This window comes from Cyprinodon tularosa, unplaced genomic scaffold (assembly GCF_016077235.1).
Source record: "Cyprinodon tularosa strain WSP-4 unplaced genomic scaffold, ASM1607723v1 ctg89, whole genome shotgun sequence".
Lineage (NCBI taxonomy): Eukaryota > Metazoa > Chordata > Actinopteri > Cyprinodontiformes > Cyprinodontidae > Cyprinodon > Cyprinodon tularosa.
Window position 1 is genome coordinate 720,965 of NW_024039662.1, and position 70,129 is coordinate 791,093.

A 70,129-nucleotide genomic window follows, 5' to 3' on the forward strand; every position below is an offset into this window, starting at 1 on the left:
GATTTTTACTGGGCAATACATTTATTTTGATTAGAGACACACAATCCTAAAAGAACATTAGGGAAGAACCCTCAGCTTTGGAGCTGATGTTTACAGCCACTAACTTATTTTCTGTAAAATTACATTCAGGCAGTGCATAGAGAGAAGTATAAAAAACAACCCCTAAATATTTAATTATAGAAAAGGTTGAAATGTCCTACACTTTTCCTCATTGTTGTTGAGACCAAAAGCATAAAGGGTGACGTACCCCAGTTCACTCTATATCCACAGATATTTCCAAATGGTTCAAAAATCTTAAGAAGATATGTTCTTGATTCCATTGGATTAATGGTATAAATGAGAATATCGTCTGCGTACAGTGAGATATGATTATTTGAGCGAATTTTAAGGATTATCTTTTTAGCTGTGGTTATAAAGTTATACAAAATAAAAGCGGGGACAGAGGACAACTAACATAACTCCATTTCAGTCAGTCAAAGGCATTTTCTGGCCTTTTCTAAAATAGCATTAACTAATAGCCCAACTATTTACAAAACTTCCCACACAAGTTCTGGTTATTTTCTTCTGAACCAGTTTAGGTGTCAGGGGATCGGATTGAATCCACCTCTAACTGCCGCATGGTGCTGCTCGCTGACGAGCCCTAACCCCAGGCATAGCTTCATGGTGAAGCCCCAGATCCACCATACTGGGCCAACTTCACTAGACTTGAATTCGTTGTCTGCATGAACCACTCTATGTTGGACCTGTATCCCTGTTAGCCATAGCTGACCCTCCCAGGGGGAAAAAAAAGCCCCAGACAACATCTCTGTGATCAATTGAGAAGTGTTAGGATAGTTATCATTGATGATGTGTGAGTTTATTACCCCTTAATATTAGCTGCCTTTTGCCTGTTAGAAGTGATGTTTTCCACAATAGTTTATCTGGTTAAGACAGTTCCTCTGTCCAGATATACAGTTATAATCTTCATTCTGTACGTGGCAAAGATTTGGAAATGGAATGAGAGCTGTGTCGTTCCGCCAAGAATGAAGTGTAATATTTTGATAAAGCTGGAGCCATGGTGTCTACTGATCTGCAAACGATTATGATGCAATGATGTGATAATGTGGCAGTCTGGACATAAATAAAATGCCCCTTTAATTTTTAATCTGGGCCACTTCCTAAGAAGTGAATTTTACTCTGATCTGAGTAAAATTACAACTTCTATCAGAATCTGTTGTCATGTCTCCTGGTTATTTAATTCATATAAATTACGAAGTGTTATTTAAAGAGTTTGTCCGAGTGATCTCTTTTCAGGAAAAAGAACCGGAGAGAGAAAGCTTCATGGTGTGGAAATAGAGAGCCCATCTTTAACAGAACCAAAACCTCTCCAACATATTAAGGTGAAAGTTCCAGGAGGTGACATATATTGATTAATCATTAGTAACACTTTCTTTCTCAGTTAAAATACAGAAATTAACAAAGCTCTAAACAGAAAGTCTTGAAATGTATTGTATCATTTATTAACAAAGTTGTAGCAGCAGTTTTACAACATAAAAAAAAACATCAACTAAAAAGCAAATGATTCAAATCACAGTATAATGAATTAGACTTTTTTTCAGTACATACAAAGAAAAAACAACAGTTTGACTACAAGGATATGGTTATATAGATCTCCTCTTGAATACTTTATGAACTGCAGCTTTTTGCAGAAAGTCATTTTATTTTTTACAGATCCACGAGTCCAACATTTTTGTAATTGTTTAGCTCTTTTCTTGTCTTTGCAGGCCTTGTAATCCCCCCCTGTTCAATATTGGTGACCGCTGATGGTGTCCATCCTCTCCCTCCCTAATGAGGAAAATTGAACTCACACATATTTCTGCTCACAGGGATTCAGATGCTCTCCATGTTATCTCACCTGACATGCTCTTTAGTGCTACATTTTCTCCAAAGAGGGGACATATAAAGTGTGCACAAGGTCTCTGTCACACAGTTTCAGTTTAAACCTAGAGTATAGTTCTTTAATGACGAATGGTCTGTAATTACTCATCATCACTGGATCTTCCGTCTTCATCATCCCTCCAACCAGAACTGTCCGACTTTGCTCGATAAGTCTCATTTTCCTTACATATTTTGCTACAGATCTTGCAGACACGCAGCAGTTTCTTGGGGTCAATGTGGTTGATTCGGGCTCTGTCCTTGGAGCACTTGTTGCACACCACAAAGCCACACTTCCTGCAGTGGTGTCGGCGAATGATTGGGGTGAATGTGACAAAGCAGCGCATGCATTTCTGAGCCGCCTGGTCAGGAATCCAGCATTTGGCAAAGGTAAGGTTTTGTTCGGGGACTTGCTCCTGCAGCAGGGAACTCTGGCAAAGCTCAATGTGCGTCATCCAGGCTCTTTTCTCCTCATAGGTGGGGGCAGAGATGAAGAAGGACTTGCGAGGCGTGCAGATTAACCACAGGTTTTTAAAATCTTCACCATCCTCCATGTTCTCCAGCCTGAGGTCTCCTGAAATGACATCATATGTATACAATCTTAATACAATGAATGATGACCAGTTTGGTTGATACCTAAATTTACATTTGAATAATCAGCTGATGTTTGGATTTGAGTGACTCACTTAAAGGGATGATCTTCTGGTTCTTGTAGCGGTTGTTTATGATGACGCTGCCGTACATGAGGATATCATTGAATAGGAAGAATGCTTTCTGCTGCCACTTCTTGCGACCCTGCTTCATCAAGGTGCCCTCTCCCACCAGAAATCTGTTTGGCAAGGAAAGCCGCTGCCCTGATAGATTAAAAGAAGTTTCTACCTCCTTGATCCGCTTGCGGTTCTGAGTTTCAGAAGTCAGTATGTCCATGATGTCGATGTTGTGTCTGTTGGTGTGGAGCTGTGTGGTTTGTGCATTGACAGTGATTTTAGTGTGAATTATATAGCTTTCTTGAGGAATCATTGGTACTTTCCCTGTGCAAGGAAACAAGAAAGCAATGCAGCAAACAAAAACAACAGGAAGGTGCAGGGCGTGGTTTCTAACACTGATTATTTTTAATGACGTAAAGTTTTAGGTGTTGGCACAGTGAAAACCCCAGATATCATTTTATCTGGAAGGCATGGGACTTTTGAAAGGTCCAAACATTTTGAATGGTGTCTTTACCAATTAATTCATATTTACTTTGGTAATCCTACCTTCCCTTGGATTGTCCAAGGTGCAGGGATGTATGCAACAAGCTAAGGCTTTGAATCACATATAACTAAAACAAATTTATTGCTTTTCAGTGGGAAATGGGCAATGGGCGACTTTTTCTAACCTTTTCTATTTTCTAGTTAATAAATGTATTGATTGTAGTAGTTTAACAGTAATCAGACCAGGTTGGAACTAGTAAAAAAAACTTTAGTTTTCCAAAGGTTAATCACAGTTACAAAGGAAGGGTATTTCTATTTTATTTGAGCAATTGAAAATTTTAATCAGATTTTACGTTGGTTGTTTATGTCTGATATGTTTTTTAATAATCTGTTACGCCGAATTGGGACTTCAAAGAAAACTATAAAGGAATTTCTGAAAGAAAAATCTCTTAATGTTCATAGGACACAAGGCAGACAGTATTGTTTTAAATACCCCATTTAAATTTAGTCTTTCTTTTTCTTTAGGCCTCAAACAATAACGCTACTGATTAGGGCTGAAGCAATTAATCGAATTAATCGTGATTAATTGATTATTGAAATAATCCTTAACTAATTTATCAATCAATTAATCGTTAAATGGAGTATATAGACTCTGAAACATGCCTTTAGCTAGCGGAGCAACTCACTTAGAGCTGTAATTATATTTAATTGTTAAAAAAAAAATAAAAAAAAACATTTAGCATTTAACAAAAAAAGATTTTCATCTGTCAATTCAGAACTCCTCATCCTCAAAAAGTTTTATTTTCACCAGTTTTAATTTCATAAAAAAGCTTTTTTAAGGAACCTTTGGCTATTCGATTATCAATCAAAAGAAGGATCGACAGATTAATGCATTTGCAAAATAATCTTTATTTGCAGCCCAACTTCTGATCTAATTCAACTAAAACAATGTAGAAATGTCAATCATGTCAGTGGAGGCACCATGTTGACGATCTGGATAGTTTTATGAAAATTACATTATAGTGCAAAGGTCTTCAACTTCACCATGGATGACTATTTACACATGGGCACAGCCTGGGGTGTCGACTGAAGAATGATCTCAAATGCATTTAAAATTATCCCGTCATTGATGAAGCAGGGTCATTTCTGGAAGGCACAAACCAAAAACCACATGAACATGAGACATGAACGTTGCTGTTTTGACAACAGCTCAACCTGTCCCAATATGTGCCGCCGATTATTTTGGGCCAATTTTTTTTTTATCTGATTCTGTTTTTTTGTTTAGAGGGAAAGATGACACAATGTTAATACAGTAAATGTTATGTAAGTCTCAATTTAAACAAAAAAGAAACCTTCATCAAAAAATCAAACAAAGCAATAAATATTGTGAATGGAGGGAGTGTTCTTGCATGTGCATTAGTTGATCTTAATGTATGATGCTTGAATGCAATTGTGAATTGGCCAATGTATGCATGTTTCAGCCAATGCTGATACATGCACTTATTGTCTCCACCAGTATGGGCCAAAAATATAGCCTGACCTATTGGTCTACCTCAACTTCTTTAGTAGCTTTTTAAGCTCCTTTTAATATTTTGTCTGATGTTGCTATGGAAAATATACATTATCTGTGTGTTTCCTGGACGGGGCCGCCTTTTACAGCTGCTTTTTGTATCTCTGCTTCTGCCTCCTTGAACCCAGTCGGCCTCGGCAGATGGCCGCTCACACTGAGCACGGTTCTGCTGGAGGTTTCTTCCTGTTAAAAGGGAGTTTTTCCTCTCCACTGTCGCTACAAGAATGCTTGGTGTGAGGGATTGTATTTGAGTCAATGAGTCGATGCAATCAACTGGTTTTCCTTAGATAGAAATCTTTCAATCCATTTGACTGGATGATCTGGTGAACTGTACTGTAAAGTGCCTTGAGATGACATGTGTTGTGAAATGGAGCTATATAAATAAACTGAATTGAATCTTTCAGCAAACACTAAAGGACTAAAGCTTTCTCAAGAAAAACAGTCTGCCCTGTTTTTGTAACCAGATTCACTGTTGAACTTAGAGGTTTTTGTTTTACTCCACTTCCTTAACGTCTTCTTCCTGTTGGTAATGCTTGGCCAGTTCATTTTCTCAGTGTCATCACTTTCAAGATTAGGTGATGGTTTTTAAGCTGTGCTGCAGCTGTGCTACGCTGTGTGATAGATGAACACAAAGTAGTGCCTAATAGTGAAGTAAAGACCCAGGGTAAAATTTGGTGGAAGTTTAAGTGGTTTTAGGTTTAAATATTTAGCCCAACGTTGAACATGCTACAGGGCTCTATTCAATGCTGCAAAACTTCAAATATGTGACATCTGGCATAGACCTGGATAGCAAGAGGTTTAATCAGAGAGACAGCCAGCAGGTTCAATGTAACTCCAGAGAGATTGAGGTTTTCAAGCTGATACAGCAAGTTTGAAAAAAGGATATCATGACTTTTAACTGCCAGTAAGGTAGTGAGTTACCAATGAAAACTATTTGCAGGAAGTGGGTCACTGATTTGACCTGACAACAAAAGGTTGTTAAGAGCTTCTGTCACCTCCCTCATTCAGATCAGTATTGTAGAAAGAGGAGCTTTGTATCTACAACTAACCTCAATGTCAGATCAGTAAACATCTTAAAACTCCCTGCAGGCTAAAAATAAATCTGTTACAGGAATAAAATCACACCCTGCTGGAGACATTTCCTGTTTAGGTTCTTTCTGGCTATACTATCCACAACAAATCCATTAATAAAAAAAAAAGGGGCAACCTTTATGATTAAGTTAAGCCTCATGTGTCATTCTCATCTTTAGGATACTTGCTATTGAAATGAAACATAAAAATTCAAAATGAATTACAATAGGCCTTCACAGCGGGCCTAATTAAACAAGTTAATGAAAACCTTCACTTATTTAGTACTGTATCTTCAGATTAAATTCTCTATATGTACATGAAACTATAATATTGAATGAACTAAATGCATTTTAATGGTTCTAGCAGATTTTTTTTTTCTTCAGCTGAGAAATCAACACTATTACATGATCTTTAGAAACTGAAATGATAATGCTAAAGTAATTATAGACGTTTAAAAGAATTCAACAAATGTCAGATTTCTATTTGTACGTTAGTAAGTCAGTATTTAAGTTAAGATATATTCTGATCATAATTTTCTTGTCGGAAAGCATCATTGTATAATATTCCAGTGTTTTATTATTGAAAATCCTTAAGAGAAATCCTTAAAATGATCCTTCTAAGGTTTTTTGCTCATTTGAAAGGTGTCTTAGTGCTTGGAATCCTCAAACACAGAAGAAAGTAGCACATCAGGTAAACCTGCTTATGTAAGAGGATTAATAAGGAGACAAAAAATATTTTTTTATGCAAATTTATACTCAAACATAGGGGGAGCCTTTTTTTTTTTTTTTAGAGTTTTTGAGTGCAAACATTTGATTCACAGAAAGGCTGCGTGTGAATCATGTGCATGACATTAATTTTCTTAAAATTCCGACACCCGGTTAGTTTTTCTGTTAAGCATGGTTTTTGTTTCCTGATTCACCAAAAAATTCACCAATCTTAGAAATAGAGATTTACATCATCAATCTTTCTGGTAAATATCTTCACTTTTCTGCATTTTCTTTACTCTTCTATTATCTTCAGTTTTGCTACTTAAAAGTCGTTCTTCTCAAATTAGCACAGCTGATTGCCGTATGTAACCTGAAAGAAGGAAACAATGCTCTGCAGGGGAATGTCTTAGCTTTATCTTGTTATGTTGCCTAACTTGACTGAGTCACACACGTCATGAAGAGTTTAATTAAATAGGAGGCAGAGGACATGACAGATTGACAAGGAATCAGTTACTTAACTTCATTTGTCTCCATGTTTTTGAGTGCATAATGTTCCTCTCTTCATGTGGATTCAAATTTATGCTTTTCATTAAATCTTTACAGAATTTATAATTGCAACCTGTCACCAAAACATCAGGCAGAAATGGGGAAACTTTATGCCTATTAAACAAAAAGAAAAAAAAAAAACATGTGGCTAAAATCAGAAGATTATTTTAATCTAAAATCTACTAGTGAGAATATGTGTTGGTTTAGCTGCATTCACAGAACTGATACAACAAAAATAGAGAGTGTGATTTTTAAAGAATCTACAAAGCAGCACTAACCCTAAATGCCAACTTTTGGATATTACTGTTTAAAGAACTGATAGCATAGAATGGTTTCATTGAAATTTTGCAACTAACTTGTTAACTTGTCTTAAAGTAAAAGAAAATATATTTAAGCTTTCTTCTTGCAAAATTCTGTATTATGTAACATTTCTCTCCTTGTGCTGCCAGATCCTAGGAATGTATTAAGTAACCAGCTGAGGAAGAAGTTTTCTATGCTTTGTTTAAAATAGTATGCAGCAAAACTGGGTCACTGTTTAAAGTCACTGTTAAAATACTCATGTTAGAAACATGCAATAGCTTGACCTAAATAATGTTCAGTCTGATGCAATAAGAATGATAACTAAAAGAAAAACAAGAAAATACTCAAACAAGGAACTATATTAATGTATCATTTATTAATAAAGTTACAGCAGAAGTTTTACAAAAAGTGGATCAAATAAATTATAAAAAAACACATCTCAATATGGTTACTTTTGGCTTAATATACAAAGAAAATGCTACATTGTATTTACAATCATAGGTTTAGATAAAATGCATAATTTTCAAATACTTTGTGACTTTTAAGGCTTTAAGTCTTTTATCAGTAGGTACAGTTTTATCTATTTACAGGTCAAAAGCCCAACAGTCTTTGTACAGTAGTTATGATGCTCTTCCTCTGTCTTGGCAGGTCTTATCAGGACAAAGATAATGGCTGACAGGTGTTCATCCCCTCCCTGATAGGTACAGCTGAACTATTTCAGTTCACACATTGTTCTGCTAAGAGAGATTCCTGATGCTCTCTGTGATATCTCACATTATTTGCTCTTTTATGGCTAAATTTTCTCCAAACAGTGGAAACAGGATATAAGGTTTATGTTACGCAACTTCAGTTTAAACCTACAGTGTGTTTATTATGTGAGAATTGGTCTGAGATTACTCATCTTCGCTGGATAAGTCTTCTGCATCACCCCACAAGCCATCACTGTCAAATCTTGCCCTGGAAATCTCATTTTCCTTACATGTTTTGCTACAGATCTTGCAGACACGCAGCAGTTTCTTGGGGTCAATGTGGTTGATTTGGGCTCTGTCCTTGGAGCACTTGTTGCACACCACAAAGCCACACTTTCTGCAGTGGTGTCGGCGAATGATTGGGGTGAATGTGACGAAGCAGCGCATGCATTTCTGAGCAGCATGGTCAGGGATCCAGGATTTGGCGAAGGTGAGGTTTTGTTGGGGGACTTGCTCCTGCAGCAGGGAACTCTGGCAAAGCTCGATGTGCATCATCCAGGCTTTCTTCTCCTCGCAGGTGGGGGCAGAGATGTAGAAAGACTTGCGAGGCGTGCAGATTAACCACAGGTTTTTAAATTCTTCACCATCTTCCATGTCCTCCAGCCTGATGTCCTCTGAAAGATATTTATATAATCTTAATGCATCAAACCATGCTTAGTTTAATTGACTAAAATTTAAATTTGAATAATCAGCTCATGTCTGCATTTGAGAGACTCACTTAAAGGGATGATCTTCTGGTTTTTGTACCAGTGGTTGTTAATGATGACGCTGCCGTACACGAGGATATCGTTGAAGAGGAAGAATGCTTTCTGCTCCATCTTCTTCCGACCCTGCTTCATCAAGGTTCCCTCTCCCACCAGGATCCGATTCGGTTTGGAAAGCGGCTCTCCCGGTGGGCTGAAAGCATTCTCCACTTCCTTGATCCGCTTGCGGTTCTGGGTTTCAGTAGACAGCTTGTCCATGTTGATGCTGATGATGTGTCTGTTGCAGTAGCTAGAGAGTGATTTATTCATCGACTGTGATGTGAGTCTGTTAAATAGCCTTCTAGCGTCATCAGTGGTACTTTCCCTGTGCAAGCCACAATCAAGGAAGTTAAGCAGCATACAAAAACAACAGGAAGGTGCAGAGCGGGATCTCTATCATAGAGGGTTTTTAATTATCTGTGTCTCTTGGGTGTGGTTATAGTGAAAACTCCATTTTCTAATTTTATTTAGAAGTCCAAAGCTTTTGAAAGCCAGAAGATTGTTTGGGTAAAATTGTACTTTGGAAATTCCACTCTCCCTTTTCAAAGGTGCAGGGTTATGCATATTGAGGTAAGGCATTGCACCAGCATTAGCAGTAAAGAGGGTAGAGTGTACAGCTCTATCACCTTTATACAACAATTTGTCAGAAAAAATATTGTTTTAAGATGTTTTTAAATGTGAGAGAACTCCTTAAAGCTTCAGCCTTCTCAACAAGTATGGTGATGAAGATTCTCAGTCATCCAGGTCATAGTCATTCCGTAAAAGTTCAAAAAAACTTCCACTGGACTTGGTTTCCAAGATTTGAAGATGCTTCGCCACCTCTCCAGGAAGCTTTCTCAATTCCTCTCACTAAGCAGCTTTTTGTGCGCTTTCCTAAGAATCTCTTCTGCCCTGTGTCCTTTGATAGTAGACTTCAGTCTTAAACTGTTGGGAATGAGTCCTTGCGGTCTACATCTTAAATTGAAACGTAGATGGTTCCTATAATCTACAAGTTTCCTAAGCAATTTCTCATACTCACGCGTTATTCCGAGGGTGTCTTTCCCAAAATGGAGTGCAATAGAAAGCAAGTACACCCAAAACATGATTAGCCTTCATTTTCTACTCACCCCCATGCTGAACAACACTCTGGAGTACTTTTTTGATATCTCAAATGCATCTGGAGATCTGGGAGGCTTCTTGCTGTCTGCTGACATTCAAATAATGGAGGTCTTGGGCGCCCGAGGCAGAAAGGTCCATAAAAGTCCACAAAAAACGTGTCAATATTCCTCCATACTGCTCGTCCAATGTATTCCAAGTGTCCTGAGTGGGTAGCATCCAGAATTTACTCGAAACGAAGTCATTTAGAATGTTTTTAGAGCATAAACAGTAGTGTATAGGATTTCCTGAAAGCGCGCACATGCGCGTTCACGACGCTACGGAAGCCAGCAGACCAAACCAGATGACAGTGCGCATTCAGCGTCTGCTCTGCCGATAATGCAAGCGTAGAAGAAGAAATGTGCTGTTTACCTGTGCAAAGAAAGAAACAACGAAAGAAAAATGTCTGAGGACTTCAGTGTTGAGGAAGAGCATGAGTTCTTTGCCGCGCTGAATGCGCACTTTCGTCTGGTTTGGTCTGCCGCGGTTTCTGTAGCGTCGTGAACGCGCTTTTAGGAAATCCTATACACTACTGTTTATGCTCTAAAAACATTCTAAATGACTTCGTTTCGACTAAATTCTGGATGCTACCCACTCAGGACACTTGGAATACATTGGACGAGCAGTATGGAGGAATATTGACACGTTTTTTGTGGACTTTTATGGACCTTTCTGTTTCGGGCACCATAGACCTCCATTATTTGAATGTCAGCAGACAGCAAGAAGCCTCCCAGATCTCCAGATGCATTTGAGATATCAAAAAAGTACTCCAGAGTGTTGTTCAGCATGGGGGTGAGTAGAAAATGAAGGCTAATCATGTTTTGGGTGTACTATTCCTTTAAGGTATGACTCTTGAATGCAATTGTGAATTAGCCAATGTATGCATGTATCAGTCAATGCTGATACATGCTTACATTGTCTCCACCAGAATGGGTCAAAAATATGGCCTGACCTATTGGTCCATCTCAACTTATTTATTAGCTTTTTAAGCCCATTTTAATCATTTGTCTGATGCAACATCTTGCATCAGCTCTCTGACATGGGAGTTGGCTCTGAGCTCGTCTGCCTGGCTGTGTGTTTCCTGGACAGGGCCGCCTTTTACAGTTGCTTTTCGTATCTCTACTTATGTCTCCTTGAACCCCAGTCAGCCTTAGCAGATAGCCGCTCACACTGAGCCTGGTTCTGCTGGAGGTTTCTTCCTGTTAAAAGGGAGTTTTTCCTCTCCACTGTCGCTACAAGGATACTTGGTGTGAGGAATTGCCTTCCAGTTAATGAGTCGATGCAATCAACTGGTTTTCCGTAGATAGAAAACTATGAATCAATTTGACTGTATGACCGGGTGAACTGTAAAGTCGCTTGAGATGACATGTGTTGTGAATTGTCACTATAGAAATAAACTGAATTGAATCTTTCAGCAAACACTAAAGACTAAAGCTTTCTCAAGAAAAACAGTCTGCCCTGTTTTTGTAACCAGATTCACGGTTGAACTTAGAGGTTTTTGTTTTACTCCACTTCCTTAACATCTTCTTCCTGTTGGTAATGCTTGGCCGGTTCATTTTCTCAGTGACATCACTTTCAAGATTAGGTGATGGTTTTTAAGCTGTGCTGCAGCTGTGCTACGCTGTGTGATAGATGAACGCAAAGTAGTGCCTAATAGTGAAGTAAAGACCCAGGGTAAAGTTTGGTGGAAGTTTAAGTGGTTTTAGGTTTAAATATTTAGCTCAACGTTGAACATGCTACAGGGCTCTATTCAATGCTGCAAAACTTCAAATATGTGACATCTGGCATAGACCTGGATAGCAAGAGACTTAATCAGAGAGACAGCCAGCAGGTTCAATGTAACTCCAGAGAGATTGAGGTTTTCAAGCTGATACAGCAAGTTTGAAAAAAGGATATCATGACTTTTAACTGCCAGTAAGGTAATGAGTTACCAATGAAAACTATTTGCAGGAAGTGGGTCACTGATTTGACCTGACAACAAAAGGTTGTTAAGAGCTTCTGTCACCTCCCTCATTCAGATAAGTATCATAGAAAGAGGAGCTTTGTATCTACAACTAACCTCAATGTCAGATCAGTAAACATCTTAAAACTCAATGCAGGCTAAAAATAAATCTGTTACAGGAATAAAATCACACCCTGCTGGAGACATTTCCTGTTTAGGTTCTTTCTGGCTATACTATCCACAACAAATCCATTAATAAAAAAAGGGGGCAACCTTTATGATTAAGTTAAGCCTCATGTGTCATTCTCATCTTTAGGATACTTGCTATTGAAATGAAACATAAAAATTCAAAATGAATTACAATAGGCCTTCACAGTGGGCCTAATTAAACAAGTTAATGAAAACCTTCACTTATTATTTAGTACTGTATCTTCAGATTAAATTCTCTATATGTACATGAAACTATAATATTGAATGAACTAAATGCATTTTAATGGTTTTAGCAGATTTTTTTTCTTCAGTTAGGATATCAACAATATTACATTCTCTTTAGAAACTGAAATGATAATGCTAAAGTAATTATAGACTTTTAAAAGGATTCAACAGATGTCCGATTTCTATTTGTACGTTAGTAAGTCAGTATTTAAGTTAAGATATATTTTGATCATAATTTTCTTGTCAGAAAGCATCATTGTATAATATTCCATTGTTTTATTATTGAAAATCCTTAAGAGGAATCCTTAAAATGATCCTTCTAAGGTTTTTTGCTCATTTGAAAGGTGTCTTAGTGTTTTGAATCCTCAAACACAGAAGAAAGTAGCACTTCAGGTAAACTGGCTTATGTAAGAGGATTAAAAAGGAGACCAAAAATATTTTTTTAATTCAAATTTATACTCAAACTCAGGGGAGCTGTTTTTTTAGAGTTTTTGAGTGCAAACATTTGATTCACAGAAAGGCTGCGTGTGAATCATGTGCATGACATTCATTTTCTTAAAATTCTGACACTCGGTTAGTTTTTCTGTTAAGCATGGTTTTTGTTTCCTGATTCACCAAAAGATTCCTCAATCTTAGAAATAGAAATTTACATTATCAATCTTTCTGGTAAATATCTTCACTTTTCTGCATTTTCTTTACTCTTCTATTATCTTCAGTTTTGCTACCTAAAAGTCGCTCTTATCAAATTAGCACAGCTGATTGCTGTATGTAACCTGAAAGAAGGAAACAATGCTCTGCAGGGGAATGTCTTAGCTTTATCTTATGTTGCCCAACTTGACTGAGTCACACACGTCATGAAGAGTTTAATTAAACAGGAGACAGAGGACATGACAGATTGACAAGGAATTTTAAGTCAGTTACTTAACTTTATTTCTCAGAGTGCATAATGTTCCTCTCTTCATGTGGATGTACTCAAATTTATGCTTTTTATTAAATCTTTACAGAATTTTTCATTGCAACCTGTCACCAAAACAAACTGGCAAAAATAAGTGAAACTTTATGCCTATCAGAAAAAAAATATGTTGCTAAAATCAGTAGATTATTTTAATCCAAAATCAACTAGTGAGAATATTTGTTGGTTTAGCTGCATTCACAGAACTGATACAACAAAAATAGAGAGTGTGATTTTTAAAGAATCTACAAAGCAGCACTAACCCTAAATGCCAACTTTTGGATATTACTGTTTAAAGAACTGATAGCATAGAATGGTTTCATTGAAATTTTGCAACTAACTTGTTAAATTGTCTTAAAGTAAAAGAAAATATATTTAAGCTTTCTTCTTGCAAAATACTGTATTATGTAACATTTCTCTCCTTGTGCTGCTAGATCCTAGGAATGTATTAAGTAACCAGCTGAGGAAGAAGTTTTCTATGCTTTATTTGAAATAGTATGCAGCAAAACTGGGTCACTGTTTAAAGTCACTGTTAAAATACTCATGTTAGAAACATGCAATAGCTTAACCTAAAATAATGTTCAGTCTGATGCAATAAGAATGATAATAAAAGAAAAACAAGAAAATACTCAAACAAGGAACTATATTAATGTATCATTTATTAATAAAGTTGCAGCAGAAGTTTTATAAAAAGTGCATCAAATAAATTATAAAAAAAACATCTCAATATGGTTACTTTTGGCTTAATATACAAAGAAAATGCTACATTGTATTTACAATCATAGGTTTCGATAAAATGCATAATTTTCACTTTGTGACTTTTAAGGCTTTAAGTCTTTTATCAGCAGGTAAAGTTTTATCTATTTACAGGTCAAAAGCCCAACAGTCTTTGTACAGTAGTTATGATGCTCTTCCTCTGTCTTGGCAGGTCTTATCAGGACAAAGATAATGGCTGACAGGTGTTCATCCCCTCCCTGATAGGTACAGCTGAACTATTTCAGTTCACACATTGTTCTGCTAAGAGAGATTCCTGATGCTCTCTGTGATATCTCACATTACTTGCTCTTTTATGGCTACATTTTCTCCAAACAGTGGAAACAGGATATAAGGTTTATGTTACGCAACTTCAGTTTAAACCTACAGTGTGTTTATTATGTGAGAATTGGTCTGAGATTACTCATCTTCGCTGGATAAGTCTTCTGCATCACCCCACAAGCCATCACTGTCAAATCTTGCCCTGGAAATCTCATTTTCCTTACATGTTTTGCTACAGATCTTGCAGACACGCAGCAGTTTCTTGGGGTCAATGTGGTTGATTTGGGCTCGGTCCTTGGAGCACTTGTTGCACACCACAAAGCCACACTTTCTGCAGTGGTGTCGGCGAATGATTGGGGTGAATGTGACGAAGCAGCGCATGCATTTCTGAGCAGCATGGTCAGGGATCCAGGATTTGGCGAAGGTGAGGTTTTGCTGGGGGACTTGCTCCTGCAGCAGGGAGCTCTGGCAAAGCTCGATGTGCATCATCCAGGCTTTCTTCTCCTCGCAGGTGGGGGCAGAGATGTAGAAAGACTTGCGAGGCGTGCAGATTAACCATAGGTTTTTAAATTCTTCACCATCTTCCATGTCCTCCAGCCTGATGTCCTCTGAAATGATAGGATATTTATATAATTTTAATGCATCAAACCATGCTTAGTTTGGTTGACTAAAATTTAAATTTGAATAATCAACTCATGTCTGCATTTGAGAGACTCACTTAAAGGGATGATCTTCTGGTTCTTGTACCAGCGGTTGTTCATGATGACGCTGCCGTACACGAGGATATCGTTGAAGAGGAAGAATGCTTTCTGCTCCCACTTCTTCCGACCCTGCTTCATCAAGGTTCCCTCTCCCACCAGGATCCGATTCGGTTTGGAAAGCGGCTCTCCCGGTGGGCTGAAAGCATTCTCCACTTCCTTGATCCGCTTGCGGTTCTGGGTTTCAGTAGACAGCTTGTCCATGTTGATGCTGATGATGTGTCTGTTGCAGTAGCTAGAGAGTGATTTATTCATCGTCTGTGATGTGAGTCTGTTAAATAGCCTTCTAGCGTCATCAGTGGTACTTTCCATGGGCAAGCCACAATCAAGGAAGTTATGCAGCAAACAAAAACAACAGGAAGGTGCAGAGCGGGATCTCTATCATAGAGGGTTTTTAATTATCTGTGTCTCTTGGGTGTGGTTATAGTGAAAACCCCATTTTCTAATTTTATTTAGAAGTCCAAAGATTTTGAAAGCCAAAAGATTGTTTGGGTAAAATTGTACTTTGGAAATTCCACTCTCCCTTTTCAAAGGTGCAGGGTTATGCATATTGAGGTAAGGCATTGCACCAGCATTAGCAGTAAAGAAGGTAGAGTGTACAGTTCTATCGACTTTATACAACAATTTGTCAGAAAAAAATAGTTTTAAGATGTTTTCAAATGTGAGAGCACTCCTTAACGCTTCATCCTTCTCAACAAGTACAAGGATCTTTAAGGATCCTTCGGTAATATACTACAAAGGGACATCATAGCAGTCTCAAAACAAAGGATTATATCTCTCTGTGTTCTTGTACAAATTCATGTACACATTCCAAACTCTATCTCATTGCTTGACTGGCACTAGTGTGTTACCCGTTTGTCGGGGCTCAAAGAGAATATAAAGTGTTTATCAGGTATGGAGTAAATACATACTTTCCTCTTATAAACTGTAGTTTTTATCACCTAAATGTTTCCACATTTTTAGCAATATATGCAATATACAAAATTTTAACTTGCAACCACTCTGTGAGCAGCTTTATGGAAGATTAAGTAAATCTCAACAAAAGGTTTGAGAAATAACTCTGCAAGCGGCAGGTATATGCAGCAAACAAAAACAACAGGAAGGTGCAGAGCGGGATCTCTATCATAGAGGGTTTTTAATTATCTGTGTCTCTTGGGTGTGGTTATAGTGAAAACCCCATTTTCTAATTTTATTTAGAAGTCCAAAGATTTTGAAAGCCAAAAGATTGTTTGGGTAAAATTGTACTTTGGAAATTCCACTCTCCCTTTTCAAAGGTGCAGGGTTATGCATATTGAGGTAAGGCATTGCACCAGCATTAGCAGTAAAGAAGGTAGAGTGTACAGTTCTATCGACTTTATACAACAATTTGTCAGAAAAAAATAGTTTTAAGATGTTTTCAAATGTGAGAGCACATTTGAAAATATATATATATATATATATATATATATATATATATATATATATATATATATATATATATATATATATATATATATATATATATATATATATATATATATATATATATATATATATATATATATATATGTATTTGTATATGCTCCTTTCATTAAAAATCATTGTTAGGTTGTTAAAACACGATCTGTTTATTAAAGCTACAGTGTGTAATTTTTAGCGACATCTAACGTCCAGACTGCAGACCGCAGCAACATGAACATCTCCCCCCCACCGCTTCTCTCCCCCAACAGTACGGCGAGCGTTACGGGACAAAATGTCTTCCACGACGTCCGCATCACCTACCTTCTCAAGTGATGAGGTTTGTTTACATAGATAATTTTACAGATAGTATTCTCAGGCATAATACTGCCATCTATTGTTCAGTACCGTCTCAGTTCATCTCTCTCAACTTGCCGTAGTTACTTTCGAGCGTAATGGGCGATCTCGCAATCGCTAGTTTGTTGGCTCTGCGCTGCCGTAGCGCAAAGATGTCTGCCTCCATGGCTGCGAGACCCGCTCCTATGTAATTATAAATAATGAATTCTAAGGCAACACAAATATTAAGGTTAAGAGGCTGAGCTCGTAGATGATGATAAATAACATAGTTATGTATAATATATTAAATTTCTGACTGTATATCCCTGTAATTATTACACACTGTAGCTTTAAGGCAAACACTCTAAAATTGTATTTGCACATGCTTCCTGCTCTATTGAACACACAAAAAGATTGACAATATCTATGATGATCTATTTTGAGTGTGGAAAGAAGTTTTCAATTAAATCAATTCAATTCAGTTTATTTATATAGCGCCGATTCACAACACATGTCATCTAAAGGCACTTTACAGTTCACCAGGTCATACAGTCAAACTGATTCAAAGTTTAAGGAAAACCAGTTGATTGCATCGACTCATCGACTCAAAGGCAGTTCCTCACACTAAGCCTGCTTGTAGCGACAGTGGAGCGGAAAAACTCCCTTTTAAGAGGAAGAAACCTCCAGCAGAGATACAAAAAGCAACTGTAAAAGGCGGCCCCGTCCAGGAAACACACAGCCAAGCAGACGAGCTCTGAGCCAGCTCCCATGTCAGAGGATGAAGAGAGCACATCAGCCAGTCAAGGTCAGAGAAACAGGACTACACTGGAAAACAGGCAGATTTCCAACATCTATACACAAATGTGTTGATTGCAGCAGCACAGCACAGGTTTCTATGTATTTTAATACATGGAAACCTTTTGAAGATCAGGCTTTTATTTTGTTTCAATAAAGGCTTAAAAGTTCTATCTCCAGATTTCCAGTTCCTTTTTATATACTTTTCTGTTACTTAGAAAACCACTTCTGGCTACTCTAACCACTGCAAATTAACTAATGCAATAAAGGGCAAACTTGTTTTCAACAATAAATCACCAGACCCAAACACACATGTACAGTTTATGATAAAGTGAAGCCTCGTGACTCATTATCATCTTTAGGATACCTGTTAAAAGGAAACTTAATCTGATTCAAGATGAAGTAAACATGCTAATGAGTAAACTTTACATATTATTTAGAACTGTAATATTTGATCAAATTCTCTAAAAGTACATGAAACTGTATTGTTAAATTAACGACAATATGCCTTAATGGATTTGGCAGATTTTATTTTTCTTCAGTCGCGATATCAACACCACATCAAAGCCAATAGAAAGACTCCTGTATAGATGTCAAAACGTCATAAAAAAACTGAACGAAAGTCTGTTTGCCTTCCAAATTAAGGCTATCTGTGTTATCAACACAATATTATGACATTCCCTTTAGAACAGAGATGAAGTAATTAAATGTACTTAAAAAGTTTTAACAAGTGTCTGATTTCTATTTTTAGGTTAGCAATTAAGTCACACAATAAGTTAAGGTGTGGTGTACATTTTGGAATGTTTTGATTATAATTTCCTGTTTGGAAAGCCCTGAAACTTTATATTGTACTTTAACAATTGAACTTATAGTCCAATGCGTGAAATTATTAATCGTCCTTTCAGGAAATCCTTAGAGGAATTCTTTTATGAATATTTACTCATCTGTAAGGTTTGTAAGTGCCGGGAATCTTCAAACATAGATGAAAGTAGGTCATTGGTTAAACCGGGTTAGGCAAGTGGGTTAAAAAGGAAACAAAAATGTTTTATGCAAACATATCCACAAACATAGAATTTGGCAGTTATCCAGTAAATTTTAATTTAAAAGATTTGTTACAAATAAATTAGTTAAGGTAAAACTTTGAAGGTTCTGTAAAGAGTTTTGTTGAAAAATGGTTTTTCCCCGGGTCCGTTAATTTGAGTGCAGGTAACTTAAAATTCTGGACAACGAAGCTTCGATTCGCCTTTGCAAAGGGAGAGGAGCAGCAGCACGCATCTGTGAACAGCAACTCTGACCCCCCCTGCAACACTGGCTCTTTTTATTATCTTCATAGGGGAACATCATACAGTTTCACACAGACAGTCCCACAGAATGATCATACTCCCTACATTCCTATCTTCATGTATGGAGTTGCTTCCTGCATTTTTGCTCCCCTGTTAATCAGCTTTTTCTGTATGTGTGTGCAAGCAAGGTCATCCTGCCTTCCACCTGCACCTGTTGTTTTCTACACTCTGTTCTGTAAATCTGCCCTAATACATATAAACATTAAGTTTTGCTGCAGCTTTAACTTAGCTCTTTACTTCTTTTAGCTTAAAGCATGTATGTATATCTTCAGTTTCTAGGGTTGAACCAATGTTGAATGCATTGTTTTAGGTCTGATGAATATTTTAGTTACACCTCACATACGGAAGAGGGCAGCATGCTTTCTTTCTCTCTGTCTGCATAATAAGGATGCATCTAGTGGAGCTTCTCAGCGCCTGAATAAGGAGGGCGGTGCTGCAAGATGCTGATGAAGGTTCTCAGTCATCCAGGTCATAGTCATTCCGTAAAAATTCAAAAAATATCCACTGGACTTGGTTTTCATGATTTGAAGACGTTTCGTCACCTCTCCAGGAAGCTTTCTCAATTCAAATGATGCTGCAAGATATGATTTTATCAACCCTCTCAAGTTGATGCAGCCAATAAGGTAACAATTTCTATTTATGTGTTAATATAAAAGGAAAATGTTACGGTTGACAGATATGTTTGGTTTATGTTTTAATATTATGCAAAGGGCTCAAACTACTGATTCGTTGAAGGTTTCTTTGTTAAAAAAGTTCTCTATAAGAATTTCCTATTCTTTAAAAAAGTATAATTCTTTTTTTATTTGTGCAGTTCTCACGGCATCGTTAATGGCACCTGTACCCAATTAAATGCCAGGAAAATTCAAGAAGGCCTTGTGTCAATCATTCAACCAGGAGGTAGTTAAGTAGGAAGAGCGTTTAAGAAAGTGTTTGTCTAAAGCACTTAGAGTAAAAATTTTATTCACTGAAAGGCTGCATGTAAATCCTGTGCATGACATATATTCTCTGATAGTTTATTAATTTTTATGTGAAACATGATTTTTGTTTTCTGAATCACTCAAAATCATCAGTCTTAGAAGTAGAGATTTACTTAATCTTTCTGGAAAAAAACTTTTTAACATTTCCTTTACACTTCTAACCTCTTCGGTTTTGCTCTCTTCAGAAGCCTATTTGGAAGCCTTAGTCCTTGACGTAGGTGACCCGGTTTTGAATCCAAGTTTTGGTCCTTTCCTGCATGTCTCTCCCTCTCTCTTTTATTCCCCCTTTCCTGTCAGCCTACTGTCAAAAAAACAAACAAAAAACAAGCCGCTAGTGATGTAAAAATTAAAAAAATAAATAAAAGCAATGCTCTGCAGTCAAATGTGTTCAGTTTACCTCGTTATGCTTAAATTACTTCAATGAGTACAAACTTCAAAAAGAAAATTATTAAAGAGTTGACTGACTTCAAAAGCTCAGCACTATGGGTAATGTTATCTATGGAGCTACATAAAGAGCTTAAAGCAACACATAGCAGCACCACACAAACATCTGGTCATGTTGGTCAACCCTACCTGAGAGGTTTGTCTGTCTGCACCAGATTGTTTGGGTATATCTCTGTGAACAGATATTTTCAGAGATGAAAAATGTACTTGTCCACTTCTGCAGTAACTGCATAGTTCCTTTTAGTAGATGTTCATATCACAGGTCCCTCTTCAATGCCTTCGCAGCATTGCTACCTTTTTTATGCCTTGCAGCACATTTCCATGTTGTAAGCCTTCGAGGCACAGCTTCCCTTTCATACGCCTTTGTGGCACAAATCACCTTTTACACATAGGTCCCTTTTCTAAACCTTCATGGCAGAGCTCCACTTTTGTATGCATTCGCAGCACAAACTCCTTTTGTAGACCTTTGCAGCACAGGTCCCTTTTGTTAGCCTTTGCAGCATAGGCCTTCGTAGCATAGATCCTTTTGTAAGCCTTCACAGCACAGGTCCATTTTGTATGCCTTCAGGACACAGCTCCTCTTTTGTTTGCCTTCGCAGAGTAGCTCCCTTTTGTAGGCCTATGGGGCTTAAGTCCCTTTTGTAAGCCTTTGTGGAATATGTTCCTTTATAAGTCTTTATACTATAGGCCTTGCATATGTCCCTTTCGTACACCTTTGCTGCATAGGCCTTCATGGCATAGATCCCCTGTGTAAGCCTTCATGTCAGAGCTTTGCTTTTGTATTTCTTCGCAGCACAACTCTAATTGCTGTGTTTCTTTCTGTGAGTTTTTCAGGTTGAAATGAATCCTAGGCGGAAGTTCAACTGAAGAAATGGAATCACGTACCCACATTTAATAAGAGGCTCATCTGTCTTTAAGCAAGCCAATTATTATTGGATCACACTTCCCTTTAAGTCCAATCAGCATTCAGAGTCCAGCCTAAAAGACTTTCGAATCCACACTTCAGCTTGCTACCAAACCAGGCTCTTGCACAGTTAGCTTGGATGTCAGATTTTGATCAAGGTGACCCTGATTTAACTCTCCTCCATCCTCATCTCCTCTTTCATAATAAGCTCGATCTGGCTCTTTCTTCACACTGCTGCCCATGGGAGTGATATCCCTGACTTGTACTGCATTCACGAGGCATCCTCAGCTGGTCTGTTAGAAGACCGCTATGTAGAGCCTGGTTCTGCAAGACATTTGTTCCCAAAGGGAAGTTTTTTCTCTCCACTGTCAATTCATGCGTGCTCATTATGGAGGGTCATATGAACCTGCGCCTTATACCGGCTGGCATCTATCTTCATTCCATCACACCTTCCACATCCAGTTTCATGCCTGGCGGGATTCATTCCTGTTCTCTTTCACCAGCCCATGCTTATAATCAAAGTAAATATCAGCATTGATGTTTCCCAGCTAAATTTGAGCAGTGAAACTTGAAACTCTTTAAATTGACGTCTTTCTTTCTTTCTTTGAGTTTTTCTGGTTGAGCTGTATTATGTAACATTTCTCCCTTTGTGCTGAAGCACTGCAAGCTTCCTAGGAATGTGTTAAGTAACCAGCCAAGGAACAAAGCATGCAGCAAAACTGGGTCATCTAGTTAAAATACTCAAGGTAAAAACATGCAATAGCTTGACCTTAAACAGTGTTCAGTCTGATACAATAAGAATACTAACTAAAAAAAAAAATGTAAGCGACATTGATAAAGTAGCAGCAGTAGTTTTACAAGAGTGACATTTTTAACTGTAAACATGCAGTACAGTAGCTTGACCTAAAACAATGTTTGGTCTGATGCAATAATAATGGTGCAACAGATTCTGCAACATCAGACTGCTGAACTGTTAAAAAAACTAAATCATGTCACAGATTCTGCATCACACTGATAAGACCAAACCAAAAATACTGCATATTTGCACCATATATATTTAATGCTCTGAACTTCCATATTATTGCATTTTTTTTTTTGCACCATGCTTTCCCCCCCCACACTGTTTACATTTGATCACTGCCGCACTTTATGGAATGCAAATTTTAATTTACTGTCGGGAAAGCTGTACTAATTAAAATTTCGTTTTGTATGCACTCTGTGTATACAAAATAACAATAATATTTGTCTAAGTCTAAGTTAAGTCTTTTAAAAATTGCAAGGTACTAAAAACAGTTCTATATTTATATTCCAGCCAGCCACTAGAGTGAAGATGCCTTCCATTTTTTCCACAAAATATGTACTGAAGCTGATTGAAAAAAATGCTTAGTTTTACCTTATTAAAACTAATTCTGAGACTTTCAGTGGGAAGTGGGTTATGGTTGACTTCTTTTAGCTAAATTCATGTTTTCATACAGGTCCTATTTGCCTGATATCTCTGTTTTACATGGTTGGACTGTAATCAGGCATGGGTGCAGCTACTGAAAAAGAAGCTCGCTTTCCAGGAAAAAAGTTTAAGTCCTGTTAGAAAGGAGACTATCACAACTGTAAGACAGGACCAGAGTTAGTTGGATAGCTTTAAAAAAAAAAAAAAAAACTCTAATAAAAATGGATTTGTTCTCACCAAGACAGGTTATATTGCTAATAATTTTAATGAATATAATGTCGTTAAAGAATGTCAGCTAAGGAAGACTAAGAGCACTTTGCAAAACATTAACATTTTTGAGTGTATTAAGAAAATTATAATGAAAGACAAACACTGTGAGTTTGAATTTCAACATGTTGATGTCCATATCTTGGAGAACTTGCTCTGCCCTCTTTCTGATAGTTACCCCACTGGATTGACAGCAATCTCCCGATAATGATTACTGGTGTCATAGCAGCTCATATCTGGCATATGTTTAAGTGTTGCTTGAATGTGGGCTTCTAAGGATCTGGAAGGAGGCTAAAGTTGCCAAATAAGCATTTAATAAGTTTAACTCTAGACCTAAGTATTTTATCTGCTCTGAGTAAAATTCAGAAAAAGCTGGTACACAACAGTGAGAATTGTATTCAGAGAGTAACTGAGTAGACCTATTCTTACCCTGGAGCGGCATTGGACTTTAAAGAAAAGTTTTTACTGGCAGAGAGCTATAGCAAGTTTAAACAGAGGTGAATATGATGTTTCACTGCCACTAAAGTAGATGGTTGCCAGGAAAGCTCAGTGAAGCAAATAGGTCACTGCTTTGATCTGACAATGAAAGGTATGTCAAGAGCTTTTTAAGTCTGTCACTCAGAGCAATCTGTTTAACAACAATTATTTTAGCTCTAAAAGTTGTCTCTGTTTCTGTTGCACAGCAATGACAGCTAAGTATTGCAATCTGTTGCATAAATGTTTAAAACACAATTTCTTTTTGGCACTTATGAAAATATACAGGAAAGGCACAAGCTATCCAATTAGGTTTGATATACTTTACTAAACTTACCTTGGTCAAAACAATAATTGTCATGAAACACCTTGAAACGTGAAATGACATGGTAGAACCCGTAAGAAAATCTCCAAAGATCACTGATTGAGAATTGCCCTAAAAAGGGCATCTTAAGAACATTAAATCGTTTGCCACTGTTACACTATTTCTATTACAGGAAAAGTCTGGTCATATTCAGAATACAAACTTCTGAAAGTACTTTAACTATGAAATTATTACATACTTTTCAATAAATGATAAGTGTTTTTAATTAAGAGTAATTTCATTTGAATGTACTTTACCGGAGATATGTTTGTCAAGGAACACTACTGCCGCCTACCGGTTTGTGACGTCACAGTGAGGTATCGGCTGTTGATCAAGTCCCAGTGCTGTGTCTGGTGTTTGTCACAAAGTGCTATTATCCATGATAGTGATGACCAGTGCACTATGTGAGGCAGAGAGTAACAGATTATTGAAGTGTTTTTTCTCTGGCCAGAAGTTCGATGGCAAATCCTCTCTCTTCAAGTTCAATCCAACAACGAACCCATGGTGGATCATGAATTTGAAAGGAGAAATAACTAATTTTTTTTACTTTTCAAACATCCAGCTGCCATGCACATGGGCATTGTCGGTTTAACTATAGCTCTTGATAATTTCAGTTGCGAAGTCCTCTCGGAATCTGAAATTGTTGTTGATTGCAGGCGTGTCTATTAGTTCCCATTGACTTTGCCTGTAAAGCGGGGAGAATGGCGCTCAGCTTACCGCACCGTGACGTCACTGCTGGAAGATGTCACGAGTGAGGTGTTACTATATTTGGGCAAAAATGGCCGGTCCCAGACTCATTGATCGCAACGAAAAATATTGTTTTTATTTTTTTACTGATTAACACTAAATTCTTTTAATCACTACAAACATATTAGTTTTAGGTTCCTTGCTGACTGGACTTTTCCTTTAAGAAATGTCTGTCCTACTATCATAAAGTCAAAATTGCCGAATGATAAACACTACTCAGACTTTAACTGGAATGTTTTAGTTTTGTGGTACTATGAGCCTGAACTTCAAAAGGTTTTGTGCATAAAAACACTTAAACACTTCCACATTTTACTAGAGTAAAAATCAGAAACATTTGGGGGGTTTTAAGCTTTATTAGTATGCAGATTAAGGTTATATATAAAATATTACCAAACTGTTCAAAATACTAGGAGGAGGATATGCAAATGTGAGTACTTGCCATCTGCAAAGAGATTTATGAAAACTAAAAGTGATTTGATTGTTAGAAATGGATTGAACAAAAGATTTGGAAAAAAGGTATTCATGCCAAGGACACGATTTTGCAACAAATAAACAACTTTGTTTAAGCCCTAAGAGCCTAGAGGCAAGGCCTAGAGGGCAACATCCACTTTTTACCTTCTCCTAAAGTCTATCATAGACCGTTATCATTATTCAAAGTACTCGTACTCGTTGTCTCTCACTTTATCCGGAACCGGGTTGCGGGGGCAGCAGACTAAGCAGAGACTCCCAGACTTCCCTCTCCGCAGACACCTCCTCCAGCTCTGTTGGGGAAGCCCTAGGCGCTCCCAGGCCAGCCGAGAGACATAGTCTCTCCAGCGTGTCCTGGATCGTCCCCTGGGTCTCCTCCCAGTATTCAAAGTAGGAACCTTTAATATTTCTCAACAAAGCCTGTGCCAATTATCTGTCATCCAGGTCATGTCAACCACAAAATCCAAAGATCTTATTCAAGCATTTTTCATCACTTTTTTGTTTCATTTGCTAAAAATAATGCAGAAACTGTGCAGGTAATACTTGCTCTTGTTTTCGGTAATCTCCTATGGGAGATTTAATTACATGAAGTCAACTGCTTTTTGCTTTAGTTGCAAATTATGCTTTTGTGTGTTAAATGTCAAATCACCTTTTTTTTTAAAGGATCACCTCTGATTATTAACCCATTTACCTGCCAGGAAAATACCAGTCGTTCAGGTTTCCTGTCTGAGTTACTTAACTGCTTTGACGTCTTTGGGTGTCGGCTCTTCCAGTTGAAATGAGTGGATATAAAAACATCTTTTACAGTTTTACATATTTTAAATCACTTTTTCATACTTTGGTTTGTGTGTTTCATAGATAAATGTGTTACTGTTTGTATATTTGTGGCTCTTTCTTCAAATCTGTTTAGAAGAGATGATTTATTTTCCCCATGGATATAGTGCTTCACTTTTGTAATTCTGATTTATTATATGTTCTATTTCAGGATGTAGTTGTACCAGTAGATAACAATAAAAGTCCTCTGTAGTCCCTGAACCGGAAATAAAGATATAGAAGAAACTGAGACTGGACCAAGCTCCATCAGATCTGACTAAATTCAGCAACTGGATGTAAATGTCTGGCCATGAGTTGTGTCCTCAACAGGTGGCAAGTCTAAAAGGCAGGAACCCCAGTTTAGCCCCATGATTGCTTTCTCTGGTCTATACCCTGGTTTTAGGTTGTCTGCGTGTGTCGCAGTGAATGCAAATGTGCCCTCGCCCCTTCCGCAGATGCTCTGGTGCACCTCTCAAAAATTGTGACCGCAGATTGATTGGCATTTGACCTTCTGATTGGTCAAATCTGCACTATGCATATTTCCTGTTTGGTACCTTACTGGCTTGTTTTTTTTTTTTTTTTTTGTATGACTGCCATTGTAGAAAACAACTGCTGAAGTTTGCTGGTGAAGGTTCTCAGTCATCCAGGTCATAGTCATTAAAAATTAAAAACAATCCACTGGACTTGGTTTCCAAGTTTTAAGAGGTTTCGCTTTCCATCCAGGAGGCTTGTTCAATTCAAAATGTCAGGAATAGTGTTGAGTTCAAGGTTTTATACAGTAGTCAAACAAAGCCTTGTTTTTGTTTATATAACATGCAACTTTAAGAGGAACACCAACAAGCCATTGGTTTAGATATGTGGATGACACATTTGTCAAAATATAGCTAAAAGAAATTGAAGTTTTTACAAGTTACATCAACTCGGTTGACCACAACATCAGGTTCACCAGAGAGGATGCCAACAACAACAAGCTACCTTTTCTGGACTGTTTATTGAGCATGGAGGAAGATGGAAACCTCAACATTGAAGTATACAGGAAATCAACTTACACAGACCAATATCTACTTTTTGACTCACACCGCCCATTGGAACACGAACTTTCAGTCATCAGAAGCTTATGACATAGCGCTGAGCATGTCCGTACAAAAACAGGAGGGAGACACAAAGAACAGAAACACATCAAAGATGCTCTTAAAACCTTTGGATACCCAAACTGGGCATTCATCCAGAAGACACGCAGCAGAACATAACGGTGAGAAGATCAAACTCAAAAACATCCCATATGTTGCTGGAGTCTCTGAAAAACTCAAGAGGATTTTCTCCAAACACAAAATACCAGAACATGTCAAACCTAAGAAGACCCTTAGAGGCTAGTGCATCCTAAGGACAAAACTCCAAACCAGATCCAAGTTTTTTCCAATGCGACCCAAGCCACTTGGCTATGTGGTCCTGAATCCGATATGAATCTGATCTTTTCAAATGCGACCTGTGTCTGAACAGCCAGGTCGCATTCATCCGACACGTCACGCAATAACTAACAAAAGAAGCCAAACGACCCCTTCATCTGTTCCAATTTGCATGTTTCAAAAAAAAAAAAAAGGCTTTGATGGGCTATTGTATAAAGCCTTGAACTCAACGCTATTCCTGACATTTTGAATTGAAGAAGTTCTCTCAATGGGAAGCGAAACATCTTGACACTTTGAAACCAAGTTCAGTTGATTGTTTTAATTTTTTTTTGGAATGACTCGTGAAGTTGGACAGGCTAGAAGAGCGAGGTGCGCAATAACGCTGGGAACCTTTTTTCATCTGGATCCCCGCTCTTTTTCACCCTCATGTCCCTCCATTGTCGCAAAAAAATTGCCCCCACTTCCTCACCGCCTCGGCCGTGTCTAGCCCCACAGCTAGTTCGTGATTCACTCTCTTGCGTGATTGAGCAAAAATCTAAATATCTGCGACAAGCTCACTGCGACACACTGCTTCGGGAGAATAACCAGCCCTTTAGACAGACCGTTCACAGCACAGGAGGCAGGACTTTACGATGTCAGAATTACCCACAATGCAGCAGCACTCTTCAGATAGCATAACAACAAGCTAGTGACCTTAACCGAGCAATGATCTATGAAAACTTAAGGACGTAATATCTTATACCTTATATCCTCAGATTTTTTGGAAAAAACGTCAGAAATTGTTCACTGGAGAGTTTCTTCCACGGCTTGACATGTTTAACGGACTAAAAAATTACAAAAACAGACCAGGTCGCCTGTAGCTTTTGCGCCATATCAGTAGTTATCTGATTCTAACCTGACGAAGCTGACCCTGTTAGTCCCGCCTTTGAAATGGAACTCCACCAGCTCTCTATATGAGCCTGTCTGAAGCATCCGCAGTGCTATATCGGGGTGGACCCCATATAAGGTCTCCAAAAAAGCTATTTAGGTCTTAAACAACTCATCAAAACATCACATTCTACCTGACAAGGATCTTGTTTGATGCTGTTTAATTTTTAAGTAGATATATAATAAAAGAGAAAAAACTAAACAAAAGTCTACGTAAAAATGAGGTGGTTGCTGTAACAAGAAAAATGAGCTGGTTATAGGGTTTATAAGAGGACTGGTCCACATAAGGCTAAAGTGAATAATGGAATTAATCATTTCAGGTAAATGGGATTGTGGCTTTAAATAGCCACTCCACCCCTGCACAGATTTCTATCACACCTGAAAATAATATAATCTTCAATTGCTGCAGAATTATTGGTGATTGACTGGACTAAATGTGTCTCTGACACAGCTAAAATATTTATGTTTTTATTACTATTCAAACTAGAATTTGTTTCTCAAGGTATGAGTGATTCCTTTTTCCCCCCAGCTTTTTCTTTTTTTATGGCACTAGTGGCTCATTTTTTGAAGTAGGCTTACATGAAACAGGGTATGAGAGAGACATGAGTGATTCTAATCCCTTTATTGGATAGTTTAGGCTGCATGTTTAAAACATACAACCTATGTCTGCATATTGATTACATTAATCCTAATCCCTGCTTTTATGCTTCAAAATCAAGAATGGAACCAAAATATCCTCTGGCTATTGCTTCCTTTAGTGCAGGGAACAACTCCTTTTATTTTTTTTTTACTCTTTCAGATAAGTCTTCACTGATGTAGATGGATGAGCTCTTCCGCTGAAATCTAGACGGACTTAGTATCAGCTGCTTGTCTTTGAAACACAGCAGTTTTACAAGAATAGATCTTGTAATTTTCCTTTCTGAACTTCACATTTCTGTGGGCACTCTCAATCTTCACTGGAGCTCCTATTTTTAGCTTCCTAGTGATTAAATCTCTCTCTTTAGCTTCGGTTTCCTCCCAAGTTTCTTTGGCCTTACCTGGAAGAAGTCCACTGACTACGATGTAATTTATTCTAGACTGATTTTCCAAGTAGCCTGCTGCTCTTCATGTCTATTCATTTGTTAATGTCATTTTGATCGGCCTGTTGAGCAATAATTTCTTAGTTTTTTTGACTCATCAATATCATTAATAGCTCGTAACTGTCCTAAAAAGGAGTCCACTCTTTTCCTTGAAGAGTCTAAGATCACTTTGACAAAATTTACTAAAGGCACTCTCCTGCCTCTTAAACAGCCCTTCTTAGAACTCCTTTTGATGATCCAAACTCCAATTTATATTTGAGAAGCCTTTGAAAACACAAGTGATATAGTGATATAATGTTTTCACTTTTATGCTCCAAAGTGTTGAAATATTATGCAGGCTTAACGGCAATAAAAGTTTTCATTGAGATTATTTTGGTAATGCTTCCTTTTACAGTACGTCAGTAACCATGTAATAAGATTGTAATAACATAGCAAGTTATACTATATTACTAGGTTACAAGAAAAAGTTATTGAGAATTTTGTAAGTACTGTGTTTCAAATTTTAGGCAGATAAGGTAAACTCAGACTTTTTAGATTTCAAACTTTAATTACCGGGTAACTCCGTCATTTCTTCTACAGCAATAAATCAGTGTGTTATCATGTAGTAAAATGCAGTTTATTACTTGGCATATAACAGAAAACCAAACATAGAAGACAGCAAGCCAAACTTGATAACTAAACTGTTATTTATATGTAACTTGAGTTCAGTTTTATAATGCTTTATTTACGTAATCATAAATTTCAATTTACTTTGTAATCTGATGTAGGTGGAGGCCAATAATAGAAACCGTCATGTTGTAGCCTAATGGTATTTACCCACCAAATGTCTCTATTGTTACATAGTAACATATAATTGTAATAATTACATGCCAGTATTAGCTTAATTTTTTGGTAATTTCCAAAAAAAGTTTTTCTTGTTACAAAGTAAAAAAGTGTGACTTGCGATGCTATTACCCTATTCTTATATGGTCATTGATGTACTGTAAAAAGCCTTATCATTATTTTCTTATCTGAAAGGTGTTTTATTGCTGGGACTATTCAAATACCCTTCAGGTAGTTAATCAGGTAAACCCAATCACTAAAGAGGATTATTCCTCTGGAAAACTGTATATACAAACATAGATGGGCTGGGCGATATGGACTAAAAATAAAATCTCACTTTTTTAATTTTTTTTTTAATTAAATTTACGATTTTTTCCCAATTTCCAAGGAAAGCAATAAATACAAACTGTAACTTAAGATAATTTTTAAAAAAATGAATTACATTAAATTTTAAAAGACTAATAACTCAACTCCGACATTGAAATTGATAAAGTGTAAATTTAGCTTAAAAAAAAAAAACTGTGACATCTGTGTCCCTGAATGTGTCACCTCTTATTTGAGATGCAAAACATGAAATCGGTGCTTAAGCTGCTATCGATGACATTTTAACATTTTTGCAAGGAAAAAATAAAGGTTTTAATTGTATTAAGTAGTAATAAATCCTGTTTATTATTATTTTTGTCTATGGTTTACCATGTCTTTGTGCAAAGCCGCTGCTTCTCTGCTTGTTTTTCTCCTGGCACCTTTCCTGTCATATTTTAGCTACAGTTAGCTATTTATTGGTTAATGTGGGCTTGTTCGTCCCTGAGAGACCAGCCTTGTTCATAATCAGCCGGATGCTTCTGTTTTAGGTGTTGAAAAAATGTTGTGGTGCTGCTCCCTTTAATTGCGATAGCTTTTTCCACAAATGTTGCAGCATCGGCTCTTGCTCCATGTATGTCGCAGCAAACCCAAACCTGTACAAAACAACAGATGATTTTATTCCTTTCTTGAACACAGGCTTTCCACTCTCCCCGGTAGCCAGGAGGTCATTTGTTGTTTCGTTTGATGCTGTTGTTTACCAAAGTGCAAAGTAAGAATAACACTAGAGCTACAGAAGCACTGGGGAGCCAAAAATGCTCGATTTACTTTTTTTTTTTTTTTATCTGCAACAAAAAACGTGAATAAATTAATTGAACCTATTTATTTTTCCCAGACCTATTATATAGCTATATTGAAGTTGTATTCATTACATTTTCTTATATCTAAGAAAACTGATATCTTATCAGTTGTTGTTTTTTGTTTTGAACATATTTTTGTTTCCTGATCCACTTAAAGATCAACAGTCTTAGAGAAAATTACGTTAACAATATGTTTGTCCTTCACACTTATATGCTCTTCAGTTTTGTTATCTTTAGGCCAAGCTTATCAGATGATTACAACTGAATGCCTTTATGCAACCTGATGAAAGCAAACAATGTCCTGCAGGTGAATGAGTGTGATTTACGTTGTTATGCCACATAACCTGAATGACTCACAAATGTCAGACATACATGTCAGACAAAGAACTTTAAGTCAGTTACTTAACAGCAACATCAACTTCCTTTTCAGCCCTGACCTCTGTGTGTGACTGAATTATATCTTTCTCATTATGCACATGCATTCAGATGTATGCTTTTCATTAAATTATGACAGACTTTATAATTGCCTGTCACCAAAATACAATTTGTCCCTTTTTGTCTCCGTTAAATCTAGCAAAAACACCGAGGCAGAGACACTTTCAAGGGGTGGCCAGACGCTTCAATGCTCGCCCACTTGTCAGAAAAATCTATTTTAATGCTAAATCTGCTAGGAATGCAAATCATTGTTGGCCTTTTTGAGTTTACGAAACTGATATGAAATAAAAATGTAAAGGCAGCTCTTTAAAGCATCTGCAAAGGGGGACTGAATGTAAATGCAAATGCTCTGTCATGATCTGCCCCGATAGCTGACCTTAATTGCTCAAGTCATTCACCTGCTTAACTCTGCCTGGTTCCTAATCACTCCTCATCCTATCCACCTACTGGCTCTGCTTTATATTCGGTTAAGTCCAGCTTTCGGGGAAAGATCATTGTTTGCTTTCTGTTTGTTTGGTTAATTTCTAAGGTTCATGTCTTTGTTCCTGGCCTCCAGTGGGTTAAGAGGTTTAGTGTTTGTCTTGTCATCTGATCCTGTCCTGGCCCTTCTCCTAGGAGCCCTCGGAACGTGGGAAAAGTTGGTTTTATTCCCGTAAGCCTGGCTCCCAGGAGGAAATCAGTTTAAAGTCCTACAGAATTCCTGGTACCACGTCTTGTCTCTCTGTTCTGACACACTGACCCCGCCAGTCTGCATCTGTGCATGTCTGTCTGGACACGGTTGTGGACCATGGAACCCTGAACCTGCCTGAATGCTCTGTGGGTTCCTTTAACCTGTATCTGTCCATTCCTGTGTGAATCGCACTGGGGTTGCACATTGGGGACACTCTGGGCAACTTAGGGCCGCATCTCATTGACAGTGCATCGCACTGATCCTGAATATGATTGACAGGATGGACTGAACTGAGTGAGTCACTTACCTGAACCAGGTAAGTGACTCACTTGGATAATCATCTCCTGTCAGATGATAGTGGTTACTTTCCTGTGTTCCTCCAGAGTGTTAGTGTTTGGGTGGTTCCCCGCCCCCCTCCTGCATCCACTGTGGGCTGCAGTTCCACAGCTCCGCGCTTCAGTTCTGTTTGTCTGTTTTGTTTTAATAAACATTTTGAACTTTCCTACTGACTGTCTTACCTTAAATACTGGGTCTATCTGTCCTGTTTTATGACACATTTAAGATTTTGATTTGTAAAAATGCTAATAACAGAAATTAGTTTCTATTAACTTTAGCGGCTTGCTTGTTTTTTGTCTAAATCTAAATTAATATACGAGCTGTTCTTTTTCAGTAATATTGAATTATGCAACATTTGCATGTTTGTGTTAAATGTTTCCAGCTTCCCAGGTATGCATTTAGTAACCAGCTGGACCAGAATCTTTGATGCGGAAGTTAGAAAGCAACCAGCAATAGTGGGTTACTGCTGTCATCCGGTTAAAATGCACAAAATATGGCATAACTTGACCCAAAACAATGCATTTTGGGTCAACAAATGAATAATGATACTGCAATAAGAATATTAATTCAATGAGAAAAAAAAAACTTTAGAGTGAAAATAAAAATGCTCAGTACAGAAGCTTTTTACATGAATTTGATCATTTATTTATAAAGTTGTAGACGCAGTTTTACTACAATTTGACTTGTTTAACTGTAAACATTGAATAAAAACATGATTCAAATCCACGTTAGTGTACATTTGGCTTGACATTTAAATTTTTGATGATAAGTTCAGAAAATTGCTTTCTTTTGAAATACTTTGTGTGTAGGACCTTAAACCTTTTGCAGCAGGCCTAGCTTTATCTCTTTACCAATCAAAAGTCCAACAGCCTTTGTTTAGTGGTTGTGTTTTGCTTCTCTCCTGTCTTGGCAGGTCTTATCAACACCTTCATATTACATATAGGTGATGGATGACAAGTTTCCATCCCCTCCCTACCTGCTGAGGACAGTTGAACTATTTCAATTCACACATGCTTCTCCTAACAAGGATTCCTGATGCTCTCTGTAATATCTCACCTTACTTACTTGGCTACGGCTACTTATTCTCCAAAAGGGGACACATAATATTAAGTTTATGTTACATAACTGACGTTTAAACCGACTATGTGTTTTTATGTAAGGATTTGTCTGTGATTACTCATCATCACTAAATAACTCTTCCGCACCACCGCCAGAGCCGACACTGTAAAACCTGGTGCGAGAAGTCTCCTCTTCATTACATGTTTTGCTGCAGGGCTTGCAGACACGCAGCAGTTTCTTGGGGTCAATGTGGTTGATTCGGGCTCGATCCTTGGAGCAATTGTTGCACACAACAAAGCCACACTTTCTGCAGTGGTGTCGCCGGTTTGTTGCGGTGAAGGTGATGAAACAGCGCATGCATTTCTGAGCAGCCTGGTCAGGGATCCAGGATTTTGCAAAGTTGAGGTTTTGATTTGGGACTTGCCCCTTCAACAGGGAGCTCTGGCAAAGCTCGATGTGTGTCATCCAGGCTTTCTTCTCCTTGTAAGTTGGGGCAGAGAGGAAGAAGGACTTGCTAGGAGTACAGATCAGCCACATGTGCTTAAAGTCTTCATCATCCTCCATGTCCTCCAGCTTGATGTCCTCTGAAATGACAGTATTTATACAATCTTAATACACTGAACCATGATTAGTTTTTCGGTATCAGACAGTGTTTGCATTTGAGTGACTCACTTAAAGGGATGGTCTTCTGGTTCTTGTACCAGCGGTTGTTAACAATGATGCTGCCGTACACAAGGATATCGTTAAAAAGGAAGAAGGCTTTCTGCTCCCTCTTCTTGCGATTTTGCTTCGTCAGGATGCCTTCTCCCACTAGAATTCGATTTGGTTTGGAAAGTTTCTCCCCCGGTGGGCTGAAAGCATTCTCCACTTCCTTGATCCGCTTCAGGTTCTGAGTTTCAGTAGACAGTATGTCCATGGTGTCGATGTGTGTTTAGGAGCAGTGCAGCGTAGTTTGAGTGGTAACAGCAGATAGAGTGCAGAGCTTTATAGTGGCACTTCCCACGTCACAAACAAGGAAGTTAAGCAGTAAAACAAAACAACAGGAAGGTGAAAATATTGAACACAGTCTTATGAAGGGACGTTTGAAGTTTCCCCTGAAACTAAATGCAAATTTGTCGAGTTCTCAACTATAATTAAAAACCTTGGCAGTCCCTGAGCTTTGAAAGGTGTTTTTACATATAGTATGTGGATGAAGAAATAACGCTAGAGCTCTACACCACCAGGGTTAGAGAGAACCTAAAATGATGCTTTATGTATGAAATGATTATGATATAGGAAAGTTTCACATTCAGTGTTTTAAAAGCATGTTTCGTCATCAAACTGTTGAAGTGACAAAGATTTAAGGACTTAACAACAGAAGATTTTGTTTCAACCAGAAAAGTAAAGATCTGCGTATTGGAGTATTTTTAACCATATAGGTTTTACACACTAATATGATGTTTGTTTCCTGCTATGCTCATAGCATTTGATTGCTAAATATAACCACAGAGTTCTTTAAAACAAGTCTCCTCATGTCTGCAAGCTATTAAAGTAGCTCCATCCTAGCAAAGGAGGCTAAATTGTTCCCTTTCCCTAATTATTTCCACAGGAAGGATCATAGAAGGTAAAGAAAAAATATCTAAACAATTACTGATTTCTGATTAACAAATAATTTTATAGAATATACTTTTACCAAATACTGTTTCATGTATCTCCTTGGATTTGCTTTGTGAATTGGAGCCTAGGTGGAAGTTAAACTGAATAAACTGATTACTCGCCTTCATCCGCCTACGACACAGCCAATCAGCTTTGAACCACCGCTCCACGAAAACCAATCAGCTTTCAAAGTTCATCTTAAAAGGCCTCAGATCCACAACACGTCTGCTACCTAGTGTGCAGACGGTGGTTTGCGCTGTGTGACTTAATTCAGATCACCCCGTTTCAACCCACCTCCAGCCCCGCCTCCACCATTGTAGCTAAAACTTCATCAGAGTGTCATTCTACCCGGACCCTTACTGTATTCCTCATCATTTCAACCGGTCCGACAGAAGGCCGCCGTTTTGAGCCTTATTCTGCCAGAGGGATCTCCCCAATGGGGAGTTTTTCCTCTCCACTGTCGCTTCATGCTTGCTCATCATGGACAGGTTCTCTCAACCTGTGTTATTCAAATTGGACTTCCATCTTCCAGGTCCTTGAGTGAAGCTCTAGTATCAGCTCACGCAGTCCACTGGATCTCCCCATAAAGCTCAGCATACCGTCTCGCTAACCAGTAGTCTACAGACTGACCAACTTCATCTATCTCCACTCCACCACCAGTTTGGAGAGGGGGGGAAACAGCCCTGTTCTTTACTCCTGTTCTTGCATATTATTCAATATCTATGTTTCCTGCCGAGGTCTGAGCGCCAAAGACAAAGTAATTGTATTAATTAATTTCCTCTAATTGTCTTTTCTCTCTGTGTGACTTTTTCAGATTGATTTGGTTTAAACACATTCCAAATGCTCTAAATTGCTTAATTGACCTGATCCTAAAAAATTTGCCTCTTAAACAAAAATAATGGGCTGCCATCTTGGGGCTCCCTGGGAGCAGTGTGGGGTTAAGGGTCATGCTTAGAGACCCAGAGGGACAGTCTGTGGGAGGGGGGCTCAAACTCAGAACCGCTGGATTCCAAGCTCTATGCCCTAACCACTAGGCCGCCACTCCCTTCAACACTCCCCCCACATTGATCAACTGCATAATATTATTGTTTCAGATATTATTACTATTATGCAATAAAGCTGCTGAAAGTGTAATTATTCAACTTTTTCTGTAAATATCAACGCATTAGTTATGGGAATTCAAATACAGGAGATCTGCATTATTTGCATTATACTGAAGAGCTGTGGTCTGAGTCTGTTGACATCAGAGCAGGATATGAACATACAAGCAACCTGAGCCAAGCCCAGTTTTGGTTTCCTGCTCACACAAGTTTGTTTTGAACACATAAATTCCTTTACGACTTATCCGTGTAAAAATAGTTTCCTCTAAGCAATATTTTCCTCTAAGCAATATTTTCACATCCTTTTACAAATACTTTGTTACCTTACTTAATTAGAAATTCTGACTTTCTATACTTTACTGGAGTAATGATGTTTTTAGACAATTTTGTACTTCTACTCCTTACATTTTTTTCATTCATTTCTACTTTCTACTTCTTATGTTAAATTCTATTCAATTTCAATTCAATTTATTTGTATAGTGCCAATTTACAACATATATCATTTCAGGGTGCTTTACAGTTCAACCGGATTAGTTTTCTATCTAAGGAAAACCAGTTGATTGCATCAAGTCATTGACTGGAAGGCAATCCCTCACACCAAGCATGCTTGTAGCGACAGTGGAGAGGAAAAACTTCCTTTTAACAGAGAGAAACCTTCAGCAGATCCAGACATTTAAAAAATAGACTTTTTTTGTTTCTTTTTTTATTTAAGCTAATTTTTATTATGGCCTGTTGGTATAAAAAAACAAAACAAAAAACAAAAAAAACAACCAAATAATTTGTTTCATCCAGAGAGTTAATGTCTTAGTGGTTGGACTCGGTACTGCACCAACCTGTTGTTCGTCACATACCAAAATAAATAGTTTTTCAAGAGGATGCAAAGTTAACTTTTATGCTGTTGCCATTAGTTATAAAACTAAGAAAAGGAAGTATAAAGAAGCTATTATACAGGATTGTGGAAAACTTTTCATTTAATACGGTAGTGCAGTAACCAGTATGAGGTTCAAAACATCTGTTCTTAACATTTTTTCCTGCATTACTTTCACTTTTAAAATTTAAGTAGTTTTAAAAAAGGTACTTTTTCACTTTTGCTTGAGTTAAAACCTTAAGTTTATAATCTCTTTCAATACTTACTTTCAGCCATCAGGTGGCCTTCTGATACTTGTATCTTCTTTTGTATTCAGAAACTAATACCAAACAGACAAAAGATATTAATCTTTCATTAAGATAAAACACATTATCCTTTAACAATCATGTTTTATAGATAAATAAATAACCAAAACGCTAAAAGATCACACATCTTCTGGTGGGTGTCTTCATCTTTCTGCTGATGTTGGTCCCTTGTAAAGGCGACATTTAGAGCATTGTCTCCGGAGCAGCTGGTCTTCAACACCAGACTAAGGTAGACTGCCTGTGTGTAAATTAGCAGACAAGACGGGATTATTCTGCCCAATGTTCTAATTTGCTTTGTTGTAGCTTTTCTTGGTTCCTTCCTGATGAGGTAAGATGAACTCAGATGAGCTCTGACCAATTTCTTTTGATGACTTTGAGCAACACCTTCTCTTGCTGAGGGATGGCTGAGATGGTACTCCATGAGTGTCTCCAAGCACTTCGGTCTGTAAAAAACACAGTAAAAAAACAGTTCTTGTAGGTAACTTTAAGTATGTCACGTTTCAGTCCTAGTAGTTTGGTCAATGGTCAGTGGTCTGTTCTGTGGTCCAGGAAAGGGTCGACCCTTCTCAAAAACGATAAAACTGTGAGTTAAAAGTACCAACGGCGTATAAATAAAAGGAGCTGAGAGATGAACTATTCTTATGTTGTCTGACCCATTCACAAACAGTAATAAAATAATAAAACTTCATGTAGCTTAAAGAACTTTAGATCAAAATTATAACTTTGTCCCAAACCATTGAATTATTCCAGAATTTTACACTCACTCAATACATTCACTTGATTAATGTACTTAAGTACTTGTTTTTTCAAGTGTCTTTACTTCAGTCTGCACACACAGAGGGCATCTTCATGGGGATTTTAACCAGGCTAACTTCAAGACTGTGCCCCTTACCTTACGTACCTTACAATATCCAAATATATCCATAAACTCTAGCTCCGAAAAAAAAAAAGGATTGTATAATTATTATTATTTTTTTTTTTTGGAAGAACCCTGAAATCCGATCATTCACCATAACATTTGCACAGAGTCAAATCTTTAAAGAGGTTGCACAAGAATACTTAAAATGTTCGATTGACGTCATTCATACATCTGAAAGCCTTTGCAGTGCTGGGAATCTACACTCAGGGAAGTAGGTAATCAGGTAAACCCAGTTTACCTGGAGGTGGAACTATAAAAAAACAAAAAAACACCAGCTAGTTATGGTAAAAAAAAATTAATAAAATTTATTAATAAAATTAGTTTTTTTTATATGAATTAACTTTTCTGCATCTCCTAAGCACTTCTGTTTTATTCATTGTGGCTATTTATAAGCACTCTAATCAGATGAGAGGAGCTGAACTCCTTTATGTAAGCTGGTGAGAACAAACCACACCCTGAGGGTGAATAGTTCAGTATACCATATTATGTCGTCTTAGTTGAATATGTCACCAAGTCATGACGTTGAAAGAGGCAGAGTACCTGCATACTGACAAAGAACTTTAAGACACTAACTTGGTGGCAAGATCAAAGTAATTTCCAGCCCTGACCTGCGCTTGGTATTGATGCACTATTTCCTTGTATACTTCTGCATTAATTACTGATTTTATAACTGTAACTAAACACAAGTTGTTATTTAAAATTAGAAAAGATAACAAAGGAGATGCACATTCAAGAGGTGACCAGAAGGGGAAACTGACAACTAATACATTTTTGGGACTGCTAGAATTCTTATTTCTCACTATCCTTGATTTGTGAGGGCTGTCCTCACAAAGCAACATGGGATTTGTTGTGGATGTCTCGTTCACTCTTAGCAGACAGCTTGAAATCATTCATGTACATGAGGTGGCATATAGTGGCCCCATTTTTGAGTCGGTACCCATTGTTAGGAATCCAGTTTTGTGTGGGTTGTGTTTTTTGTGTTGTTCTCTCCCTCCACCACCAGGTGGCGCCCTGTTCTCGTTGCTCCCCCCACACACCTGCGGCTGGTTGGCTCATTACAGAGAACTATTTGAGCGGTGGACTGTCACTACCTTGACGCCAGAGTGTTTGCCAGTTTTGGGTACTTTAGCCAAGCTGAGTTTTGCTGAGTCTAACTGAGTCTTTATTTTCACTGAGCCTAACCTTGTTTTTTGTCTTTGCCTTTTCGGCAGGAAGCCTCCCTGCAAGCTGGAAGTTTTGCGTTCTTCCCCTGGAAGGATTGTTTGAGTCTCACACTGAGTAGGGGAGTAACCTCCACAAGTTCCGTTCAAGTCCTCCTGGATTTTCAAGTGACAGTCCGTTCAATAGCTCCTCAGGATCCAACCAAGTCTAAACCCCCCTCCAATGAGTCTTTATCTCTGGATAAACCCACACTTATTGGATTCTGGGAAGAAAGTCTTCTCCACTAATGTGAGTCCCATTTTCTCTGTCTCTCCAGCCATCTCTCAAAGTTCTCACAGTTCCTGAACTAACCGCTGATACTTCCCTTCCCTCTTCCAGTTCCGGTTCACCAGCACACAGAGTTTCCTGAATCCAACCCCGCTGACCTTATCAATAAACCTGTTAAAACTTTTACCCTGGTTCTCTGAGTGGTTTACTGCATGTGGGTCAGATCTCTTAAGAAAATCATGACATCCATAGCCAGTCTTGGTCACTACTTGGGTGAGGGGGTTCAGGCTAATGCTGAATTGAAAGGGGGTAAGAATATCTCATTGGTATATACCATATTTCATAGAGATTTTTGCAATTGGCTTGGAGTTCATCTCAAGGCCTCATGGAGTGTGCAATGAAGGCTCTTAGAGTGCTGCTGATCTTTTACAGCTTTTACTATATGTGCCTACTTATCATTTCTGCTATAATGCCTGCCAGGAGTTTCCAAGTTGAGGAAAGAGAGGGCCAGTTGTTGGTTAGGACCTTTCTGGGGGTCTCTAATTATTAGGACTGTTCGGCCCTCGTTCAGTCATTTAGGGTGGGTCTTCAACAGCCAGGTCATTTGTGCTGCTAGGTGTACATGGAAATAATTTGGTTTCCTCAGCCAGCAGGTGTGGATCATGTCTGGGCCTGGTATTGTGCAATTGTTCATACCTAATAGTCTCTGTTGGAGGTCTGCCAATGTGATGTTCACTGGACCTTGCTCAGGGAGGTTAGCCTGTTGAGCCCTTGGGTCTTTTAGCCGCTGTGCTTTATTATTATGTGATGCTTCTTTCTCCCATTTACTTTTCCAGTATTCTTCGGTCTCTAGCCTTTGCGGATTGGCTTGTGTGTTTATTACCCTGCCACTTGGAGTACACCTTAGCTGGTTCCGTGGAGAACAGCCTGTTTAATCCTAAACCTGCCAGGGCTGTGAATTATTGTCGGTTTATCTGTGTTTGCTGAATTCATAAAAAAAAAGGGAACTGTGGTTCTTTAAAACATCTACTATGGGGGTTTAAATCTAAATGCAAATTTTTATAATCAGTAGTTCAAACTTAAATCACATAAAATGAAATCTAATAAATATAGTTGAGGTGGCTCAGGCATCTGGTTAGGACGCCTCCTAGACGCCTCACCGGTGAGGTAAACCGTTTATGTCCAACTGGGAGGAGACAAGGAGGGTTAGCCAGGACACGCTGGAGGAACTATATTTCTTGGCTGGCCTGGTGCCAATCTTCCTGCTGAAAGGCAACAGTGCTATAAACTATGCTGCCATCCAACCATGACTGTTTGAATAAAAATAAGGTATTATTTATTTTCTACTTTGAGCTTAAACGCTGCCAGGTTCCTAGGAATGTATTAAGCAACCAGCTGAACCAGAATATTTAATGCCAAAGTCAGAACATAAAAGTGGGTCCCTGCTGTCACCTGGTTAAAATGCACAAGATATGTCATGGCTTGACCCAAAACAATGTATAATTTAAGTCTAATTTAAGATGCATTAAAATATTGATTAAAAGAAAAACTTTATATAGACAAGATAAATGCCAAAACTCTTCAGACAGAATTTATTATTTATTGATAAAGTTGCAGCAGCAGTTTTACAACAAGTCTGAGTTGTTTGACTGTAAAAATCAGATAAAAAAAGCATATGAATAAAAATCACAGTATTGTTACATTTGACTTAATTTACAAAAAAAAATGCTACTAATTATTTGCAATCATAAGTGCAGATAAATTGCTTCTTTTAAAAATACTTCATAATTTTTAAGGCTTTAAGCCTTTTGCAGCAGGAAAAGTTGAATATATTTACAGATTAAAAGTGCAACAGTCTTTGTAAAGTGGTTATTTTGCTCTTTGTCTTTGCAGGTCTTTTCAAAACCTTCATATCACATATAGGAGATGGATGACAGGTTTCTTACTTCTCTCTGTTGGACACCATTGAACTATTTTAGTTCACACATGCCCTGCTCTGTGATACTTCACCTTACATACTCAGTTAACAGTGGACACATGATACAAGGTTTATGTTACACAACTACAGTGTGTTTATTATGTGAGAATTTCATCTGAGATTACTCATCTTCGCTGGATAACTCTTCAGCATCACCCCATAAACCAACACTGTCAAATCTTGCCCTAGAAATCTCATTTTCCTTGCATGTTTTGCTACAGATCTTGCAGACACGCAGCAGTTTCTTGGGGTCAATGTGGTTTATTCGGGCTCGGTCCTTGGAGCACTTGTTGCACACCACAAAGCCACACTTTCTGCAGTGGTGTCGGCGGTTTGTTGTGGTGAACGTGACGAAGCAGCGCATGCATTTCTGAGCAGCCTGGTCAGGGATCCAGGATTTGGCAAAGTCGAAGTTTTGATTCGGGACTTGCTCTTGCAGCAGGGAGCTCTGGCAAAGCTCGATGTGCATCATCCAGGCTCTTTTCTCCTCGTAGGTGGGGGCAGAGACAAAAAAGGACTTACGAGGCGTGCACATCAGCCACATGTGCTTAATGTCATCACTGTCCTCCATGTCTTCCAGCTTGATGTCCTCTGAAATGAAAATATTTATACAATCTTAATACTCTGCACCATGATCAGTTTTTCTGTATCAGACAGTGTTTGCATTTGATTGACTCACTTAAAGGGATGATCTTCTGGTTCTTGTACCAGCGCTTGTTCATGAGGATGCTGCCATACACGAGAATATCATTGAAGAGGAAGAATGCTTTCTGCTCCATCTTCTTGCGACCCTGCTTCATCAGGTTGCCCTCTCCCACTAGAATACGATTTGGTTTGGAAAGCGTCTCCCCCGGTGGGCTAAAAGCATTCTCCACTTCCTTGATCCGTTTGCGGTTCTGAGTTTCAGTCGACAGCGTGTCCATGGTGTCGATGTTCTGCAGCAGGAGCAGTGTGGTTTGAGTGGTAGCAGGAGAGAGAATCCTCTTAAATACTTCACTTACAAGGAAGTTATGCAGCTTAAAAAAACAACACAGTTGTCTTGCATCACGCAACCCTCTTTGGTGTTGGCAGGGATGGTTGGAACACTATAAAAGAACCACATTACAGATGATTGCCAGGTTTTCAACTATAAATAAAAAAAAAACCTTTGTAGTTCCCAGAATCTGAAAGCAGTTTTTAAATGCAGTATTTGAAGAAGAATTTTTTTTTTTTGCAGAGTTGAAGTGTGACTTTAAACACCACAGGGTTGCAGAGGACCTCAAATCTAGCTCTATCAAATATTTAGTGATAAAGGAAAATTTTGCATCCACGGTTGTATAAAAAGGTTTGATTACCTTCAAACTGTTGATGTGAGAAAGCTTCTTTAAGACATTTCTTTTGAAGTGGAAGTTTAACAATAAAATATTTAATTTTTACCAAGCCTGTATTAAAAAGTACAGATCTGTGAGTTGGAGGATTCTTAGGCTGGATAAAAAAAAAATGTTTAGATATGATTGGTTTAGAGATGTGCTCCAATGTCAAGGTTTTAATGTACTATCAGTCACTGATTTGTTGGGATCCGGATGGTGTAATGTAGGTCCTGCTTTTCTCCTTCAGATGTCCTCATGGAGCACCAATGGATGGGCAGCCTGGTACCTGGGATTGGAGTGTAAGAGGAGTATAATGGCACTCCTTTATAACCTGAGTGTTAACTGTCTGTTTTAACATCAAGCCTCTTAGTGATTTGATTGATTTTTGTTTTGTTTTGTTTTTTTGCCATTCCTTGTCTGGTTTTCTAAGACTTATCTGCTGTTTTTGCTCTTGATGTTACTCTGAATTCTAGGCCCAGGCCGACTGGTTTACTAGACCAGAAACGTCACAATTTAGTCAAACCCACGTTCAATATACATGACTGGAAAACCTGGCTCCTCCGTACTCACCATATTTCGAACCAAACCTTGTCCTCTCTCCAACTTGGAAGTGTTACCTCCCTTTGAAAGCCTCGGTGGAAAGCTTACACATTCCTGGACTCTTAAGTTCCTCTACTGGAAGAAAAACATTAATCCTCAAACAAATAAGCATAAGTAAACAGCCATTACGTCAACATCCAACCTCATAACCGACTTGTTCCTCACTGGATTTTGCTGTGTTCTTTTCATTATTTCCTTGGCAAAATAAACCTGTTAAAACCTTTAGCTGATGTTGGAGCTTGGCCTGTTTTTCAGTGTAGTCTTGTTTCTCTGACTGTGACTAACTGTATGTGCTCTCTTTCATCTTCTGACATGGGAGCTGGCTCGGGGACGGCTCCTGTGGAGCTGGTTGAGAGTTGCCTTTTGTATCTGTCTCTTTCTCAGTGTCTGCTTCTGTATCCTTGAACCCCAGTGGGCCTCGGCAGATGGCCGCTTATACTGAGCCTGGTTCTACTGGAGGTTTCTTCCTTTTAAAGGGAGTTTTCCTCCCCACTGTTGCCACAAGCATGCTTGGTGTTAGGGATTGCAGAGAGTCAATGAGTCAATGCAATCAGCTGGTTTCCCTTGGAAATTAAAATTGGAACTAATCTGACTGTATTATCTGGTTGAATTTTCTCCATAAAGGGCCTTGAGATTACATGTTTTGTAAATTGGTGCTATTTAAATAAACTGAACTTAATTGAATTCTCCAGGATGTGGGTCAAATGAACCAGAATGATAAATTTGTTTTTATACAAAAACACAAAGCATTATCTGACTCTCTGTTTGAGAGTTCTGCTATGAAGGAAGAGACAAAATCTTAAAGCAATAAACCTAAAATCATAAAATCTACACCTCCAAATTTCTTTAGCATTCTGCAGCATCTCTTCCAGCTTTACATATCTAATGATTGAAAAATCCAACCATTTTTTTTTGTTAAAAAATACTGCTTCAGATCAATTACATCAGATGGGAAGTACATAGTAATTAGTAAACACAATTTTACACAAATATGATCTAAATTATTTAAGTGCAACATTGATTGTTTGCTTAAGGGTTGTTGTGCTGGAAGCTGAACCCACAGGCTTTTTTAAGGATTTTCCTACTGTAAGCTCCATGCATCTTCATACCCGCTGCGACTTTCACCCCTGTCCATGAAAGAGAAAAGCAACCCAAGAGCAAAATGCTACTCGCATGAATAATGACAAGGAGTGCTAAAAACCTGTTTTCTTTGTTCCTTACAGGCCTTAGTAAAACTTTAAAAATGTCAAATGTATAAATTCCAAAACTATTAGTTGTCCTTTTGGCAGATCCTCCGCCATGAGCCACTTGGCTTGTCCTCCGATTAATGCTCCTTATTCCTGGCCAGTCATCAGTGGAGGGCCAAATCCTGGTAGTCTTAAGGTTCTACAATAAACTATATATTTTAGAGGATGTATTTAACAGATCAAAAAGCTTACAAAGTCATATTATAATACAAACCTACTTTAAAAGTCTCCATGTTGGATGGATGTTTCTTGGTCTTCAGATTACTGTTTTTGTTTTTTCTCTAACAAGCCTTAAAAGACATTATAAAACAGCTGGATTTATGCTTGGTTTAAAATAGATACACTTAGATTTTATGCTAAGGTGACTTCTAAGGTAATTTGTGCAAAAAAGATTTTATTTTAGAGTAAAGTAATTGATTAATTAATGAATAAGGCAAAACTAATCACAGATTTTAAACCTTATTTGTGATTTTACTTTTACTGTGCCAGTCTGTGAAATCCAAGAAACATGCCTTGATATTTGCTGTTGTAACAAAATATCCAGAAAGATCTTATATCTGGGATGCAATGTTATGTCTTGGAGTTTTTAGTGTTTTTTCTTTTTCTAAATGTTTTCTTATATGTTTTCCTCAGGCTGATTGAGAATTTTTTTCCCCCCACTGGAACAAATGCAATATAAACTGGATCAGGCAATTAGATCTACAAATTAGTTAGATGATTAAAACCATGAATGGTTCTCCATAAAAACTCCATAAAAGGGTTACTGGTGTTTTTCCTCCTCTTCTATTTATTCTATGTATTCCTGGAAGCTTTTTCATGCTTCCACAATGTTATCTCTGCAGAAGGTTAACAAAACAGAAAATCTGATTTACGGAAAATACTGTTAAAAAAAACCAAAATAGGTAGTTTTTTGTTTGACAGAAACCTGTCTGGCCTGATAGTTGAGACGCATCTGTCAACAAAAGATCTGCCTGATATGATTCAGGAGTATTTTAAGCATACAGGTTGGCATGCAGATGTAAGATCAGCTTACATCTGCATGAATTTCACATTGGGTATTCAGTTCTAAAGGACCTCAGATTCTCAATTCACTTTAATATTCTGAAGTTTTGTGTTATTTTGTTGTTTTTTGTTTTTTTGTTGTTGTCTGTTTGCTATCCTGACCCCCTGTGTGAAGCATGTCTGAATTTCCTTTATCTCACTCAAGATCAGGCCTATAACATTGAGCTTTCCACCCATAGAGCAGGCTTGTTCAACTTTGGTCCCTGGGACCCGCTGCCCTGTATATTTTAGTTTTTTTTTTTTTTGCCTTTACTTTACTTTGCCTAACTTAAATAAGGCAATGATGGAGGTATTGCAATCATTTATTTCAGGTGTCCTGCAGCAGAGACACATTTAAATTACTCTGCAATAGAGGTATGTTGCATGGTAATAACTGCAATGATAAATAATAGAGTTTTGTATTTGCTGGAAGAAACAGCAACACTATTGAAATCTCCTCACTCTGCAGCTGGCTGACTTGAACTCTTGCGTTTTTGGAAGGTGAATAAAGCAGAAACAGGATCCCTGAGAAAATGTTTCGGGTGACAAGGAGGCTTACTTTAAGCAAGTTGGAAATATTATAAGAATCCCTTCTTATAGGGTTCACATTCTTAAAAAACAACAACAAAAGAACAAAAAAATAAAAGTTTTAAGGCATTTTATATGAAACACATAATAGCCTACATCCAGTTAGTTAAAAGCTAAAAAGATAAAATATTTACTGTTTGCAGGAGTTAGCTTCAGACTGAAGGCCAAATGCATTGAACTGATCAGGTGTGTCTGCAGGATTACTCTAAAAGTGTTTGTTTCACCACAACACAAAGCTGATAAATCAGCAACAAAAAATGAAACGTCCTAAGTTGCAGTCAGTTTGAATGGAAAAAAACGTATTTGTTCATCACATTCATTGCTTTTGTGCATGTTGAGCCAGAGGTTGAAAAAAAGTTAATCATGTTTCTCTTTGATTGATTTAGGGAAATTCTCTAGCTTTAGTAACTCCAATGTTGTTTCAAATGTTCTCTAAATACTGATGACTTTGATTGTTTGGCATCAACAATGCTGAGGACGCTAAACCATGTACCATTCAGCCCCACACACGCACACATACCCCCGCTTGTAATGGCAATATAATGTACTGTAATACAATACTACTGTTACCAACTGTTTGAGATGTGAATGCATAATTTCTAATGTTCATTACTAATGTTTTATTCTCCATGCTGATGTTTTTTCCCCCTTTCCTTATCACACATCTTGTCTGTAACTGACTCACCACATAGATGCAGACTTTTAAAACGCTCTTAAGCTGCTCTATTCTTCTTCTTTTCTTGTTTAATGCTAAACAACTTTTGACTTTTTTATATATTTGGTCATGGTGTAATCAATAAAACAAAAGGTGGTTCTCATTAAACAGTAGAAATGAAAAGAAGAAAAGGCAGGAAACCAGTTAGTTTTAACAAACTGATCTTAATCTCAGTCTTATCTGAAAATACCTCAGATCAGGAAACATTAATCCATCCAGCTCAGGTTTTGGTAACTGTGTCTGTCTGTTATGCAGCTGCTTCAACAACAGCTTTTGTAACACGCTTACATCATCCTATTGTCTGTTGGTGTTACGCCCCTAAAAATGGGTATCTACCATTCTAACTTATCACATTGGTGTGTCTCAAATTTTCATAGCTTGACTGTTTAGTTTCTTTGCACTGCCACTGACAATAGGGCAGTCTTTTTTGTTTGGAAACAACAACAGAGGCCCTTAGTAACGACTGCATGAAGGTATCTGCTGCAAAGATCCATAAAGTTTAAATAAAACAGCACCAAAAAAATGCTTTTGCAATCTAATGCTGCCCAAGCTTTTAAACAGAACTGATCATTTTGAGTGATATTAAGCTTTTTATGCATTTACCGTAATAAGAAAAGGGATTCCAGAGGCCTCTCTCAGCCCCTGTCAATCATAATGTGAGGGCACCTGAAATGTTTATTATCATACAAAAGGTATAAAAATGTTGGGAATGCTATTTAGTTTGTTATGTGTGGTATTGTACTGTAGAGCCAGTTAATCTTTAAATCACTTGCATGTTGTTCAAAAGCAACCAATATTCAATAACAGTAAATCATGACAAGCATTTGCTTATTTTGTTTTTGACTGTTGTGATTATTATAGATTATTATAACCTTCTTTTCAAAGTGAAGAGATTATTTGTATTTAAGTTTTGTATTTTCAGGTATTTTTTTTTGTATCTTCAATTATTCCTCGAAAAATATAGAGAACATATTTGAATCTAAATCAGATGTTGTTGTATTTCCCATTGCTTCCAGCTGTTGTTTTTTTCTATTTACAGTTGTAGGCATCCAAAATTTCCCCACTTTCCTTGATGGGCCCTTGGCTAGTCCCCTACAATTCCTTTTTAAACATCAATCTTTGTTATAAAATATTCTTTCTGTCATGATTTGTGGACATTAAGAGAAGCATAATCTCCTGGTCAGACTCTGTAATTCAGTGAAAAGATGTAGTCAGAGTAAAATAAAATGCACGCCCAGGAGAAGGAGGGAGTCACTCCAGTGGCTGGAATTGCGAGGGGATTTTGCTGGGAGCTGCAGGGAAGTTGGCCGCTATTCGGTTTGCGTTTGACTGGGAAGGGTCATTTTGAATGGCTGCTACTGTAGAAATATGGGAATAATAACCATAAAAATGTTATTAAATTGCATAGTTTTATTTAGACAGCATAAAAAACCTGTACGTCCTGCTCATACAGGTTGGGAATGCTCAACGATTGGGGACGAATCAATCCTCTTAGGACTTGTCCACATCAAAACTGTTTCCCTAGAAAAATATTTTCACATCCTTTTAACAAGTTCCTCATGTTTATGTCAAATAGCTATGCCAAGCTTGTGTGAAGGACTGTAACACAGCTACTTAAAATCGAGTAACTGTGTCACTGGAGTGAAGTGGAGCATATGCATCAGGCTCGCCGGGGTACTGGGCTGAGTTTGTTTCTGTTATTGTTGATATAGATGATAGTGAATCGCTCATCTGAACAGAACACCAACAAATGAACACTTCATTTATAAAATTCAAAAGCTGATTCGTTAAAGAAAAAATAATAAATATCAATAAATATGGGCAACAGTGAGCCTCCTCTTCAGAGGACTATTAGACAACAATAGAGTGTCTTTAATCAGAGGATTCCCTAGTTTTGGTGCAAGACAGACTGCTCCTGCCTCTGCTATCATTATATACAACAACACTTTGAAAAAAAAACTATGAGTTACAAAATTTTATTTGTTTCTGGCTCAATAAAATATTTTTGAATAGAGTTGAATTATATAAGGGCTTAATGTTTTTTTATATAGGTCACAGCCAAATTTGTGGCTCTGTAAATCCTCCTATGCCCAGACTTCTGTGCAGGTATGTTAAAGTAACTGCAAAATGTCAGAAACTGCATTTTGTTTGTATGTGTTTCCATTGAGGCTGCCACAAAAGAGAACTAAACAACAGCAAACCACAGAAAGCTGATTGTACCAGAATAAAGTAGCCCTGTTTTACTGAGCTTGAAGGCCTTTAGAAATCTCACTGTTGAGGAGCGATTGGGAGGAAGGTAAATGTTTCTACTGAGGAAATTAAAGAAGCCCAGACTTGTGATATTGATGTTGATCTGGTCTGAATAGGAGAACTCTTTATTGTGTAACTTTATTTTAATACATTTCCAGTTTATCCTGAGAACAGAGAATCTGATTTTGCTTGTATTTTAGAGATATAAATCAAAATCAAAATGAATAATTACACTCAGAAACTTTCCAAAAAAGTCTTTGACATTGTCTCATGACATGAGACAAATGGAAACAGGTGAAAAATGGTCAACTGGCTAATTCTGATGCATTTACAGCAACAATTATTGATTTTTTTTCAAATAACTCACCAAACTAACCTAAACTACATTAGTGTTTCACACAGATATTCTTTATTTTTTATGTCATTAATTGAAAAAAAAAACTATTTGTTTTACTATATTGAAAGACCTACAGTATAACCAGCTCAAAATGTCCTTCTGTACATCCAATAATTTTTTTTCATGAGCAATGGGGACATCTAGTGGACAAAAAATGCAGAATCAAGGTGAAGTGTGAGTTTTTATAAAATTGATCAAAACAATTCAGTTTAGAGAATCTTTCTTTTTTATTTGTCTTTATTTCATCACACTAATCTACAGGCAGAGAACAAGTTAATCTTTCCAGGTCGTGTCCACAATCACTCCTTTAGCACCATTAGGTTCAGCCACATGGGGAAATAAAAACAGATTTAAAAGGATTTCAGCATAAAACACAGTTTTGTTCAGCAGTGAGATTGTTGCCATGGTGATTCTAATAGGGGATTGGTCCGTAGTAAGCATTGTAGGCGGCGATGATCCCATTGGTGTCCATCATGTGCTCACAGGCCACATTGGACTCGCAAACTTCTCTCAGACTAAAGAGAACAAGAGACAAAGCAGAGAATCAACCTCTAAAAATAATCTTACTGCACAAAGTTGAATAAATATACAATACAATACAATATACAATACAATACAATAACAATAACAGCTAAATACACCAGGCGCTCTTTACAAATGAAAAAAAGGACAGAAAACCTCTCCAGCTGAGTGAGGGATAGATGTCCAGCAGCTCTCTTCTGTCTAACCACAGCAGAGGCCTCATCTTTCACCATAAACAATCCTGCAGGAAAAACATTTAACATGTTACTTGGTTCATATTTTTAAAAACTGACCCTTTTTTAGTTAAAGTATTCACATTCCCTAAAGTTCCTCAGATTTTACAAGTTACAAAACACCTTAAAGTTCAATGTACTTTATTTGGATTTATGTGATACATTAATAAAAAGTAGTGCATTAGGAATAGTACTTCATAGAGTTTCTGAGTAAAAAAAACATGTTTGAGTTCACTCTGATGCTGCATTTACACTACAAAAATGATCCAGAAATAAGTAGACATTTCTTAAATTAAGTGTATTTATTCTTAATTTGAGTAGGTAAGTGTGATAGTTTGCCAATGGAATGAGTATTTTTACTCTTAAAATAAGATAATTAGATTATATGCACTTGAAATAAGACAGTGCTATTGTATTATTATTTTAAGTGTAAATTGTCTTGTTCCATTGGCAAAATGTGTCATTTACCTCCTCAATCCAAGCACAAATGCACTTATTTTAAGAAAAAATTAATTACTTATCTAGATATCTGTTTTTTCCAGTGTAAAAGGTTATAACGTCTGACTGACATGAATGTAGTTATATTGTATACATTTCTTTTATGTGACAAAAATTTTATGAGAAAATTCAAATAACTTAAACTTTAGGATATTCCCCTTTTGATAAATAAAATATTTTTTTTCAAGATGTGGGGACAAAAAGGTTAACAATAATGAGATTATTATAATGAATATAATATTAATACCCTCCTCCAGAGCCAGGGCATCTTCAGCAGGCTGGGAGTCAAGGGCAGCATCTGTTAAAAAAAAACAAAAAAAACTGTAATGATTAGAAGGAAATATTTTGTTACTGCTCATTTGTCCAATAGCAGAACTACCTGAAGTCACATAGACCGCCAAGGAGCATAGAACCAGAGCGATGAGGATTTTCATCTTTAGATTCTATCTGTAGTTTCAGGTCTGAGTCAGTTCCCTTCCAAAGTCTGTCTGTTCCTTTCACTCCCAAACATCCTAAAAGTCGGTTTATAGATGCGTCCTTCGTTTTGGCCGGGCTGTGATTGGTTGGGGAAATATGTAAGTATCACACACCCACAACGATGGAAAGATGTGCAACTTTTCCAAAGGAAAAAAACAAAACAAAAAAACAAATTGCAAATTGCCCCTTGGTAGTTCCTGAATACCATTTTTTTAAAGAATATCATAGCAAAAAGTCTGTTGTGAAAAGGATTAAAATCCTTGGTAAAAACATGCAAAAGTAAAATGTCTTCTCACCCACAGCTTTACATTTCCTACATCATAGTTTGAAGAGCTTAATCTCATACTCATCCTTTATATCAATGCGTTTTTTCTTTTTTTTTTGCACCATGTTTTTTTTCTCCCACAATGTTTACATTGATCAGTGATGCACTTTAAGAAATACAATGAAACTTGTACAAAACAAAATTTCATTTTGTATATACTCTGTTTATACAAAATAACAATAAAGTTTGTCTAAGTCTAAAGTCTAAGTCATAATTCCAGACTCACCTGTAGGGATCAAAGTCTTTGTTGTCAATGAATGAAAAATTTCTTTTACTTCGACATTGTCAATCCTGAAATGTTTACATTCCAATGTATTGTTTTTTAGTTTGCTATTACAGCAGCTAAAATGTTTATTAAAATATCCTAGTATATCAAAGAATTTATGATTGTGCTAAAACTACAGCCTCTTTCCTACTGAAAATTTGTGTTGCGCCGATGCCATCTTTTGGCCCCGATACCGATACCTGGCTCCGCAGTATCAGCCAATACCGACATCATCTGTTTGAAATTGATGTGTGTGTATATATGAAGAACTGCAAAATATTTGGATGTAAAATGATTGCCATCATGGCTTTGTCAAGCTGCTGCCTACCTTTGTGAAGCAGGAAAAAGACTAATACAAAGAGAATCCAGTAGAACTTTTTATTGCCTACCTGGAATTGGTGACTATAGTTGAATAAACTTTTTGCTCTCAAAATGGTATTGGTGCCCTATTTGTTGGTACTCGCTGATACTGATACCCCCATTTTAGTGCTTTAGATACTGGTATCGATATTGGTGCAACACTACTGAACATACCAGGTTAACGCGTGTTTTTCAAACACGGGTCGACCCACTAACTACCGTCATTTTGCTCCCTTCCCTTTGGCAACAAAAGCTGGTCTGACCTTTCACTGGCAAGCTGCATGGCCTCTGCATTGCATGTCTGGTGACGCCATAATGCTGTGTTATCGTTGATGATGCCACCAGCACAACAGAAATCAAAAAGCTTCATGATGCCTGATCAACCCATCATCAAGTAATTGCATATATTATTTAGAACCATAAATGAATTAAAACTGCACCAATATGTGTATATTTGTTAACAAGGGCCACATGAAAGTCTGGTCTGCCTCCAATGATTCATTTGGAATATTTAGATGTTGTGTACGTTCATTTTCCTGTTGGTTCAATGTAATCAGTATAGATTGACTCTGAACTGGTCAATCTATACTTATTACTGAGGCTAAAGTTATAGTGTTATGAATAATTCTGGTCTTAACTCGATGTAAATCTAAAAGCCAAGGCACATCTCATCAAGATATTAAGAAAATATGGAGTAAAAGTGATATTTTATACTGAAAGAAAAGGAACAGATCATTATGCTATGTTTCCGTTAAGTAGGTCCTGGTTGTGTTTTAAATAAAAATGGCTATACGTCTGTATTTCTGGAAAAAAAGAACCACAACTGAAAGACAATTAGTTTTTTTCCCCCCAACAAAATTATAAAATCTCTCAAAAATATTGAATGCGTTATTCTCTGATTTTAAACTAAATTATGCTTTTAGGCTGAAGTTTTAAAAACGGTTAAAACCTAATAAGAGAACCAAAGAGTCACTGCATCTATTGCAAAACATGGTGGCGCCAGCATCATATTATGGGATTTCTTTTATTTAGATGGATCTTTTATTAGACCGTCAAGGTGGATAAAAACACAGACAAGGTGTTTTTATCCACCTGAGGTGTATACATCTAAACAGTTTCTATTGGGTTATATTTCTTAGACAAAAACTTTTTTTTTTTAGCTGTAAAAGATAGATTTTAAATCCCCACACAATTTTAAAAAATGATCTGCAATAAGGATCCTAACGATTTTAAATTTCTATTCTCTCTCAGTACAAATGTTAAAAATATGCAGGATGTTTTGGTTTCATGTGAGTCTGAAGACATGAACAGCTACTTTTAAAGCTCAAACGAGCTAATATTTACTTTTGAAGCTTTTTGGAAATTATTTCAAATAAATGCTCAATTTCAACATGAATACTAGCTTTACTCTGATCTAGTACGCATCATTTTTTAAATCTGTTTAAAATCTCATGTCCAGCATGCGTTTGGCATAATCTAGAAGTCAGTATGTTGTAACCTCCAGGAAATAATGAGGAATCAACCAATCTGAGACCAATTTTTTCAGATTTCATTGAAGGTTAAATGTTTCTATTTAGCAGCTAAATGTTTCTATTTGGCAGCTAAAGCCTCCATCATCATTGAATACATCTAGGAATAAGAGGAATTACTGCACTTTTTTTTTTTTTTTACTTAAAACTGTGAAACTCTTAATCTCTTTCAAGGTTCTGGATTAGAAGTCCTTTCTGTACAGAGAGGTGCTTTTAATGGAAATGTCTTGAGAGCTGTACTGGATGAAATGTTGTTTTGTACACACCCTGTGTGTACAAAATGACAATAAAGTTTGTTTAAGTCTAAAAGTTTGCAGGTTTTGCTGATAAATGACTTGCTGGAATCAAATGCCTCCTGGTGGACAAGCTTTGCCAGTTTGTTTGTAAGGTTCAACACCAAGCAGTGCAGAAAAACTACTCAATATTATCACAATGCACTAACATTTTTTGTCAGCCCTCATTTTTTTCTCCACATCGAACAAAGGATGTATTATTGCTCCTAGAATAGCTGTGGCCATGTGCTCACAGGCAGAACACAGCTAACAAATAATTTGACTTTACTCTGGTGTTTATTGATCTTGACCTGTCAGATAAAGGAGATCTTTCCCAAACCAGTCTGTGATGAAGGTTCAGCTGTGTTAGATGGTCCATTGCATCTTCTGAGAGAGAAAAAGTAAAACAGCAACATACCTTCAGTCAGAGGTTGCAGCCAGAGGCAGTTATAGATATGGATGATGTGGCTCTCTGTCCAGGGAAGCCCACCACAAGGGACGGCAATGAGAAATATATTATGAATAAAGTTATTCTTCTGGAGCACATCTGGTAGGTTTACTTTAGAATCCAGTTTACAGGAACTTTCCAACTCCGAATGATTTTAACCCGGAAAGAAGATATTAAAAATATGGTGATGATGCTCCAGTTAATCTTCTCTTTGATGCAAAAATAAGAAAAAATAATCATTCTGGTTTTTTTTTTGTTTTTTGGTTTTTTTTCATCAAGTCTGGACTGAATTTCACCATCTGTAGTCAATGAAACCTTTATTCTATTTGTGAGACAAACAATATGTTTTTAAATTCTTTCTTGGCATAGAGAACACATACCAATTATATGAAACAAGGAAAGGACCAGTGTATTGACTGGTGAAACTTGGACTCATCTATGGATCATTTGACACTAACCTTTGATCAGTGTTTTTAGATCCTGATATGTTTATATAATGAAGACGCTCCAAGAACCACCACTGAACCCAGCTGCTTTTTCTCTCTGGTTAGAGGAGCCAAACCGGTGGACTGAGAAGGAAAGTGTACTTCATGGAAGGAGGTGATATGCTCTGGGAAGCCAGATCAGTGATCCGTGATTTTTTTCTTTTTTCTTTTGAGAAACTCCTCCAAATCCCACTGAGTATAATTTTTGTTTCCAAAATGTAGTCTTGCAAAACCAAGTTTATATAATCATTTCCTCTATCAATTTCACAACCAGTATTTTAAATATTCAGGCAGGAACAGTCAAACCTACCTGCTGCCATCCAAAACAAGCTCTGCACTGGAAGCTACCTGATCCCTTATTTAAATCCAAGATAGTTTTAATTGGAAATAAAGTTGTTTCTGTTATTTTTTTCTTGCTTGTCAATGATGGGAAGAGACCCAAATTCAACATCTAGAGAGACAAAAATGTGCTGAAACGTAATCTAAAGAGCTAACTTGAGCCCTTACCTGTCTAATCTTTCTTCTGCCTGGGGTGACTTCTTGTTTTGATAAAAGTTCGAAGAAGCTTTTCTGCTCACTTGCAATGGGAAACTCTAGGATTTAATAAAACAAAAATATAAAAACTTTGTCCTGTTTTTGTGAAAATGAACCATGATGGTTAATAAGCTAAATCTGAGAACTGGGCCAATAAATGGGCAGATTTTCCAACAGGCTTATTCTGGTGTTGTATGCTCCAAATGCCTCCTGGGGCATTTCCAATGGCAGAGGCAACAGTTTCTAACAATAAACTCTCTATAGAAGAGGGTTCTGAAAGATGCAGAGAAAACCCGACCAAATGGCCATGTAGGATATGTTGGAGAGCCACGCTCAACATATACCTGGCAAATTGGTTATCAGGTTAAGATCATCCCTTTTTAGTCTGATAAACCTTAAATAATCCACTGATTCCAATGGTCTTGAATAATTAGATTACTGTATTTTGATGTTAATCCAGGATAAATGCAGGTTTTCTGTGGAGGCCTCAGAGTTGGTCAGAGAACATAACATAAACGGCATCATTAGAGCAGATCAGGGTTACAGCTGAATTTTTAAAACAATATTTCAAGCTTTCAGTTTCGCAGACCTCTGTTCCATTTATCTTCTTTACTAACCCTTCTTAACAAGACAGCGTGTTGCATTTAAAGTTTGGGTTTTCGAAGTTTGCCCTCAACTTGCATTTCTAACTATTTTTGTTTTAAACCCTAATCTTTATTTCCATTCAAAATGTTTTCGGTCCCACCGGGCTCTAGGGAAGGGGCGTGCATACCGCCACCTACTGTTCATGAGTGTGTAGCAACATTGTTTTACATCTGTTAAATTCTATTTTTTTATTTTGTATTCTGAAGATAAATAAATAATGCTTTCCTTAATCTATAAATATCTTTTATATTTCCTTTATTTCCCAATAATCCTTTAAGACTCCAATCTTGGCCTGTCCTTTCAACTCTTTTCAATTTCTCCCTTTCAGGTTCAGATGTTTTACAGTTCTACATTTTCTATCTCTCCACATCCTTCACATTTATCATTATTTCTCCTCCCTATTAAGTATAAATTGTCATTTAAATGAGTATGACCTACTCTTAATCTGATCATTATTATTTCCTCCCTTCGGTTTCTCTCATTAATATTTCTATTTAATACTGACTTTTGTACTTTATATAACCTTCTTCCTTTTTTATCTCCATTCCACCTTTTTTGCCATTTTTCAATTTCTTTCCTCTTAATAAATGATTTTCCTTCCCCTTTCCCTGAAGGAATTGTAATTGTTATTGCCTCCTCTAAAGCCCTTTTTGCTAATTTGTCTGCCTATTCATTTCTTTTTACCCCTTCATGTGCTGGAACCCAACAAAACCAAATATCAATGCCACTCCTGTATAATCTAAATAAACTGTGCTGAATTTCTAATATTTATATACCAAGAATGGAGTCTTAAAGGATTATACCAAGAATGGAGTCTTAAAGGATTATTGGGAAATAAAGGAAATATAAAAGATATTTATAGATTAAGGAAAGCATTATTTATTTATCTTCAGAATACAAAATTAAAAAATAGAATTTAATAGATGTAAAACAATGTTGCTACACACTCATGAACAGTAGGTGGCGGTATGCCCGCCCCTTCCCTAGAGCCCGGTGGGAGCGAAAACATTTTGAATGGAAATCAATGGGGAGAAATGAATAAACTTCTGGTCCCAGTCGCTCTCTGTCACTGATTCCAGATATGCTGGTTGTGTATTTAAATTGTTTTTTTGTTTTTTTTTTTGAGTTCCTCTTTGGTTAAAATCTGGTCAAAACCCATCAATGAGATCGCACCAAACAGGAAGTTAAATGCACAAAGGATCCGGTAGATTTCCAAATAAAACACGTCCGATCTTAACCCATGATCCTTTTGTCAACATTAGTTTTTCCGATATGCCACGACGTAATGCATTGATCTGAAAATCAACCTCAGACGCAACGCACGCAGTGGCGAGGGTTTGATCCGTCAGATGGAGTTAAATCACAAAGAATTCAATGTTGAATCGGGGCGGCAGCTAAATGCTAGGCGATGGGTAGCAGCCAAAACGTTGCAATTTCACATAATCCTGACGAGATCCGAAAAACCGTAGCAAAAACTAGCAAGCGGGTGATTATGTATGTTCACTAAGTAAATATTATGTAAATAAACCCTACACTTCTCGCTATAAATGTAATCAAAACCCATTTAAATGCAGAAACTGCGTGAAATTATTGATTTTCCCACTAAAAGTTAGAGAAATCTCGACCATGTTTATACCAAAACGTTACTGTTTCACATTATCTTGAAAAATCTTTGCAAGAAACGAACAAGCAAGTGAATATGTACATTCCCTGAGTAAATATTCTGGCAACAAACTATACATTTCTCACTAGAAATGTAATCAAAACTCATTTTAATGCAAAAACAAACTCAAGTTATTAATCTGTCCACAAAAAAATGAGCGAATGTCGGCCATCTATATATATTTTTTTCATCTCCCAGCTGGAATCTTGAAAGTCACGTGACTAGGACGTAAAACAATAGAAAGCGTATAGGCAGAAGAAATGTAACAGTACCACAAAAAAATGGCCATTAATGTACCTCCACTACGTTTTGCAGTGTGGACCAACGTAGTGGGGATACATTTTCCCATGAGACTGGGTTGCTTTAAGTTATGTTTTTGTTTTGTGTTTTACTTTTTGCAAAAGCTTACTGCTCTAACTTATTCAAAAATAAGCTCAACCTGTGCATTATTTGTTTATGGTTTTTTTTTTTTTTTAGAATGGCACCCTTAAGGCTGATTTATACTCCAGGTCATTTGTGTGTTTGTGTCGCAATGAATGCAAATGTGACACTCTGGTGCACCTCTCCAAAAACTGTAGGTGACCGCAGACAGCAGGCCTCTGATTGGTCAAATCTACATCTGCTCTACTCTATGCGGATTTTATGTTTAATACCTTTAATGGCTTGTTTTGTTTGTATGACCGCCATTGTGAGAAACAACTCGTTTAGATAGACCAGCTAGAAGAGCGAGGTGCACGAGAACCTGGGACCCCTTTTCCACCTGGATCCCCGCTCTTTTTCGCCCTCATATCCCTCCGTTGTTGGACAAACTTGCCCCCACTTCATCTCCGCCTCGGCCGTATCTAGACCCACAGCTAGTTGAGGATTGTCCCTCTTTCATTGTGTCGTGGAATAACATAGCGCAGACCACCAACCTGCCATCTCTCATGATGTGACATGATTTTAATCTGAGGGCTCTCTGTCTTATTGCAAACCACAGAGACTTGCTAAAAAGAGGAGACAACATTTATAAGCTGCAGTTTTTTGTTTGTGGGGTCACAGCATACTTGAATGTGGAAACACTAAAACTGGAACATGTTATGTTTTAAAACATACATGTAAGATGACTCTTTTATGTTAAATCTTTATAGATAACTGTTGTACAACAGATAAAACTGTAGGTTATTGGGGATCCTCTTTTCAAAAGGATATTTTCAAGAGGATTGGAATTTTTCAGATGGTTTTAGATGAAAAAAGCTTTTTGTCTTTTCAAATAAAACAGTGAAGGATATAATTTCTCAGTCTGTGCTTGTGTTGGAGTCGTCAACGATTGGCTCTGTGGATTCGACCTCAGGACAGCTTGCATAGAAAAAACAAAAAACAAACTCCTTTAGTGGTCACAAAAACATCCAGCCTAAGAGACTTTTTGGGGATTGTGGGCAGCTCACATTTATTTTGCGCCAACATGCAGGGGGGAGATGTTGACACGCAGATTTGCACTAAATTGCACTTAAAAAAAAGTTCAAAAAAAGTTTTTCTATCTCCTGTTTTGCGCATTCAGCCTTTTTCGCAAATACCAAAAACCGCCTCAAGGGAGCATAAACACTTTTTCACAAATTTTAGGGAATTTGTGTTTGGGTTTTTATTTTTATTTTGCCATTTCCATTTTTTTTATATATACAATACTTGAAATTGCACTTCAAATGACAACAAATCGTAATAATGGAATCAGAAATGTTTGGATTTTTTTTTAAACCCTTAAAGGAACTTTTACCTAAATAACATAATTATACATGACCTATTTCATAGATCCTCTTTTTTTTTCTTGTTGTTTACGCAAATTTTTTAGATTCTGATGTAATTTGCGACAAAATTATGAACATTTATATCGTATAAGAAAACTATTACACCTTCATTCTTTATCATCTGCTATAAACCTAAGCAAGTTTACAGATCTTAATCATAACCAGAGTTGAAAAGTAAAGAAATGGAACAAATATTTTGTGTTCACCTTATCCTCCTCTGGGTATTTTTATTACTTTTAAACCTTGGTGTCACGCACACTGTCATGAAGGAAATTGTCAAAATAATATACTGCTGACATGCATGTATACAGTCTATTAGCAAATTAAATGTTGATTTGAGAGTAAGTTGCCCTTTGAACTATCAAAATATTTATAAATGTAAAATATAAATGTAAATATTTATATATCTAAATGTCAGGAATCCAGCTTGTTTGGGTTGTTTTTCTGTTTTTCTCTCTCCACCACCAGGAGGTGCCCTGCTCCTCATTGGGCCTCCCTGCACACCTGTGGCTCGTTGGATCATTACCAGAGGAGTATTTGAGCAGCAGGCTGTTGCTACCTTGACGCCAGAGTGTTTGCCAGTGTTGGGTACTCTATCCAAGCTGAGATTAGCTGAGTCTAACCGAAGCTTTGTTTCTCTGAGTCTAATCTTGTTTTTGTCTTAGCTCTTCGGCAGGAAGCCTTTCCTCTGTAACTGGATAACCTGGACTTTCTCCCCCTGGAAGGATTACTGAGTACAAACTGAGCAGGGGTAAACCTCCACATGATCCTTTTAAGTCCTCATCGGAAAACCAAGTGGCAAACATGAGTTTCTCTCCAGCTATATTCAAGCCTCAGTCAATTTTCCTACGGTACCTGAACTGATCACTGTGACCTCTCCTTCAGACTTTCCGTTTCCGGTTCACCAGTCCACTAAGTTCCAGCTCCTACTTCTGTGTTTCATCAACATTCAGTAAACCTGTTAAACGTTTTCCCTTGGTCTCTGAGCGGTTCTCTGCATCTTGGTCAGATCGCTTAAACCAATTATGACACTAAATGATTACAAGTGTATTTGTTACTACTCAGACACATACATTTTTATTCTAAAATGTAAAAAAAATCTGAAACGTTATGAGCAACTTTATGAGAAAGCCACTTTCTTGATAAACAGAACAACACATATTTTGATTTGATTAGATAATAATGTACAAAATAACTCCTTCAAATAATTGTGTATAAAAGAAGCTTTATTTTTACTTCTTTCAAAGAAACAAAGTCCTCACCAACAGCAGATCTGGCCTGCATAGATAAAGGCTTTTAAAATGTTCTGGCATATGTTGTCCAGGTCAAAAACGATGGGAATATAGCAGTTAACACTGAGATTATATGTTAAATGAGAGGAAATTATCTATACGGATTATAATAGAATTTAAGCCGAACTGGAGTCTCATATTTTTCAGGTCTCTCTCTCTACTGTCAAAACTGAAAAAAGACACAATGGCATAAATTAAACTACACTGTAAGAGAAGTGAAATGAAGGAACAGGCGATAAGGAGGTGTCATTCAAACACTCCAGTTTAAAACCGACGAGTCACAGCCGGTCTGTGGACCTGCTGCCGTGGATTTCGGGCCCCGAAGTATCGCTGGTAGGCCTGCTGGAAGCCAAAGCGATAGGCGTAGAAGCGGCAGGGTGAGTAGTCCTCACAGGTCTCTGCACGGATCTCTGATGGAGACTTTCTTTTCCTGAAGGATGTTGAAAGGACATATTAAATTGTTTATTTGTTTCCCCTCTCATCACAAGGCTGAAAAGTCTAGTCTGTCTGAGATAAAGTTAGTTATAAGGTGTATTTGCATGCCTGTGGTTTTACCTGAAGTTAAAATGATGATTGGGGCGGTTCCCTTGGAATGGAGGGAGCCTGTTGCCTGGGAGGAAGGAGTTGGCTCGATTCGGAGGCACAAATAAATCTGGAAATACAAAAGTTTGTTAAACAGCACACCTGCCTGCATCATGTAAGACCAGGTAGCTGAACTGTGTTTTAAGACAGTGGTGGTTTTATATATGGTACATTTGGGCAGCTGCCCAGGGTGGCATGAGAAAGAAGAGAGCACAAGCATCAATTATAAAATAATGCCGTATAAATCAGCTGAATAAGTTTTGTTTTTGTGCAGTCAATGTAGGGTTGGGACCCCCTGCTTGCTGCTTAGACATGCTTTTTTTTTTAGATTGCAATGCATTACGAATTCAGCTGATTTGTTTTTAATTTAGATTAGTTGGTAGCAGCAGAAGGTTGTCCAGTGCAACATTTATGCTAGCACCACCTCTGTCTATGAAAGAAAATTAGTTAAAGGTTAAATGTTTTTTAAATACTTGTTAATTTGTGGGTTAGAAATGCATGCATGTTTTTCCAGGCACTGAGATTTTTTTTATCTAATGTTTAATCACCTTCAAACGATTCATTGCTTTCATGAGAATCTAAGGGAAAAACATGGAGTTGGTTAATTATGAGCGCTGAACAAAAACTGAAGTAAAATGCTGAGTGGCTGCTCAGCGAAGATGCTGGGGACATTGTGTACCGTAGCAGACGCAGAGGGAGACCACAGCACAGAGGGCCACGAACTGAAGGAGGCTACTCATCTTGGGGACGTTGGACCTTCGTAGCTTCTGACACAAGAGAAAGGCTGAGTCAGAGAAGAGAAATGGAAACATCTTTTTAATCTTATTCGGACAGATTGTTGAAAAAAGCAACTTCTTATCTGTACCTGAAGCTTCAAAGCAAAAATATAAAAGTATTTCTAAAGCCTTCAAATAAAAAAACCCCCAACAATTTGGAAAATCTTACATACATTTCAAAGTACTAATAGTTGTAAAATTGTTACAATTGTTCAGTTAATTGTCTATAATCATTACTCCTTGTCTGGTCGCAGTGGGAGATGCTGCCTCTAGCGGTTGCTAGGCAAAGAAAATAACAAATAATAAATGTAAAAAAAAAAACAACAACAAATGCTTGCATTCATTCAGATGATTTTTCCACTTATTGGTTGAGGTGGAAGCCTACATCCATTTGGGGATTATGTCCATGTGCTACCAGCCTGAAGATGTTCAGATGTTATTACAATCCACATGTAAACACCAATGAGACTATTGCAGCTCAGCAAGACTCAGCTCTTCCTAGTGGATATTTAATTATTGTATTCTTACTTCCTTAACATTTCTACACTTGTTCTTGCTAAACTGTATTGCAGGCACCTTGTTTCTGATTTCATTGTTTTGACTAAAAGTCAGATCTTTATTTTATGTGCTATTTGTAGCTTTTCAGATCAGTAATGAGCAGCAACCTCCACTTTTACTCATAAATCGAAGGGTTAAAATTGGACAAACCGTGTTTCCGTCCAATTGAAATGCAAATTTTAAGCAAACTTAAAAGTTCAAAAAGAAGGTAATACAAACTTTGAGTGTTTCCATTTGGTTTTGAGGTAAATTAACCAAGTGATGAAAAGTTAAATGTCATCAAACATCCACGTTACATTGAATGGCTGTAATAACCAAGAAATACAGGCTGCAATCTAGCATCAAAAGGTCAACAATGGAGGAGAGTTTTAATGAATGTGTTCAATCGGGCGAGCTGTTCTTAAAATGTAAGCTAGTAAAGGCAATATTGCTTCCAGCCATGTTTACATGCATAATAGGAACGTCTGGAGAGACAGCTGATCAGTCATGTGGGTAAAGGTTCACTAAGTTAGAGCTGATTCAAAAAACGGTTTTCTATCTCCTGTTTTGCGCATTAAGCCTTTTCCGCAAATACCAAAAAACCGCCTCAAGGGAGCATAAAAACTTTTTTTCAAATTTGAGGGATTTTTTTTTTTTTTTTTTTTTTTCAAATTTGCAATTTCCGTTAAGGTTTTTTGTTACAATACTTCGAAATGCACAAAAACGGATGGAAATTCAACTAATTCACAGTATAGAAATTTTAGGGGTTTTACACCAGACATAACCTCAGTATCCAATATAGGTGCTTGAAATATTAAATTCTTTTAACATATGATTATTATTTGCAATGATTTATAATTCATTAAACCCGTTTACACATGATTGACTCGCTTAGTAAACATGTTAACTACTCGAAAGTACATCGATTGAACTTATACAGTTGGTTTGACACATTAATAATAGCTATACTGGTAACTGAGGTATATTTGCCATGTTTCCAGCAAAATGTGAATTTTTAGCAAATTTTTAAAAGGTTGAAAAAAAGGCAAATGCTAATTAGATCTTTCCGTCCATTGCAGTGAATTAATGAGGTGATACAAAGCGTAACATTTTCAGACATTGACGTTATGCTTGGCTGTAGAAAAGAATATTCTTCTGATAAATTTGTTGTAATTGTGCAGGTTTTCCTTATGAATTTCAGTAAGTATTAGCGATGGTTTATGCCATCCAGAGAAATCGACAGAGGAGTAATGCTAATGCTGAATTTAAGGCGGCAGCAGTAGTGGAATCAGCTGATCAGTCATGTGAGAAACATATTCAGAACTTATTCCAAAAAATTGTTTCTGTTTCCTCTTTATAGCATTTTTGCTTTTTTTTTTTTTTTTATTAAAAAAACTTTTTTTTTTGCAAAGTTGATTACGCCTATTGCTGTTTAATATCAAGCTATTTTTATGCAATACTTCAAGATCTCGTAAAATATTTTTGATGGAAACATGTTTAACCACTAGATCCACCGGATTTTTTAATTTGATCCTGGAAATGTTGGAGTTTCGTCTCATTCCTATATACAAGTTTCAATTTTAAAGGAAATTTGAAGATTAAAATGAGTCGCCACCAGCATTTGGTATAACCATGATCCACTTCATTATGGTTAGATTGTACTAGAGCCACTAAAAGTACTCATGTACCACTAATGGTAAATAAGTTCCACAGTTTATGGCATACTTTATGAGACATATTGGTGTGGAATGTTTATATAAGCCACACAAGAAACAATATATTTGGCCAAAGGAAAAAGTGAAAACGATTGAACTAGACCCAAGACTGAACCAAGAACTGTGTAAAAACTCCAGTTGTAAGGAAAAAACCATCAGAGCATTCCTGTGGCTGAGGAGGGCTCTACTGCTGCCAGCTCATTGAGTCCAAACTCATTTCGCTGAACAGAGTGTAACCATAAACTGTTCTTCAGATTTCTGCACATACGAACATCCCCAAAACACATGTCTACTTGCAATAGACAATCACAGGTACTCAAGTTAAAGCATATGACATCTGTAAAAGTACTGACACCAGATGTCTGAACCCATGCATGTGCAGTAAGGCACAGATGTGCCACACTTGCACTGCTGACAAGGTTCCTCTGCTTGTGATTTGGAAGGAATTCTGTCTCAGCAGCCAGAGCTCTCTCCCCATCAATAGCAGCTTTCATTATACATAAAGTCATGCTTCAAACACATAGGTCTGCAGACAGACTGCACACACAGTGTCTGAGGCATTATACAGTTCAAAATCAGATGCAAGGTGGGTACAGAACGGCAGGCCTGCAGCTAAAAGAAATCTTCCAATAACCGGATAGGAACATCCAGACTCACATGAATGTGACTGAAAAAGTTTTATGTTAGTCTGGTTTTAAAAACAGGTTTCCAGACCTTTTCCTATATTCATAATCTGCTCATCGTTTTGGAAAAACTCACTGAACTGGTGTTATGTTATGCACATCCTGAAGCAATTTCAACTTATTCCACAAATCAGCCTAACTGTGCAAGATGACTTATGAAATATTTTTTTATTTTGCTTTTCTTTACTTACTAACATTTAAACCAGATTAAACTTTGAATTTAGCAGTGAACAAGATGCTCTAAAGTACTTACTGTGTGATCTGGATGATAGAAGACGCTTTGGAAATATCTTGCAGTATTTACTCCTGTGAAATATTTCCTAATTCCCTACAGCAAAGCTTTTATACTCATTACATCCCTCCACCCTTTCATTTTTTACCTAGAGACGCCCTCCCCTCTACTGCATTCTCACCCTCCTCCCCCTCTCATACTACAACCCAGTCTCATGGGAAAATGTACCCCCACTACGTTGGTCCACACTGCAAAACGTAGTGGAGGTACATTAATGGCCATTTTTTTGTGGTACTGTTACGTTTTTTCTGCCTATACGCTTTCTATTGTTTTACGTCCTAGTCACGTGACTTTCAAGATTCCAGCTGGGAGAAGAAAAAAATATATATAGATGGCCGACATTCGCTCATTTTTTGTGGAAAGATTAATGACTTGAGTTTGTTTTTGCATTAAAATGAGTTTTGATTACATTTCTTCTGCCTATACGCTTTCTATTGTTTTACGTCCTAGTCACGTGACTTTCAAGATTCCAGCTGGGAGAAGAAAAAAATATATATAGATGGCCGACATTCGCTCATTTTTTGTGGAAAGATTAATGACTTGAGTTTGTTTTTGCATTAAAATGAGTTTTGATTACATTTCTAGTGAGAAATGTATAGTTTGTTGCCAGAATATTTACTCAGGGAATGTACATATTCACTTGCTTGTTCGTTTCTTGCAAAGATTTTTCAAGATAATGTGAAACTGAAACCTTTTGGTATAAACATGGCTGAGATTTCTCTAACTTTTAGTGGGAAAATCAGTAATTTCAATCAGTTTCTGCATTTAAATGGGTTTTGATTACATTTATAGCGAGAAGTGTAGGGTTTATTTACATAATATTTACTTAGTGAACATATATAATCACCCGCTTGCTAGTTTTTGCTACGTTTTTCGGATCTCGTCAGGATTATGTGAAATTGCAACGTTTTGGCTGCTACCCATCGCCTAGCATTTAGCTTCCGCCCCGATTCAACATTGAATTCTTTGTGATTTAACTCCATCTGATGGATCAAACCCTCGCCACTGCGTGCGTTGCGTCTGAGGTTGATTTTCAGATCAATGCATTACGTCGTGGCATACGGGAGAAACTAATTAAACTAGTTAAAAAAAGGATCATGGGTTAAGATCGGATGTGTGTTTTATTTGGAAATCTACCGGATCCTTTGTGCATTTAACTTCCTGTTTGGTGCGATCTCATTGATGGATTTTGACCAGATTTTGACCAAAGAGGAACTCAAAAAAACAAAACAATTTAAATACACAACCAGCATATCTGGAATCAGTGACAGAGAGCGACTGGGACCAGAAGTTTATTCATTTCTCCCCATTGATTTCCATTCAAAATGTTTTCGATCCCACCGGGCTCTAGGGAAGGGGCGAGCATACCGCCACCTACTGTTCATGAGTGTGTAGCAACATTGTTTTACATCTATTAAATTCTATTTTTTAATTTTGTATTCTGAAGATAAATAAATAATGCTTTCCTTAATCTATAAATATCTTTTATATTTCCTTTATTTCCCAATAATCCTTTAAGACTCCATTCTTGGCCTGTCCTTTCAACTCTTTTCAATTTCTTCCTTTCAGGTCCAGATGTTTTAAAGTTCATCAATACATGTTCTACATTTTCTATCTCTCCACATCCTTCACATTTATCATTATTTTTCCTCCCTATTAAGTATAAATTGTCATTTAAATAAGTATGACCTACTCTTAATCTGATCATTATTATTTCTTCCCTTCGGTTTCTCTCATTAATATTTCTATTTAATACTGACTTTTGTACTTTATATAACCTTCTTTTATTTTTATCTTCATTCCACCTTTTTTTGCCATTTTTCAATTTCTTTCCTCTTAATAAATGATTTTCCCTCCCCTTTCCCTAAAGGAATTGTAATTGTTATTTGTCTACTTTTCATTCCACCTAACTTTCCATTAATTAGCTTGAAAACAGCACTTTGTAGGCACCCAGTTTCTCTAACAATGGCCCTTTTTGGGTTACCCTCCATGCATTGGGTGTCAGTTCAGTGGCAGTTCCAGAACATTTTCTTAGGGTTGACCAGGCGGTACAATAATGTGCATGTGGCCAAAAAGTAATAGGGATCAAATTCGGTTCAGAGTCAAGCTATTGGGATCAGGCATCAGGTTCAATTTGCATATTTTCTTAGCCAAAACAAGGATTTGTTGGGCTACTGTAATTTTTAATTGAAAAACGTCCTGAATGGGAAGTCTTCAAACTTGAAAAACAAAGTCCAAAGTTTTTTTTTTTTTTGGAATGATTATGACCTGGATGTCTAAGAATCTTCACCAGCTTATTAGGGAAATGAATGCCCACAATGTCTATATTCTCCAAAAGAGAATAACAGAACAGACCTTCATGAGGCCCTTGTTAAAGCTATGCACATATTTATGCATCTATGCTCTTCAAATAACTTTCTGGTTCGACGCGACATTTACATTAAATGGGTTGAGAGGTTGTTCTTTACCAGTAAATACATAAAAGATTCCCAGATGACTGCCGATACAAACTCTCCCCTATAAAACCTAAAACTAATTCTTATAAGAGAGTAAAATCTGTATTAGTCTTCATTAAATGTAGCATATTGTTGTAAATAATCGATTGCTTTATTTTTGGTGTCAGCTTTTGGTCAATATGCTAACCTTAAAAGGTCAAAGTGGGAAAATGTACCCCCACTACGGGTAGTAGTGGGGTAGTAGTAGACAAATTAGCAATTAGAGGAGGCAATAACAATTACAATTCCTTTAGGGAAAGGGGAAGGAAAATCATTTATTAAGAGGAAAGAAATTGAAAAATGGCAAAAAAAGGTGGAATGAAGATAAAAATAAAAGAAGGTTATATAAAGTACAAAAGTCAGTATTAAATAGAAATATTAATGAGAGAAACCGAAGGGAAGAAATAATAATGATCAGATTAAGTAGGTCATACTTATTTAAATGACAATTTATACTTAATAGGGAGGAAAAATAATGATAAATGTGAAGGATGTGGAGAGATAGAAATTGTAGAACATGTATTGATGAACTTTAAAACATCTGGACCTGAAAGGAAGAAATTGAAAAGAGTTGAAAGGACAGGCCAAGAATGGAGTCTTAAAGGATTATTGGGAAATAAAGGAAATATAAAAGATATTTATAGATTAAGGAAAGCATTATTTATTTATCTTCAGAATACAAAATTAAAAAATAGAATTTAATAGATGTAAAACAATGTTGCTACACACTCATGAACAGTAGGTGGCGGTATGCACGCCCCTTCCCTAGAGCCCGGTGGGATCGAAAACATTTTGAATGGAAATCAATGGGGAGAAATGAATAAACTTCTGGTCCCAGTCGCTCTCTGTCACTGATTCCAGATATGCTGGTTGTGTATTTAAATTGTTTTTTTTTTTTTTAGTTCCTCTTTGGTCAAAATCTGGTCAAAACCCATCAATGAGATCGCACCAAACAGGAAGTTAAATGCACAAAGGATCCGGTAGATTTCCAAATAAAACACATCCGATCTTAACCCATGATCCTTTTTTTAACTAGTTTAATTAGTTTCTCCCGTATGCCATGACGTAATGCATTGATCTAAAAATCAACCTCAGACGCAACGCACGCAGTGTCGAGGGTTTGATCCATCAGATGGAGTTAAATCACAAAGAATTCAATGTTGAATCGGGGCGGAAGCTAAATGCTAGGCGATGGGTAGCAGCCAAAACGTTGCAATTTCACATAATCCTGACGAGATCCGAAAAACGTAGCAAAAACTAGCAAGCGGGTGATTATATATGTTCACTAAGTAAATATTATGTAAATAAACCCTACACTTCTCGCTATAAATGTAATCAAAACCCATTTAAATGCAGAAACTGATTGAAATTATTGATTTTCCCACTAAAAGTTAGAGAAATCTCAGCCATGTTTATACCAAAATGTTACAGTTTCACATTATCTTGAAAAATCTTTGCAAGAAACGAACAAGCAAGTGAATATGTACATTCCCTGAGTAAATATTCTGGCAACAAACTATACATTTCTCACTAGAAATGTAATC

At 37.2% G+C, this 70,129-nt stretch overlaps 7 protein-coding genes across 10 annotated transcripts; all 7 read right to left on the reverse strand.

Annotated features, from left to right (window-relative positions):
* Positions 1–1,540: 1,540 nt before the first annotated feature.
* On the reverse strand, positions 1,541–2,946 carry LOC119775671 (pleckstrin homology domain-containing family F member 2-like). The gene is made up of 2 exons (XM_038273729.1): positions 2,601–2,946; positions 1,541–2,488 (listed from the first exon to the last, which is right to left on the reverse strand). The coding sequence occupies exons 1-2, from the start codon at positions 2,932–2,934 to the stop codon at positions 2,019–2,021; spliced, it is 804 nt and encodes a 267-aa protein (XP_038129657.1). The 5' UTR covers positions 2,935–2,946; the 3' UTR covers positions 1,541–2,018.
* Positions 2,947–8,105: 5,159 nt separating this feature from the next.
* On the reverse strand, positions 8,106–9,083 carry LOC119775723 (pleckstrin homology domain-containing family F member 2-like). Its single transcript, XM_038273799.1, has 2 exons — positions 8,766–9,083; positions 8,106–8,661 (listed from the first exon to the last, which is right to left on the reverse strand). The coding sequence occupies exons 1-2, from the start codon at positions 9,058–9,060 to the stop codon at positions 8,192–8,194; spliced, it is 765 nt and encodes a 254-aa protein (XP_038129727.1). The 5' UTR covers positions 9,061–9,083; the 3' UTR covers positions 8,106–8,191.
* A 4,818-nt stretch (positions 9,084–13,901) lies between these two features.
* LOC119775724 (pleckstrin homology domain-containing family F member 1-like) lies at positions 13,902–28,142 on the reverse strand. The gene is made up of 3 exons (XM_038273800.1): positions 28,008–28,142; positions 15,007–15,281; positions 13,902–14,896 (listed from the first exon to the last, which is right to left on the reverse strand). The coding sequence occupies exons 2-3, from the start codon at positions 15,248–15,250 to the stop codon at positions 14,427–14,429; spliced, it is 714 nt and encodes a 237-aa protein (XP_038129728.1). The 5' UTR covers positions 15,251–15,281; positions 28,008–28,142; the 3' UTR covers positions 13,902–14,426.
* A 5,213-nt stretch (positions 28,143–33,355) lies between these two features.
* LOC119775681 (pleckstrin homology domain-containing family F member 2-like) lies at positions 33,356–34,710 on the reverse strand. Its single transcript, XM_038273743.1, has 2 exons — positions 34,426–34,710; positions 33,356–34,337 (listed from the first exon to the last, which is right to left on the reverse strand). The coding sequence occupies exons 1-2, from the start codon at positions 34,667–34,669 to the stop codon at positions 33,868–33,870; spliced, it is 714 nt and encodes a 237-aa protein (XP_038129671.1). The 5' UTR covers positions 34,670–34,710; the 3' UTR covers positions 33,356–33,867.
* A 6,990-nt stretch (positions 34,711–41,700) lies between these two features.
* LOC119775680 (pleckstrin homology domain-containing family F member 1-like) lies at positions 41,701–42,957 on the reverse strand. Its single transcript, XM_038273742.1, has 2 exons — positions 42,666–42,957; positions 41,701–42,577 (listed from the first exon to the last, which is right to left on the reverse strand). Exons 1-2 carry the CDS (start codon positions 42,907–42,909, stop codon positions 42,108–42,110), a joined length of 714 nt encoding a protein of 237 aa, XP_038129670.1. The 5' UTR covers positions 42,910–42,957; the 3' UTR covers positions 41,701–42,107.
* A 7,419-nt stretch (positions 42,958–50,376) lies between these two features.
* LOC119775725 (bone gamma-carboxyglutamate (gla) protein) lies at positions 50,377–51,952 on the reverse strand. The gene is made up of 4 exons (XM_038273802.1): positions 51,806–51,952; positions 51,674–51,724; positions 50,852–50,936; positions 50,377–50,688 (listed from the first exon to the last, which is right to left on the reverse strand). The coding sequence occupies exons 1-4, from the start codon at positions 51,858–51,860 to the stop codon at positions 50,586–50,588; spliced, it is 294 nt and encodes a 97-aa protein (XP_038129730.1). The 5' UTR covers positions 51,861–51,952; the 3' UTR covers positions 50,377–50,585.
* A 9,469-nt stretch (positions 51,953–61,421) lies between these two features.
* LOC119775677 (matrix Gla protein) lies at positions 61,422–66,208 on the reverse strand. Of its 4 annotated transcripts, none has more exons than XM_038273734.1 (5): positions 66,052–66,208; positions 62,767–62,871; positions 62,636–62,665; positions 62,061–62,157; positions 61,422–61,935 (listed from the first exon to the last, which is right to left on the reverse strand). In XM_038273734.1, the coding sequence occupies exons 2-5, from the start codon at positions 62,825–62,827 to the stop codon at positions 61,770–61,772; spliced, it is 354 nt and encodes a 117-aa protein (XP_038129662.1). In that variant the 5' UTR covers positions 62,828–62,871; positions 66,052–66,208; the 3' UTR covers positions 61,422–61,769. The 4 variants fall into 4 exon arrangements, with proteins under 4 accessions (XP_038129662.1, XP_038129664.1, XP_038129665.1 ...); XM_038273736.1 differs by having other exon boundaries at positions 62,767–62,854; positions 66,052–66,195; XM_038273737.1 differs by lacking the exon at positions 62,636–62,665.
* Between the last annotated feature and the right edge of the window lie 3,921 nt (positions 66,209–70,129).

Excerpts from the sequence above, each read along its gene's own strand:
- LOC119775677 (XM_038273734.1), bottom strand. The coding sequence starts at position 62,827 with ATGAGTAGCCTCCTTCAGTTCGTGGCCCTCTGTGCTGTGGTCTCCCTC. Across the intron at positions 62,158-62,635 it reads AAGCAATGAATCGTTTGAAG|ATTTATTTGTGCCTCCGAAT; the intron begins GTGATTAAACAT and ends TTGTATTTCCAG. Across the intron at positions 61,936-62,060 it reads AATCATCATTTTAACTTCAG|GAAAAGAAAGTCTCCATCAG; the intron begins GTAAAACCACAG and ends AACATCCTTCAG.
- LOC119775671 (XM_038273729.1), bottom strand. The coding sequence starts at position 2,934 with ATGATTCCTCAAGAAAGCTATATAATTCACACTAAAATCACTGTCAAT. Across the intron at positions 2,489-2,600 it reads CCAGAAGATCATCCCTTTAA|GAGACCTCAGGCTGGAGAAC; the intron begins GTGAGTCACTCA and ends ATGTCATTTCAG.
- LOC119775680 (XM_038273742.1), bottom strand. The coding sequence starts at position 42,909 with ATGGACACGCTGTCGACTGAAACTCAGAACCGCAAACGGATCAAGGAA. Across the intron at positions 42,578-42,665 it reads CCAGAAGATCATCCCTTTAA|AGGACATCAAGCTGGAAGAC; the intron begins GTGAGTCAATCA and ends TTTTCATTTCAG.
- LOC119775724 (XM_038273800.1), bottom strand. The coding sequence starts at position 15,250 with ATGGACAAGCTGTCTACTGAAACCCAGAACCGCAAGCGGATCAAGGAA. Across the intron at positions 14,897-15,006 it reads CCAGAAGATCATCCCTTTAA|AGGACATCAGGCTGGAGGAC; the intron begins GTGAGTCTCTCA and ends CTATCATTTCAG.
- LOC119775681 (XM_038273743.1), bottom strand. The coding sequence starts at position 34,669 with ATGGACATACTGTCTACTGAAACTCAGAACCTGAAGCGGATCAAGGAA. Across the intron at positions 34,338-34,425 it reads CCAGAAGACCATCCCTTTAA|AGGACATCAAGCTGGAGGAC; the intron begins GTGAGTCACTCA and ends CTGTCATTTCAG.
- LOC119775725 (XM_038273802.1), bottom strand. The coding sequence starts at position 51,860 with ATGAAAATCCTCATCGCTCTGGTTCTATGCTCCTTGGCGGTCTATGTG. Across the intron at positions 51,725-51,805 it reads GGCGGTCTATGTGACTTCAG|ATGCTGCCCTTGACTCCCAG; the intron begins GTAGTTCTGCTA and ends TTTTTTTAACAG. Across the intron at positions 50,937-51,673 it reads TGCCCTGGCTCTGGAGGAGG|GATTGTTTATGGTGAAAGAT; the intron begins GTATTAATATTA and ends TTTTTCCTGCAG.
- LOC119775723 (XM_038273799.1), bottom strand. The coding sequence starts at position 9,060 with ATGAATAAATCACTCTCTAGCTACTGCAACAGACACATCATCAGCATC. Across the intron at positions 8,662-8,765 it reads CCAGAAGATCATCCCTTTAA|AGGACATCAGGCTGGAGGAC; the intron begins GTGAGTCTCTCA and ends AATATCTTTCAG.